At 42.9% G+C, this 70,948-nt stretch overlaps 1 protein-coding gene and 1 long non-coding RNA gene across 2 annotated transcripts; one reads left to right on the forward strand and one right to left on the reverse strand.

The window, feature by feature from the left end:
* Positions 1–27,569: 27,569 nt before the first annotated feature.
* Positions 27,570–29,195, reverse strand: LOC144248294 (uncharacterized). The gene is made up of 2 exons (XR_013341675.1): positions 29,018–29,195; positions 27,570–28,088 (listed from the first exon to the last, which is right to left on the reverse strand). It is a non-coding gene; the product is annotated as an uncharacterized LOC144248294 (long non-coding RNA).
* Positions 29,196–29,328: 133 nt separating this feature from the next.
* LOC110467738 (YTH N6-methyladenosine RNA binding protein C2) lies at positions 29,329–59,899 on the forward strand. Its single transcript, XM_021524994.3, has 30 exons — positions 29,329–29,509; positions 29,736–29,826; positions 32,013–32,209; positions 33,959–34,155; positions 34,797–34,963; positions 37,687–37,789; positions 38,992–39,148; positions 40,845–40,952; positions 42,038–42,186; positions 42,568–42,703; positions 43,118–43,244; positions 43,500–43,565; positions 44,535–44,713; positions 44,888–44,984; positions 45,065–45,152; positions 45,238–45,318; positions 46,944–47,026; positions 48,074–48,179; positions 48,310–48,429; positions 48,775–49,047; positions 49,419–49,545; positions 50,471–50,676; positions 51,077–51,272; positions 52,312–52,421; positions 53,708–53,994; positions 54,412–54,589; positions 55,466–55,669; positions 57,510–57,692; positions 58,864–58,963; positions 59,121–59,899. The coding sequence occupies exons 1-29, from the start codon at positions 29,329–29,331 to the stop codon at positions 58,924–58,926; spliced, it is 4,260 nt and encodes a 1,419-aa protein (XP_021380669.2). The 3' UTR covers positions 58,927–58,963; positions 59,121–59,899.
* The last annotated feature ends 11,049 nt before the right edge of the window (positions 59,900–70,948 follow it).

Raw genomic sequence — 70,948 nt, forward strand, 5'->3', positions numbered from 1 at the left:
TGTCATTTTGTTCTAGACTTCCTCCTAACGTGCCTCATTGCCTCAGGTGCCAGTCTCACGGGTAACAGGAGGAGGCTGCATGTCAAGAACAGGAGTTCAGCCAATGGCCACAGGAAGCAGAGGAATTTGCAAGGCAGGTGACTGCTGGAGATGATGGAGGTCTGCCAAGCTGCCTGCTCTTGTCTTGCTGCTGAAACCATGAACTTCAGTGCTCTTGAGAACACCACTTGGGCCTAAGTCCCACTGGAATCAGCATTTCTTAAAGGGATTGGCATTTGCTGAGGAACGGCTTACACTGCTTATCCTCCTGGCAGTTAAGTGGGGCCATGTGTTAGGAAGGAGGAAGCTGAGTGAGTCTGCAGAGTTTCCTGGGAGGAACAAAGCCCTGTGACAGCAAGCAGCATTCCCAGGCCGCTCTCAGGGGGAAAATCCCAGCAAGCTGATGACACCTGGATAAAGGGCTGAATACAATGGTGAGCTACGTTGGCCTGCAATAGCAAGGTCATCTTTCTGGGAACCAGAGGAATCCTGCCTCTACCTGTCAGGAACTCAGCATGGCAACTAATACTTCCTTTCTGGTTTGCCTTTTGTCTTCTTCTCTTTTGGACAGCATTGCTTGGTAACATCAGCTGAGCCTGGCCGCAGCCTGGCTGACTGGACCCTGTCAGCAAAGGCACTGCAGGAAGCCTGGAGAGGAGGCACCCGTGCTTGGGGAGGCTTTGTGCCCAGCCAGCTCAGGGCAGGGCTGTGGAATCAAAACGCCCAAATCCTGCACTGCATGGGAGGATTCCCTTCCGGGCCAGCCTGCGCTTCAGCTGTGCTTTGCCCGGGCGCTGTCCATTGCCCTGGCGCTGTGCGTTGGGGCCGGACGGTGCCGTCGGTGCCTTCGCACTGCTTCGCAGCAGCAGAGCAGCAGCAGCAGCAGCAGGGCTTGCCTTGGCTTCACCTGGGGAGCCAGAAGCCTCCGTAAATCAGCAGATTGCCAGGCTGCATCAGCTCCTGATGCTGGCTGAATCCTGCTAGCTCTGACCGCTTCCAAAAGGTTATCAAGGCAGCAGTAGAGACATACATGCATAGCAACTGGCGTCCAATAAATGTGTAAAACTATGAGGGTTTGTATGGCCTTATTAGGGCTGTCATGCTGATAGTGCCTCCTCCACAGCTTGTGTGCAATGCCATGGCTGGGCCACTTTCCTCCCCATGCTGTCACCCCCAGGGTCATTCTCTGGCTGCTGTTACATCTCAAAGCTCAGTTGCCCAAGCTCCTGTGTTCCAGCTCTCAGGCTGCAACACCAAGGCGTGCTCTTGCACACAAACCAATGGTCCGTCTCCAGTTCACTGTGTTGGCAGAAAGGACTTTTGCTGAGACGCAGGATGTAGAAAGTGGAGGAAAAAATTGGTTGGAAACTCTTGGGGTGGGGGCAGGCTGCTAGAGCTTTCTGCTGCTTTCCTTTGAGGAAACAGTAGGGTTTTGTGAATGGTGGGCAGAAAACAGTACGCATAGCTCTGCGCACTGTTCTGTAAGTAGTGCATGTTTGAGACTACTCCCTGATCTCCAGCCCTGAGGAAATTAGGCTCACTCACCAACATTTTAAAGCTTTGGGATTAGGACACTAGTAAGGCACAAATGCGGTGTGTGTAGATCCAAAGGCGTTTGTCGTCTAATCAGACATTTCTTGAGAATTGCCCTGACTTTCAGTCTGACACACAGAGGGCATTTGCATCAGGACAATACACAGCCTGGAAGGAAGCTTCTGAACTTTTGAAGGCTTGTGGTTGCTCTGTTTTCCTGAGCCTGCTTTCCTAAGGTGTGCCCTCCAGCTGAGCCCTTTGGTCTCTGCCTCATGGTCTCCTCCCTTCTAGGTGGGACTTGCCCATTTTGCTGCATTGGTTCCCCCCCCACAACAGCTTCTATGTTGCCCCCATAGGGGATTTGATTTTATTTCCCTTCTTTATGTGCGTCCATTAGAGTCAGATGTCTGTGACTCCCAGATGTGTGCGCAAGGAAGCTGCCAGAAGTGAGTCTCAGGCCCCAAAGGCTTCTTGGAGGTGCTGTGATTGTGCAGCAGCAGTGTGCTGTGTGTGCCACAGGTTGGTGACTTGGCTTTTTCTCCCCACTTAGGTGTCATTCTTCCTTGAACCCTACAATGGTTGATGTTAGCCATACAGTAAATGGGCAGGAATGACAGGCATTCTTATTTAGGGAACTCTCTGGGATATTAGCAAAGCACGATTTCATCCACAGAATTTCAAAGCAAATTTAAAATTGGTTGTAGTCAGAAGCACTGGTGGCCAAAAGGGCACATTGCCTTTGGCTTCCTCACATCCTGGCTCTCTCTCAGTGTTCAGCTTGGCGTACAGGGTGTATGGGCTTGGTGCCTGTTTTGTGTTACTCTTGTTCCTTTGAGCTGTGGGTTATGGACTGCAAGGGAGTTTTGTGCTGCTTTGAGGCAGAGGAGATCTTTCTGGGCTTTTCTTTTGTGTCAGCTGTAGAGAATGCTTGGTTGCTATGGATGAACTCACAAACCCAGCCGGAACGGCTGCTATTGTGATGTCAGCAGAGGGCTGCCACGTCACAGCGTTGTCAGCAGGAGGTTTTCCTGGTGCCCGCAAGGTCTCAGTGTCCAGAGCAGCTCTTGGCGCGCTCATTGCAGGAGGATCACCTCAGCTGTGCTGTTCTCCCATCACAGCAGGTGTCCTTTTGTTCCTGTATTTTCTTGCACAGTCGGTGGAGTGGTGCAAGTCTCCTGTTTCTCCCCTTTTTCCTTGCACAGTCTGGGGACTTGTGCAAGAGGGCGTTTTTTCCTTTATTTTGTCCCTGGCCTACGGACGTGAGCAGCAGTGCTCAAACGATGGAGCGAGTCCGTAGAGCAGTCAGCAGGGCCTTTTCACTGGTGGCTTCTCGGAAAGCTTTTCGTCGTTTGACTGGTAAATAGAAGTTTTTTCTTGGGGCAGCACGATGAAACAAAAATGTCATAAAGTTGCCATAGGTTTGGTAAAGCTCCTGTCAACAGCTTCACCTCAAAAGGAGGTGTCTCTTACCTAGCAGGGTGTGGGAACTTCCAAAATGCCGACTGGGAGAGCTTTGCAGGTGTTCTTCTAAAAACTGTTCGGTTCTCTTCAGAACTGAGGAAAGGCATCTCTGTTTCTGCATTCCATCCCTCAAGGATGCGCCTGTCTAAGTGCACACGCAGTGTGTGCTACGAGAGGGATTGGCTTTGCGCTGAAGGGCAAACTGCCGAGCAGTTGGTGTGAGCTCCTGAACCCCGGAGCTGGCCTGTGCTGTGTCCCAACAGAACTGCAAGCGCTAAGAAGGGTTTGGTGGGAGCTTTGGTGGGGAGTTGTTTCCAGCAATGGCGGGGGGCAGGCTGCGTGCAATTTACAAAAAGAGACAGCAAGTGCAGGAAAGAGAGGAGAAGAAAGCTGCTTTAGCTGCAGGCTGGACAGTGAGCTCCGACGTAGGCCCTGACTGCTAAGGAACAATTTGCATCTTCTCGGCCAAGTTTCTAATTCCTTAGTGGCAAAGCCGAGCAAAAGGTAGACACAGCCTAGGTTATTGGCCTGCACTCTCGCTTGCTGTGCTAAAGAATGTTGCTCCCGGAGGGATGCTGTGGAAGGAAAATGCTCTCTGCTTGGGTGGACTTGTTCTGTGGGATTCCTCAGCACCAACAGATTTCTAACAGCACCTGGTTGGTTTTCCCTTGTTCCCGGCAGGTCGCCTCAGAGGTGGAAGGAGTCAAGTGCCCGCTTCGGTGAGTGGGATGGCACCCTTGACATTCCTGGGGTCTGAGGATTGTGGAGAAAGCTGTGGCCTTGGCCCCTTGCAGTAGAGCGCCAGCCTGGCAGGCTGAAAGAAAGCCCACAAAGTCAATGTGTGCATGAACACCACCAAAAGGAGTCCATCCGTTTCCTCCTTTGCCACTGAAGAGGTTTTAGCTAATGAAAGTCAAGCTTTGCAGACAGGAGGCTGCATGCTGCTTGTAGGCAGGCTAAAATAGCTCCTTCAGAAGCATATGCAATCCCATCCAAACATTAGTGTCATTAGTGCACTTGAACTGAGTTTTAATGACTGAGCATCCCACTTGTCTCCAAATTCTTGACTTCTGCTTAGGAGAGCTGAGGATAGAATTCAGGAGAAGTAAGGCTCTAAATGACAGGTTACTCCCTGTCCCTCAGGCTGCTGCCTGTCTGCAGAGCACCAGAGCAGCAGCAGAACCTCCTCTGGGCTCGCTCTCTTCCTCCAGAGGCTAAAGGGGAGGTGTCCTGTCAAAGGACGACAAACCTTCATGTCCGGGGCCTGAGCACCCTGCACCGAGAAGTGGCAGCTTTGGTTGGTGCAGTGCAAAGCTTTGGTGCACTGCAGAGCTGCAAGTTTCTGAGCAGGCTGCACTTGCCCTTTGTGGCTGAAGATGCTGTGGCCTGGAGTCCTGCCCTGACCTAGCTCTTCAGCCCAGCCACTGACCCATGGCAAATGGGATCTGAACTTTCACATGCAGGCATCATTTTCCTGGCACTCTCACAGGGACTGTGAACTTCCCTTGCTGTGAGAGAAGCGGTAGCACGATGCCCTTTAGTGCTACTGGTGCCAAAGTCAGCCCCTTTGTGCACACAGTCTGTGCGGGCTCCCTGCTGGCAGCAGAGGGAGAGGTGCCAAGGCGCACTTCCCAGCCTTGTGGGCTTCGGAGGAGCCACTGCTGCCTGCAGGGACCTACCCCTGTCCACGCCCTACCTAGGTAGCTACAGTCACTACTTCAACTCCACCCTTGACTTTGACACGACAAGGTCCGTCTCTGAAGGGCTGGAATGCAGTTCCTATTGGCTGCTCTCCAAGGCCTGAAATCCTGAGGGGAAGCCAGTTGGCCAGAGGGGAGCAGGGAAGTGTTCCCTGCTTCTACTCAGACATTTCCAAAGCAACTCAAGAGTTAGCTGGGACAAAAACACCACCTAAACACCACCTAAACAGCCCCACACAATAAATTTTGCCTGCAGGTGGGCTTTGTCTCTGCTTGCTGCTTCTGCCAGCTCGCAGGAGCCAACTTCCCTGCTCCTTATTGCTGGTTTGTGCTTCTTTCCTGCCCGTTCCTTGCAGGTCCCGCTAGGAGAGGTTCTTGCCAGTCAGGACTCCTCGGTCCAGGCAGGACAGGCAGAGCGGCACGAGAGCACGGATGGAGTGCGCGGCGCCCGGGAGCTGAGGTGTGTGTTAAGCTCTCTCACTTTCTCTGCGCAGGGCTGGGCATTGCTGGGCTTTAGGAGGCCCAGGGTCAAAGAACAAGTTTGGCTTTTCACCCTTTGACTTGCTCAGCACAGACGGGAGAAGGCAGCCCAGGGCAGGTCTGGCTGCCGACCGACCTAGAGCATAGCTGCCTCCTGGGACTCACTTGTCAACCCTTGACAAAAAGCATTCTGAAGTAGAGCAGAGTAAAAGCAAGGGAGGTTCAGGCTGGGCTTAAGGACAGCAAAGCATTGGCCCGCAAAGACAATCATGCAGCAGAACAAGTGCCTCAGAGAGCATGTGCAGATTCCACCCTTGAAATTTGGAAGCCCCAGGTGGATAGAGCCTCGAGCAGCCTGTCCAGAGGTTGGCCCCAATTGCTTGGAGTGGAAGACCAGGCTAGAGGCTTCCTGGGGTCTCTGCCAGCCTAAACTGTCTTGGGATCCTTTGATGATTGAATTGGAAAATCCTACCCACCTCCTCCCCAAGCTATCACTTGCAGGCTCTTTCCTTGTTTCACTAGTGAAAGCAAGAGCAATTGTGGGACTGCTCCTTTGGACTTACCAAGCGTGTCTTAGCCAAAGAAAAACTCTTCCAAGTCTGGTACCCACTGTATCAGAAAGGAGCATTAGAGCCAGCAGGCAGGAAGCTGTTGCGCTGAGAGTAGCTGAGCTTTCTGGAAATGTTCTGTGCCTTCTGGAAGCTTGTTTGACTTCCTCAGTGGCGACTCTTTCACCTGCACGAATGTCAAAGAGAGATGCTAGTCTAGGGAGGGAAATGCAGCATTCTCTTGAGGTGGAAGTAGAGGGCTGTTGGAAGGCCCTGAGACTGCCTTATGTGGCGCATGGTATGCAGTGCTGGTTTTGCAAGGAGCAAAACCTTTTGTGTTGCACTTAAAGGCTTGTTTGTCTGTCCCCTTGTCGCAGATGGAAGGAGTTGGCTGCATTTGAGAGAAAGCGCCACTCCTCACTAGAGAGCGTGTTTGAAGTGGTGGCACAGAGAGCGGAGGAATCGCAGCCTCAGAGGGATCTGCTGAAGGAAGCGGTTCCTCTGGCAGCGCCAAAGGTACGCTCACCTTATTCCTAGGCAGCACTTGTGGCAGAGGGATTTGTCCTAGCCAGACTCCCCTGATTGCTGCTTGTGGCAGCAAGTTAAGACCGAGCCTGTGTTGTTGTTGTTGTAGTTCCACATGAAAAATGGTGCCCCCCACTTGCAGGTTTGCCGCCCGCAGCGGCCAGCCCACAGGGGCCTGGAGAAGCTGCTCCAGGAGTTCTCTTGCCAAGGGCACACACTGTCCCAGGTGTGCAGAGAGAAGGCGGTGCTGGTGCAAGAGAACGCTGCCCTGGAAGCCCAACTGGCAGCCACGGAGCAGGAGCTACAAGGCATTTCAGAGCAGCTGGCAGAAGCCAGGTAAAGGGATCTTAAAGCACATCTGAAGATGTGGCTTACTGGAGAAAGTGCCCCTGTGTGCCAGGAACAATTGCTCTCCCTGTTGACAACTTGTAGGTCAGAGAAAGAGAGCCTGCAAAGCAGCCTGCTGGAGGCTCAGCAGCACGTGTCAGAGCTGGAGACGGCCAGGAGCCGCCTGGAAGCCCAAGCGCGCGCAGCCACGCAGGCCAAGGAGCTGATACTGGGTGAGAGCCTCGTGCGCTTTGTTTCTGCTGATGGCCCTGCCTGGTGCAGTCGCCCCTGTCTGCAGGGCTTGTGAGGAGTGAAGGAGCTGAGGGCAGGTTCCTCCTTGCCTGAAACTGAAAGGGCTTAAGGTCAGCAGATTCCTCTGCTTGTGTAGCCTCTGATTGTTGCCGTGTGTCATGTTTGCAGAGGATGTGAGGGGCCTTCGTGGTGAGCTGCTGGCTGTAAGATCCTTCAGCAAGCAGCAGTGTGAGGCCATGGCTCAACAGCTGCGCTGGGCAGAAGAGCAGTGCAGCAAGGCTCTGGGACTCTGGCAAGCTGCAGAGGAAGCGGAGAAAAGGAAGATGGTGGAAAAACTGGTAAGGAACAATACATGGCTGAAGTTTTCAGGTGACTTTGGAGGGCTGGCTTAGCAGAAGAGCAGCCCGAGTATGGGACATGGTCAAAGGCATCTGCTGTAGGCTACACGTTGCTGGGCCAGGCAGCAGAGAAGTTCAAGAGCTCATACTTGACGGCCTGTGAAGAGCCAGAGGACAATGCTGGGACAGTATAGGCAGCCACAGGTTCAGCGTGGGCATAAGCCAAGTTCCCCAGGAGGCTGGGTGGTCACCACCCAAAGCATGGCAGTGAAGCTGCAGCATCTTCCCCACAGCCACATGCCATGCAGCAGACTGCTGCTGACATTGCTGCCAACTGCAGTCCCAGCAACTGGGTTCCTTGCTTTCTGTCCTCCCACAGTGGACAGAGGTCTTCCCTTGGAGCCTGAAGCAGTTGCAACAGGCCCCGTGGTGCTGGTACTTCAGCTGGTGGCCTGTCTTGTGACTGGGTCATCTAGGTGCTGGCCTCGTCCTCATCCTGCAGTCCATCTGCAGCTTTTCCTTGATCAAAGGGCAGGGGAATTTGAGAACAGAGCCTCTGAGAACAGACAGAAATCCTGAAGAGAGGGGGGCCAGAGGACAGGCAGCCATGATAGCAGGGAAGGAAGGTGACCTCTCCTTTCCTTACACATGTTGGAAGCACAGAGCCTGGCAGGCTCCAGTGCTGAGCACCAGGAAGAAGAGCTAGGATGGAAGGGTTAGAGCTGGGTAGAGAAGCAGAAGGAAGTGGCTGAACACAAGTGCTTTTGAGACTGCAACAGAGGAAACCTGAGTGAGATTGCAGATGCCAGTAAGATTCCTCTTGATCGAATATCAAGGACAAGCTGCAGGCGGAGTTGCAGGAAGCTCGGAGCAAGATGAAGGCAATGGAGAAGGGGCACAATGAAGAAATGGAAAGGATGCACAAGGTCCTGCTGCAGTACAGGCTGGCTGAACAAAAGCGGGTGAGTGGAAGAGGAGGAAGCACTGCAGTCATGCAACAAGTGGTCTCTGCCCTTGTTGCCTTTCCCCTGCAGAGCTGCAGGTGCATGGGGCCAAGGTCTCTGACCGCCATGCTCTGTGGTCTCCATGGCAGCTGCTCAGAAGGACACTTGCTGGCTTGCTGAATCTCAGCTGCTGCCCTGGGCAGCAGGGCTAGTGCTGGGGCTGGTGTGCCAGCAATCCTTGGAATGTATTTCTGCTGGCCTCTTAGTGCTCCCTTTGTTTTCTGAGGGGTTTGTTCAGGCGAGCATGGTGACCCATGCAGATTCTGAACAAGTTGTCCCTGTCCGTGGTGAATGCAGTCCTCAGAAGGGGGTGAAGGGTACAGTTGTTCTTTCCCTTTCGCAGTCTCTACTACGGCTGACTGTGACAAGCTGTAGTCTCTGACTGCTGGTTTGGGTTTGACTGGAGGGGGAGGAGTTGACAGCTCCACTTGCAGCCTAACACCAGTGCTGCTCCTAAGGGCTTGCCTTTGAAATACTCTGTCTGGGGCATCTCTGCCAGGCACCTTTCTGACACAAACAAATTTCTTGTCCCAGACGAGTGCAGGATACGCCATCAAAGCTGTTGCTGCAGCAGCATCCTCCGAAGAAGCCTCCTCTCTGCATCCTGAAAACCCGAGCATGAGCGGTTCGTCCCGCTCAAGCCAGGAAAGAGAGAAGCAGTTCCTGAAGCTGCTGAGTACGTCCTGGGGATTTTTCGTGTGACCCAGCAGTGGATTCTAGTGTGTGTGCCTCAGCAAGAACTGTAGCACATGTTCCTCCTTGCTTTGCTGCTGGGAGAGGAATTTTGGACTCCCTACAGAAGCCACCGTGGTGCTTGGATGCAGGCAGGGAGCGCTTGGGGCCTTCCTTTTGCCTCTGAGGGCAGCTGGGCGTGGGTGGGCTGTGCCTGAGCTTCCCTCTACAGTAAAGACAAAAGCAGGGATTGTTTTGGGAGCAGCAGAAGACTGCCACCTAGCCAATGACTCAGAGGAGGTGTGTGTGCTAGTCTGGCCAAACTGAGCAGAACAGTTGGCTTGCTAGTTTCCCTGTGGACTCCTGACTTGTCACCAGTCCTTGGAGACAAAATACTTCCGAGAAATTGATTTGCTCTAGGGCTGCTTTCATATTGCTGTTGTTTCTATGACTCTTAGTACTTCTCCTACTCCTTCTACAGCTGGTTTTGATAAGAATCCTACCTTTTGGTTAGCCTGGCCTCCTTGAAAACAACAGCAGCTGACAGCACAAATAAGAGAGGAAGAGATCCTTTCCATATGCCCTAAAAATTAAAAAATTATATTCTTAGAACAATCTCAAGGAATCAGAGAGGAAGAGCTCTCTTCAAAGTGCCCCAAAAGAAGAAGAACAGGATACTCTTCTTACAATGCCTGTTTGATATTTTAATGGTATTCTTCGGAAGATGCATCAAAATGACACAGGTCAGCTAGAGCTGCCCTGCAGGCAATTCTCAGGAGGAAGCCTGCAGCCCCTCTGCTGCATGTTCCTCTGGTACCAGGCACGTTGTCACTGCTAATGCCCAGCTGGTAGATACTCCAGGAATACTAAGCATTGGCCTCAATCCCTGCACAGATCGTACTCTAGGAAAGCACACCAAGGCCCTGCTGAGTGTGCAGTACAACTGAGTTGCTTCTTGCAACTGGTAATAGCTGCCAGTGCAGTGCTGCCAGAGAATAACCGCTCAGGTACAGCACAGAGCCCAGTTTACTTTGTGTCTGCTATCAGCTGCCATTGGACAAAAGGTGGATTGATCTACTCCTCCGTGGGCCTGAAGGCAAGGACAATCATGTTCTGTCTTGAGAGGGGTCAACACCTTGAAACAGGGCTTGATGTGGCTCTAGCTTCTTCACAGCGGCTGTCTGTGGCCATTTGTGGGCTTTGCCAAGCTTTTTGTCATGCCTGCCCTGCCACTGACAGCCGGTGTGACTGCAGGGGCTTGAGCCTTCCTTAGCTGTGAGGTTTCAGCTGCCGTCCCGTTGCTGCAGCTTCCCCTGGACTCGTGGAAGGATCAGCATCTCCTTTGTGCAGGTGTCTGTGTCACGGCAGCGCCTGAGGAGCGGCGCTGTCCTTGTTACCCGCCTGGCTGCGCCCACTTGGGGAGATGGGGCACGTGGGTGGTGTTCAAGGAGCTGAGTCCAGTGCTAGTGACTGCTGCAGCCCAGGCTGAAGACAAGGACTTGTAGTTCTTCACTAAATGGGGAATGGGCAAAGGCATCTCCAGAACTCAGCCTGCTCAGAAATGAAGAGGGTCCTAATTCCTAGAGCCGTTGTTCTTGTTTAGAGCGTGAGCTGCTGTTCTCTAAAAATGTCAAGGCGTTCTTTAGGCAAACCGCTGAGAGGTAGTGAAGGTCCCCTCCTCTCCTGGAATTCACTTTGCAATCTTCTTTCTGCTCTGCAAAAAGCAGCTGTTGCTAAAAATTCATCCAGATCCCAGGGTGCATTGTAACTGTGGAAGTATGAAACCTTCTGTTGAATCTCACAAGAGAGTGTTTCTTCCCAAGAAAATGAAGTGTCAAGATTTTTCAGCCCTCCTTCCTGTTTGCAGATGACAACCACTTGCCTTGGGGCCTGTTCTTTTCTGGTCTCTGTCTGCTCTGATGGTTTTCCCACGGGCTTAGTGTCCCCTCAAGGTAACCCTGCAAAGGAGTGTGGAGAATCAGACTCTGTGCAGGCCAGCTGTGCCACTGAGCTGCCTGTCTTGCTGGGGCTGCTGCTGCTGTTGTTCTTGTTGATGCTGTTGTTAGCCAAGCGACCATCAATTGCTCAGAGGCCCAGAGAGTGGAGCTGGGTTTGAGATCTCGCGGAAGCCAGGATCCCTGTTTTGAAGTTTGCTCCTTGCATTTGGTTTCTTTCAGGGCAGGAGGTCAATGTGGGAGATCCAGAGAAGAAGTACACTGGATGGAAACGTATTGGCAGTGGGTGAGTGCAGCCACGCTTACTTCTACAGAACCATGGGCCAGGTCTTTTGGTGGTGCAATATCATGTGGGAAGTCAGGCAAGCTGCAAGCATCTTCAGACCCTGGCTTTAGACTGTCCCTGTCTCAGTGCTGAGGCAGAACAAGGCATCACGAAAGATAACTGGTTGCTGACAATGGCTTGCCTGCCTCCAGCAGCAGGATCTGCAAGCCCAGGTTTTCCATGCTTTTGTATGATTCAAAGTAATTTGGCCACACTCATGAAGGAAGAAAAACCTGAGAGCAGCTTCCCACATGCCAGCCGTCAGATAACAGCTCTCAGTAGCATTGCTTTCCAGTATTTTGCTGAAAACAATCTTCAGTGGTCAGGAAAAGAAGAAAGGCTGTGTGGTGTTGCCGGAGTTTTGCAGGCAGGATTAAAAGAGAGCGGTGAGAAGGCCCAGCAGGACTGTATGTTTCATTGATTGGAAAGGCACCCCACGGGCACAGGCACAAGAAGGGAAAGGCAAAGGAAAGCCCGCATGCTTCATCTAGAGTGTACATTTGAGATTTGTAGCAGCCCTTCTCCTTCCTTTGCAGCCAGCTTTTCTCTTGGGCACTCTGCATGGCAGAGGGCTGCTGGGCTGCTGGGCCGTTGGCTGAAGAGTGGACAGAGCCTGGTGTTTTAGAGACACTGCAGGAAGCAGAGAGCTCCTGCCTTGGCTGCCTTTTGTTTCTCAGCACTGACCAACTTCTCTGTTTTTGCCACTCTTCTGTTTCTAGGGGGTTTGGGACCGTTTATAAGGCCTTCGACGCTGCCACAGGACGAGCGGTAAGTGCCAACAGCCCATGCAGATTTTGCAGCTCTTGAGTGCTTTCCCTTGTGATGAGATCTATGGCCAAAGCCTTGGGCCACCTGACTTTGCTGCAAAGGCTGTCCTGCTGTGCAGCCCGTGCAGAGGACAGACTTTGTCCTTCCTCCCTACCTGAATGAATGCAAGGATGGCGGTGGTGTCTTTCAGAGAAGGATGCGCTGGCTTGGATTTACTGGATAAATATTCATAGATTAGCTGATGGCAAGAGCCATCATTCCGTCTCAATTCCTCTTAAGCCCAGCTTCAGACACAGAAAGGATTTCCCATTGTTTTCCACCATATGGTTCAGTTTTCAAATATCATGCAGGAGCTAAAGAAGGAGAGATCTTGCCTGGAGCACAGTTTTGTCTTTCAGTCCTAGGGAGCCTAGTTCAAACACACACACACACACACACACACACACACACACACACATGTGCACAGACCAATGGGAAGAAATTGATGAAGAGCCTTAAATAATACAACCTTACAACCTTGTGTTGATCCTGTGTCGGAGGCATTCCGCTACACAGATGCTATTTGTACTGAACAGACACAGTGGTGTCTTGGAGAGTGCCGCTGCTCTTCGGGGCTATAAGTTCAAAGTCCTGAATCCTCGTTTCTAGCTCTCAGTAAATACAACTCCATCTTCCTGGTAGTTCCTTATCCACCTGCAGTGCTGTGCTCAGGAACTGCTCTTGGAGGGAGGTCGAGGAGGTGTCCAAAAGCCCTAAGCCCTGCTTTATGACCTGTAGCATAGCACAGAAGGATTATTCATTTTTAAACCCACTAAATAATTACAAATTACAATAATTACATGTTGTAAACCACCTTCAAGGTTGTTCTTCAGAGTTGCAAAACCCAAAGTGAAGAAGTTAGGATGTGCTAGGGTTGTAACTTTACTTTGAGTCGCCTTGGAGTTTCTTTTTTGGACAGCATTTTCCATGTCATGTATGTGCGCATTGACTTTGGCACACAGTCAAGAATGGCAGCCATCTCTGAAAGGCTAGGGTCAAAGCCCCTAGAAATGCTAATGAATTTCCAGTGGTTTCAATTTATCTTCACAGGAGCCAAATTACTTTTGGCTTGCAAACCATGTGTCAATGATAATAGTCGGGATAAAAAAAGTCGCTTTCAGACGTCTGCAGGTGCAGAGAGTGCTGTTGGCGCTTTGTGGTTGATGGTTTAGTGTCATTTCTAGTGAGGTGACAAGGCATCAAGGCCCGTGAGTGCACGGAGAAAGAGGCTCTCGTAATGTCTGCTCTTAATGGCTTTCCATGTCATTGTAGGTGGCCATAAAGGAAATTAATGTCCAGCACCAGGGCTGCGAGGATGTGTTGAAGGAAATCCTGGTCATGAATGAAATGAAGAACCCCAATATTGTCACCTACCTAGAAAGGTCAGTATTCTGGCAGAAGATGGATCTTTCAATTAACATCAACCTACTCCATTGCGAGGCGTAGGAGGAGATTGCATTTTGTCCCCACGAATGCTTCCTGGCAGAAATAGCTTGAAGATTGATCTCAGAAACCTGGCTCTCTTACTAAACCTGCAGCATGTATGTTCACTCACTGCATGTTGTTTAGCTGTTTTGGGGCGTGATTTTTATCCAAGTGTCGGAGGAGAAGCGCTGAGAAGGCATCACAGAAATTATTTCCCTTGCCCTGTTCCCACTGTTTTCCATTGCTTTGCATGCCAAAAGACTAGGCTAGGAGAGCCATAATTTGCCAGGTTTGAAATTGTTTTTCCTGTTTATCGCTGTCCTTTCTGCATGGTTTTCCAAAGGGTGTTGGCAGTGCTGCACACCCACCTGCCCTGAGTAAAAGCTGTGAAGACTGTGCCTCCTTGCTTCTGGAGTTCATGGGGCAATTTGTGTATGAAGATGATGAAGCAGCTGCTGGGATGTGTCCGCTTCCAGATTAATCTTTGCTGCCACAAAACTGCCGTTTTCCCCTGCTTGTCACCTAAGCCGTCTCCTTTTCCGTGGGTGTGCCTTCCTCATTTACACGGCACCGATGGCAAGCGCTGGATAGCCCAGGTGGAGTGTGTCTTCACTTGATTTCCTCTTCATTAACCGGGCACCTGGAAACAAAACTCAGCTCTAGTCTCTTCTTCCGTACGGCAATTTTGCTGTGCACATTCAGCTCCACGCGGTTGCTTTTGTCTTACAGCTACCTTGTCTGTGGGGCTGTTCTGGTGGTGTTGGAGTACATGGATGGAGGCTCCTTAGCTGATGTGGTCTGCATGAAAAGGATGGCTGTAGGACACATAGCAACAGTGTGTTGGGAGGTAAGGGGTCCTGCTTGTGCTTGGGATGGCTTGGACAGGCTCGTCCTTTGAAAGCGCTGCAAAATGAGTGATTCCATGTTCAGAGCTTTCTTTCTGTGTTGCTCTTATGCTTCAGAGAAGAAAGAGCACCTGGACTGAACTGCCTGCCGGTGTCCTTGCTCTCACTATAGTCTGTTCTTTACTCTTCTCTGCCATGATTGAACTCTCTGTCTCATTTCCATTGTCATTTTCTGTTCTGCACTTTGCCTCTCCAAGCCTTTGCCCAAAACCTTTCTGCAATACCTTCTTTGCCTGTAAGCACAAAGATGCTGGTGTCCAAGTTTTAAACCAGTGGCAAAGCCAAAGAGAGACTCATCTCTCACAGGTCTCAACTTCAAAGGGTGGCATGGCACCCGCCATGGTGCTTGCTACTGAAAACTGACCCATGAGCTACTTCCAAGACTGCTGTTGAGGAAGCCCTATAGGCCATGTCCTCCAGTCTCCCACCCGACAGTGATCCCCTTGGTAGCCAAGGCAGGGACTTTTCCTCTTTTGGCAAACCACTGTTTGTCCTGTGGACGGGGAGAGCACATCCACTACAGCAGGGATCGCTCTGACTGGCTTTGCAGGGGACAGTCTCGAGCAATGACTGGTGTTTCCCCGTCAAGCTAATATGCCTTCCCTTGGAAAGATCCTGCTCTCCTAGTGTTGCAGCAGCGAGCTCTTGCTCTTGCCAGCGCTCACTGCTCCTTCGAGATCTGTGACTCTTCAGGAGCAGTCTCCTTTTGGGTGTGATGAAATCAGATCAGACTCACTTTTGGCCTCCTGTTTGTTTTTTCTCTCCCAGTGCCTGCAAGGCCTGGCTTTCCTGCATGCCAACCAGGTGATCCACAGAGACCTCAAAAGTGACAACATCCTTCTGGGCCGGGATGGCTCCGTCAAGCTGGGTGGGTATTCTTGGTCAGGCGCAGCGCTCCGGGGAGCGGTGTGGGGCTGCTTTGGAGCGGCTGCCGGGTGCCCAGCAGTGGCGCCGGGAACAGGGCAGGGAGCACTCTGCAAGCCCAGGGCGCGGCTCTAAGGTGCTGAGTGGGCTAGAGAGCAACAAGGTAGCAGCAGTAACTTTGGTTTGGGTGGGAGTTCCTTCCAAAGGGAGAGATGACTGAGGAAAAGCCACGGTGGGAATCGTGGGGGGGTTGCGAAGTGCACAATTGCCCATGTCCTTGGCTGCAGCCCTGAGGAAAGAGAGCCCAGCTGCTTTTGCAGCTCGATTCAGCACGCCCTTCTGAGACATAGGCGTCCCGAGGAAGCCTTTTCCTATGTTTCCTACTTGAAGCAGTGCTTGTTTTTCTCCTCAGCTGACTTTGGCCTCTGTGCTCTGCTCAGCCGTGAGCAGAGTAAACGGAGGTCGATGGTTGGGACCACGTGCTGGATGGCACCCGAGGTGGTGAGAGAAGAGCCATACGGCCCCAAAGTGGACATCTGGTCCCTTGGCATCGTGGGAATAGAAATGGCCAAAGGAGAGGTTCCTTACATTCGGGAACCCAGTGACAGGGTAAGGTGTAAATCTGCTCACAAAGCGGTGTCCTTCTGCTCCGTGTCCATTAGACAGAATCCCATGCTCACAGCTTGAAGTTCTTCCACCAAGGCCCACTTGTAAAAACATGCCTGGGGCTCCCATCAGCTGTCAAGGGAAGACCTGTTGCAGCTTGGAATAGCTGGGGCTGCACTGGAGCCTTTTTTCCTTTGGGAGAGAAGGCTCATCTCTAACCATTGGCCAGGCAAGAAATTGACAGTGCAGACTGGAGCTTAAAAGATGGGTTCTGGGTGAGCACCAAAGGATATGGAAGAATCACATTGAGTCTCATGTTTCCTTTTGCTTCAGGCTAACTACCTGATAGGCAAGCAAGGGGTACGAGATCTGCACAAGCTCAGGCTGCCCTCTGGCTTGTATGAATTTCTGGGCTGCTGCCTGCAGATGGATGTGCACAGGCGAGGCTCTGCCGTGGAACTTCTGCAGGTACAAGGCAAAGCGGCTGCAGCCCAAACAGCTGTTCCCTGTCAGGGTTTGTTCCTCGGCCAATCTCCAGGGCTTCAGATGGCCCCCCCATCTAGTCATACACACTCTGGGTGCTTTTGCAATGAAAACCAAGTAGGATCCAAGGCTGTTTGAGCTTAGAAGGGACCAGTGCATGTCATTTAATCCAAATCCCCAGCCACTGGCAAGGACATCTTTGAAGTGGACCAGGTTGCTCAGAGTCCCATCCAAGCTGACCTTGAATGTTGCTGGGCTTGGGGCTCCTCCCAGCTCTCTGGGCAGCCTGTGCCAGTGTTTCAGCACTCTCCTTGTAAACAGTTTCTTCCTTAGAGCCAATCTGCATGGAGTGTCTTTTATCTTTTAGTAGGGCTAATTGTAAGAGGACAAGGTTTTAAGCTATGTCCCCATCTTTTTTTGAAGCCCCTACAAATATCGAAAGGTCTCCTTGGTTCTTGCTCTTGTCCAGGCTAAACCTGCACAAGTCTCCCAGCTGTTCCTCAGAGGGGAGCTCCCTCCTTCTGGTCATTTCTGTGGCCCTCTTTTGCTCTCGGCTGGTGTATTCAGGTTGAGCTGGTAGCAAAGGAACTGAAGTATTGCAGTGCCGGGGACGGGGGCTTGAAGAACACGACGAAAGCCGTCCCTGCCAAGCGGTTCTGGATTGTTCCGTGGGAAGGCGGGGGCTGTGGGGCAGCTGACTGTCAGCATCCCAGGGCACTCAGCTGCTCCCTCCTGCCCCACTCTTAGAGGTTTCTGCCTCTGCTTTCTGCCAGACAAACAGGGCCAGCTGAGCAGGAGTTGTGCCAGCCCCATGTGCTGCCTGGCCCGGTCACGTAGATGAGAATGGCTGCGGCTTTGCTGCCCGGATTTGTGGCAGACGAGGAGCTGGTGACCAGGCCACTTCCTTGGCTCTTCCTGCTGAGAAGGAAGATGCCGGCCAGCACAAGAGGGAGGGGGGCCATGCCAAGGCAGGGCCTACTCTTCCTGCAAGCCGGAGCTGAGCACATCTGCGTCCTGCTGCTTGTGTCCTTGCTCCTGGCTTGCTGCTGACACCCTGCGTGTCCAGCGTCCTGAGAACAACACGTGGGATCAAAATTTTTCACAGCTCTTGGGAGTCTCCTGAGGAATGTCTTATGCCCCACATCTCTTTTGGACACTCCAATAGCCCACCTCTGTAGAAAAGAGGAGCTGGTATAAGTCTGTTCAGAGTTTCCTGAAAGGAATAAAGCCTTTTGAACAGCAAGCAGCAATCCCATAGTGCTGTCAGGACAAAAATCCCAGCAAGTGATGACACCTTGAGGAATAGACTAGCACAGTTCTGGGCCATGTTTGCCTGTGCTAGCAGCATCCTGGCCATGAAGGCACACATACTGAGGGCGCCCTCAGTCCTATGTTTGTGTATTTCTGTGTGCTAGCTGGACCCTCTTAGGAACTGAGTTTGGAAAAGAATTGTTTCTTTTTTCTTTGTCTCTTTTAAATTGGTTTGGTATGTTTCTTTTTCCTTTTGAGCAGCATCCATTTCTCCGGTCAGCGGAGCCTCTCTTCAGCCTCTTCTGACAGGAAGGACAAGGACCACGTCAGCACTTGGAGAACTGAACCTCTGAGAAGAGGTGGGAATTCTGAGGGGAGAGGGGCCAAGAAACAGGCAGCCATCAGAGCAGGAAAGAAAGGTGGCATCTCCTTTATTCCCACCTGCTGATCCTGCTTGTGAGTTTCCCCTTAGGACAGCATTGCTGGAGGGTACAAAGTCACTTCCTGCTGTGCACTTTTCAAGTGGGGGGTGGTGCGAGGCATGAAGCTTGCACTGATTATTTGGGCAGCTTGGCTGGCACTTCATGTGGAAGTGTCTTCCTCCTCTCACCAGGAGCTGGAAGGGCAGTGTTTGGAGGCACAGCAGCTGCTGGCCCAACAGGAAAACTTCCTGGCAGAGGTCCAGAGGGAGCAGGAGAACAGGTTGCTTAAGATGAAGCAGTCAATTGCCATCATGCAACCTGGATGAGAAAAGATAAGAACCAGAGAGAGTCAAGAGGCACAGAGTGTGAAAAGAGAGTTTGTGTGCTGTTTTGGACTCCTCTGTGCTCCTCTGGGCACTGTTTCTCTGGATGCTGTCTGCCTCTCTTAGCTGGCCCTTGGTAAACAGTGCTGGAGAGAGCTTTGTGTCTTCAGGGACGGGTCTGGTGAGGGGCTATGAGAGCGCAGGTTTGAGGAAGGCAGGAATGGCATTGCAGGCCCAAAGAGAATGGGAAAGCCAGGGCTTCCTCTCAGAAGGAGGGAGGTCCCACAGGAAGCCCCCTGCAGACCCAGGCTAGAGCTGTGCGAGAGGGCTGGCGGTCAGGCTGCTGAGGAGGTGCCTGACGCTGCTGAGTACGTCCTGTGCATTCTTTGTCTGATCCAGCAGAGGATTCTAGCGTGTGTGCCTCAGCAAGAACTGTAGCGCGTGTTCCTCCTTGCTTTGCTGCTGGGAGAGGAATTTTGGACTCCCTAGAGAAGCCACCGTGGTGCTTGGATGCAGGCAGGGAGTGCCTGGGGAGTTCCTTTTGCCTCTGAGGGCAGCTGGGTGTGGGTGGGCTGTGCCTGAGCTTCCCTCTACAGTAAAGACAAAAGCAGGGATTGTTTTGGGAGCAGCAGAAGGCTGCCACCAAGCCAATGACTCAGAGGAGGTGTGTGTGCTAGTCTGGCCAAACTATGCAGAACAGTTGCCTTGCTAGATTCCCTTAGGACTCCTGACTTGTCACCAGTCCTTGGAGACAAAATACTTCCGAGAAATTGATTTGCTCTAGGCTGCTTTCATACTGCTGTTGTTGCTATGACTGTACGTCTGTTATTCCTTCCTCAGATTTCATGGGCCCCTGCCATCTAAATCCCCACTGTAAGGGCTTTTGACAAGAAAACAAAGGAAACTTGCAGTGAAGCAATTGAGGAAGCGGAAGAGATGACCAGGAAACCACTTCAGGACTACTTCCTCCAAATGCAGCTTGGAACTGGACTCACAATAAAAGTCCTAAACACCATCAAGCCTGTTGGACAATTCCCTTCCTTGTCAGCCATGGAATAAGGCTCTACGTTCACTTGTGAATTGGCCCTTCTTTCTTCAAGATGGAAAGTCCCTCTTAAGGGCATTTGGGTGTGCTTTGGATTTGGCAACTCTCTTCTTCCTTGATCAGCTCCAACCTTCACTGCTTTTGGAATGCTGCCCATTGGCTAGCTTGTGTCCAGCTGTAGACTTCTGGATGAGGAAGAAGGGGCAATTGCATTTCCCAGTGAAGAGCAGGGCAGCAAAACATGCTGTGGAGATACAGGCTTTCAGCTGTGCTTTCAGAGGCTTTTGGTTCCTGCTCGGTGTAGCTGGCACCTCTCCTCTGGGATTGCTCCTGCCTCCCACCTGGCCATGGCTCATAGGTACGAGGCTCTGCAAGTGGAAGGAAGAAGGTGGGCACGTCTGCTGGCAGCACAGGAGAGCAGAGAGGAAACGGCCTGGCAGGACCCTGGCCAGCGAGGCAAGGCACCCGCTGGACCTGCTCTTTGTCAACAGAAAAGGACTGGTGGGTGATGGCACGCTTGGGGTATCTGGCTTGGCTCAGCAATCATGAAAAGTCTCTGTGCTTGACTGGGTTTGTCCCTCTTTCTGTGCTTTCTGTTGTCCCTGTGCTCTGCGGTGCCTGCCCAGGCTGTGTGGCTGCGTGGCACAGCTGAAGTGCAGGAGGGCCTCATTTGTCTGCCCTTTGAGGTACCTGCTCATGGCAGCCTTTTCAATTTGCAAGCTCCATCTGGAGAGTGACTTCCTCCCCTGTGTTTGGTCCTGGAGGCCAGGGCCTGTCATCTGCAGTCCCAGGTGGCCTTGAGGGCTACCCAGTGCCTCAGGCTGGTGTGACCCTAGCACAAACAACAGGAGACAGTGGTAGGTGGTTGTTTCCAGAATCACATCCTTCAGGGGCAGTGTGCCACATGTGTCCTTTATGCAGCCCAGCCCCTGACCTAGGGATCAGATGCAGGCACTGCTGCTGCCGCTGCTGAAGTCAGCGAGGATTTGGTGGTTGGTTTCCATCCCAGCAGAACTGGTCACTTATGAAGCCAGGTGCTGATGGCGCCCTGCAGATCTCTGGGCTGCACAGCTGTGAGGGAGCTGTCCCTTCTTGTTATTCCCCATCAGGTAAAGCTGTGCCTGCCAGGTGTGTGTCAGCAGGGCAAACAGGGAGTGAGTGCACAACTCTCTTCCATCTGTGTCCACTGAGAGTGGTGGTGACCTTTGAGAATAAGTGGCACAAAGTCAATTGCTTGTGGTCCCTCTGTGAATCTCCGTGTTAGGTAATGCTGCTAAACCTGCCTGTAGCACAGCAGCAGGGGAAAAAGGCTCTCAGCTCTGCAGGTGCAATAAGCTGCCACTGATGCACAGAAAATCTGCATTTTGTCTTTATGAGGAAGGGAAGAACTGGTTTAGCAGTGAGAGAAGGTGGAACGGTTCTAATGATCTTTCCTTCTGTCTCCTACAGGCAGATCTCTGTGCTCATAGGTGTGCCCCTGACTGGCAGCAAACGGGGGAATCCCCGGAGCCATAGCCAGGTTGGGCCGTGAGATGCTGGGAGCAGCCGGGAGCATAGCCCTGGGTAGGCTGACCTGCTAAGTCTGGGAAGACTGTGTCTTGCAGGTCAGTGCCACAGGCAAAGTCCATCACTTTTGCCTGTCCGGTGGCCAGGTCAAGGAGGATGGTCTCTGCTTGGATATCCTGGTGCAGGACCCCACAGCTGCTGCAATATTGCATGGCCTCCAGCACCGGAGGAACAGTCCCGCACCACCTCCTCCGACATGGAGCCCCCATGGCAGAAGGAAGTCAGAGAGGTTCTGAGAGTGCTCAGGCAGCTCCATCACCAACAAGAAGTTGTCAGGGAGCTGCCACCAATCCAAGAGATGAATAACAGAATGGAACCCAGTGGACACCTTGTCCGTGAAAGAGAAAGAGAAAAATCACCCGCTTGCAAGAATGCCCAGAGTGTGCAGTGAAAAGATGAAAACAATGGACCCTGGCAAAAGTCCCCAGACTATGCGATTAAAATGAAAAAGTATGGATGCTTGCATGAGTTTGCAGACTGTGCCAAAAAAGGAGGATAAAAGGACACTTGCATGAGTTCTCTAACTGTACAGCAAAGCAGGGGGGGAAAAAAGGACACCTGCACAAATTCACAGACTGTAAAAGAAAAAGGAAGAAAAAAGGACACGTGCATGTGTCTGCAGACCTTACAAGCACAGAGATAAAAAAAACGAATGCCTTCAGACACCCTGCTGGGCAAGAGACACTCCCTTTTGAGCTGAAGCTGTTGCCAGGAGCTTTACCAACCTTATGGCATCTTTATGTCATTTTTGTTTCGGCCCAGCAAAAATCTTTTACTTACCTGTCAGACCATTAAAAACTTTGCGGGATGACACCAACAAGAAAGCCCTGCCAACTGCTCTGAGAATTCACTCCATCATTTGATCAGTGCTGCTCGCGACTGCAGGCCAGGAAACAAAAATGGAAAAAGAACCCACTTGCACACGTCCCCAGTCTGTGCAAGGAAAAGGGGAAAAAGGGGTCACCCGCAGCAATCGGCCAACTGTATAAGAAGAAGGCAAAATTAAGACAACTGCACAGGCCTGCACAGCGTACAATTGCAGGAGAAAAAAAAGGATGCCTGCATTTGTCCACAGACTTAAGAGCATCAGGCAACAAAAAGGACTCCTTTGACAGGGCACACACTGTCCCAAAGCAACACAAAACCCGCTTGCAGTGCACAACCCGTAGCTCAAAGGATCCAAGAGGAATGCAGAACAGGCACCAGGCCCACACACTCTGTATTTTGGCCACCAGTGCTTCTGACTAAAACTAGTTCCCTAAATTGGAATGCCTATCATTCCTGCCCATTTACTGCATGGCTAACATCAACCAGCAAATTGTAGGGCTCACTGAAGGAAGAACGATTTTTTAGTGGGGAAAAGATGCCGAGGAACAAATGGCCCATATGTGTTTGCATGACACTGGAGCAGTGTTGATGTTGGCAATATGGCAGGGACACGTCCTGTGCACGGGGCAGTGCCCACGTCCTGTGCATGGCCGGGGGGCCCCTGGGGCAGCCCTCACAGTGTGGGTGCACTCATGCCTGTTCTCTCCACTCCCACCAGCTGCCAGGTAAGCCCTTCTCTTGACAAAGTTCTCTGTCCACCACGGAGCTCCTGGTGCCTTTGCAAAAAACCACTCCCTTTGGCTTGTGGGACACTTGCCAGGTCAGATTCTTCCGTGGATGTGGGTTTGAAATCTGTGTCATGCCCACGCTGGATGTGTGCTGCATAGTAGTACTGTGTTTTTCAGTCATTTGCTGCACTCTCATTTTTGGCCTGCAGGAGCTGAGTGAATTGATCCTGGTTTTCCTGAGCTTAGTCTTTTCTTTTCTGGGCCATACAGCTCACTGAACCACAAACTCCACGTCTGCTGCGGACAGCTGCACGCACCAAACTGGCAAACGATCCAAAGTGCAGGTTCTGTGGAATTCTCCTCTGTCATTTTGTTCTAGACTTCCTCCTAAGGTGCCTCATTGCCTCAGGTGCCAGTCTCAGGGGTAACAGGAGAAGGCCGCAGGTCAAGAACAGGAGTTCAGCCAATGGCCACAGGAAGCAGAGGAATTTGCAAGGCAGGTGACTGCTGGAGATGATGTAGATCTGCCAAGCTGCCTGCTCTTGTCTTGCTGCTGAAACTCTGAACTTCAGTGCTCTTGAGAACACCACTTGGGCCTAAGTCCCACTGGAATCAGCATTTCTTAAAGGGATTGGCATTTGCTGAGGAACGGCTTACACTGCTTATCCTCCTGGCAGTTAAGTGGGGCCATGTGTTAGGAAGGAGGAAGCTGAGTGAGTCTGTGGAGTTTCCTGGGAGGAACAAAGCCCTGTGACAGCAAGCAGCATTCCCAGGCTGCTCTCAGGGGGAAAATCCCAGCAAGCTGATGACACCTGGATAAAGGGCTGAATACAATGGTGAGCTACGTTGGCCTGCAATAGCAAGGTCCTGGACCTGAAGGAAAGGGGCACGTAGTGTCCCGATGTCCTGTTTCTGCATCTTTCTGGGAACCAGAGGAATCCTGCCTCTGCCTGTCAGGAACTCAGCATGGCAACTAATACTTCCTTTCTGGTTTGCCTTTTGTCTTCTTCTCTTTTGGACAGCATTGCTTGGTAACATCAGCTGAGCCTGGCCGCAGCCTGGCTGACTGGACCCTGTCAGCAAAGGCACTGCAGGAAGCCTGGAGAGGAGGCACCCGTGCTTGGGGAGGCTTTGTGCCCAGCCAGCTCAGGGCAGGGCTGTGGAATCAAAACGCCCAAATCCTGCACTGCATGGGAGGATTCCCTTCCGGGCCAGCCTGCGCTTCAGCTGTGCTTTGCCCGGGCGCTGTCCATTGCCCTGGCGCTGTGCGTTGGGGCCGGACGGTGCCGTCGGTGCCTTCGCGGAGATTCCGCAGCTGCCCGAAGCTCTCTCCGTCAGAGAGCGGCCCCGCCCCAGCGCCCCCGGGGCTGCCCCGCCCGCCCTGCAGGGGCGCTCCCTTCCTCTGGCGCCGCCCAGCGGCAGCCGCCCCTCCCTGCGGGCGCTGAGGCGCGGTCGGGCCCTGCTGCTCGTCCTGTCCCTCGGGTTCCTTCTTTCCCAAGAGCAAAGGGGATGTGCACGGAAGCGTTTTCCAGCTGTTTCCCTCTGCTTTACTTTGTCTCCCCTGAAGGTGGTCCTAGTGCGTCCATAATGGCTGGCACAGGAAAAGGCCCATTTGTTCCCACCAGCTGTCATTACTGCCTCAAAAGTACCTCCCAGCTCTGGAAGAAGAAAACAGCCCGTGGCACAGTGCTGCCATCGCTGCCCAGCAGGTGCTCTCTGGCAGAGCAGCAGCAGCAGCAGCAGGGCTTGCCTTGGCACCATCTGGGAAGACAGAAGCCTCTATAAAACATCGGTGTCCACACCAGGAGTAATAAAGGAATCACAGTTTATTTTCAAATTTTCCATTTCAGAGGCTCTAATCATATAAAAGTGAGATCTTCAGACAGAAGACTGCTTTCTTATTGCAGCCATGGTAGAATATCTCTTTCAGAAGCATACATAGTACAGTCTAATTGGGTCTCAGTAAACCGTTTGACATTTGTTTTAAAGACTTAGATTTCAATTTCTTTTAAAATTTATTACTTCCCCTTAGGGCAGCTGGGGATGGAGCTCAGGAGAAATAAGGTTCTAAATTACTCCCTGTCCCTCAGGCTGCTGCCTGTCTGCAGAGCACCAGAGCAGCAGCAGAACCTCCTCTGGGCTCGCTCTCTTCCTCCAGAGGCTAAAGGGGAGGTGTCCTGTCAAAGGACGACAAACCTGCATGTCCGGGGCCTGAGCACCCTGCAGCAAGAAGTGGCAGCTTTGGTTGGTGCAGTGCAAAGCTTTGGTGCACTGCAGAGCTGCAAGTTTCTGAGCAGGCCGCACTTGCCCTTTGTGGCTGAAGATGCTGTGGCCTGGAGTCCTGCCCTGACCTAGCTCTTCAGCCCAGCCACTGACCTGTGGCAAATGGGATCTGAACTTTCACATGCAGGCATCATTTTCCTGGCACTCTCACAGGGATTGTGAACTTCCCTTGCTGTGAGAGAAGCGGTAGCACGATGCCCTTTAGTGCTACTGGTGCCAAAGTCAGCCCCTTTGTGCACACAGTCTGTGCGGGCTCCCTGCTGGCAGCAGAGGGAGAGGTGCCAAGGCACAGTTCCCAGCCTTGTGGGCTACGGAGGAGCCACTGCTCCCACTGTGGGAAGTTTCTGTCTAATAAGTGCTCTCAAGTCTTCTCCCACACCACATACATAATAAAACCCACCTGCACCCTGGGACAAATTCTCTGTTTTCAAGAGAGTTTCTTATATTTTCAAGATTCCTTCTGTTTCCCTGTTTGCATTTCAAATGGGAGAGAAATTCGTACATGGAGATGTATCATGATGAAGATTGGCTCCTGGTATGTGCAGATCTCCTGGCAAGATCAAGTGCTTTGAAACATGTTGGTTAAGTAACTGTTCTGTCATGAATAAAGACAACACAACATAAGTAAGAGAAGAGCAAATAACCTTTGGTGTCATTTGCAAGGGCACTGCAGGATAATCATTAAGAAACTTTACTGTGCAATGTGAGAAACCATGGTCACAATACCCTGATTGCAATGTTCTCTGATATGCAAGGTGTGCCACAGATGCTGCTGCTGTCTGGGGGAGCTGTGTCACTGATGCCCCACTAGTCTGAGAGCTTTCCTTCTAAGTCAGTCACTGAAATCACCAGCATCTTAGGCAGAGCAACCAGGACAGCTGTGGCTGCTGGGAAATGGTTGGAAATCTCCACATCAGTCCAGCCTTTGTCAAAGGACTGGCAGAGGAGGTCTGTAGAAACATCATTTTCTAGCTCCTAATGAGGGTGTTGGAGGAGGGCTCTGAGCAGTGTGCTGGAGTCAGTTGTGATGCAGCAGCTGCCAAGAGTCATGAGGGAAGGACTGCAGAAGGGGTCTGGAATCTCCTTTGAGAGACACAGGCCAGCTGTGTGGTAAATGACCCAGGTTTCTGCACAGGGCAGCAGCTGGAGTTGGTCTCCTGTTGTGAGAGCACTGTCTTGAAAGGTTTGCTCACATTAACAGTGTAGGTGACACATGCTGGAGTTGGTGAAGAGGCCTGAAGAGCCAGGACATCCTCTAAAGCACCACCCCCCACCACTGCAGAGGACTCTAGGAGTCTGGCAGACAGACTCCACCTGCATCCTAAGAAAAGAATGTGAGGAATAGGACTTTTCTCAAAGTGGGATTAATAAAGAGCTATGAGAAAAAAGAAAGTAAAAAAGTGAAAATAAACCCCAGGATTTTCATTGTGGTTTCCACTAGAACTGGTTTGTGTTTACTCACTGATACAGTGGCAACAAGTGCCAAGCTGAACCCTCAAAGAACTCTGGGTGCTTCTGCCAGATTTCCTTCCCTGGGACACATAGACATAACCAGCTTTTTCACAATGAGAGAGTTTTATTCAGGCCTTTCAATTCATCAGGTGATCTTGTCACACAATCAAACCCCAAGGAAGCCTAATAGGCTTTTAGCTGAAACTAAATAAAAGCAGAACTGGGTGGGAGAAGAGAACACAGGCCAGCAGCCAAAGACTTGTATCATCTGATGTGCTTTTGCAGTAGGTTTTGTGAATTTTCTGCATGTTAAATAAAGTGCAAGGATGTGTTGTTGCAATCCATCTTATCCTGTGATCTAAAGACTAATGCTGGCCACTTTGTTGTCCTCAGGGGTGCCTCATATCACTTATGTAATGCAAAAATGCAAATTGCAAACTATGTGGGTGTTCACTGTCAGTGGAATGGATGCAAAACTACATGACACAATTGCAAATCAATGTTTGCTCTTGGGGACTAAGCCTGGGTGGCTGTAGAAATACATGTCAGGAAAGGTCTTTTGTACCTGTGGGTTATGGAGCACTTAGCCATCCATTGGAATTGCTTAAAGCATAAGCAATCACTCATCTCAGTGGTCCAAAGCACCTATCAATTTTGTGATACTCTCAATTTTGTCTATTTGGGGGGTGGTAAGGCCTTTTAATTCACAACCAAAAGGCACATTATTTTCAGCTCTTCACAAGGAACATTGGTAGCTCCCAAAATGGTGCCCCAGCACGCAAGAGCTTGTTTTATTTTTAGGTAGTGGTCATGGCCTTTTAATCATACACTGCTTCTTGAAAACCATCTTCTTGACAAAATGGAAGAAAACAAAGCTCTTCTTTGCTTTTGAAGAAAACAAAACTTCAGATTATGCTTGTATTTCTTTACCCATACCCCTAATGAGCTACATTGCTGATGATATATTTCGATTTTTATACAGAAGTTCTTACTAGATGCAACAAAGTGGCTGAGGTGCATATCCTTGAGCTCTGCTCAGTGAAAACAACTGCTCACTGACAGATCACCCACTTCTTAACAGTGTGTTAATGACAAATTCTATGCTTTGCTTCTTACACATTTAGGAGATGCACAATGCGTAGGGTAAAACTGAGTTATGTAGAGAGGGGTTGTTGGCTTCCCTCCCACCCGTCTCTGTCTCTGTATGTGTATTTGAATTGTGCTCTCAGCCTGGCACATACAAAAATACCCTTACAATGCCTTCTGCACTATGCAGTCCCCTGTGCAACTTGGGAGAGACCCTAAAAACCCCTTTAAGTGTGCCATTTGCTGATCAGGCCATGCACCTGTCAGGATCTGCTTACAGAAGTAGAGTGTCGTGATGGTTTGTTAACTGATCCGTAAAGTTCAAAAAGGCAAACAGCAGGGGACTGTCAGTTTAATCACAACAAATGCACCTTTGCTTTGGTACCAACAGCAAATGCGATAGAGGGGACAGAAAAGGAAATAAAGAAGAACGAGGGGACAGGGGATTATAGCTACCACCGTCTGCAACGAGGTCCTTGATGATCCAGCCACATGGATTCGTTGTCGTCTGTGGGGGTTAACTGAAGTCTCGGTTAACTCAGGGGTCTTTTAGTCCTCTGCTGAGTGGGTGGAACAGGTACAGACAGTCCATGTTCTGAAGCAGGGCAAGTCAATTTCAGTAGTGAGCGGGACCCATTGTTTTCTTGGTCCAGCAAACACACCTGCAGGTAACACTTGGCAAACAACCTGCTTCAGTCAGGCCAGCCCTCCTGTGTTAGGATTATAGGGATCTCAGTCCTTGGGAGGGAGCTTCAATCTCCATCCATCATGGTGGTTGTGAGGCAGATGAGGGATCTTTGTGGGAGATCACCAAAATTACCCCAGAAAGTTCCTTTGGCCAAGAGGTGGGAAAATCTGTGGGTTGAGCAGATATTGTGGAGCAGGTGTAAGCACATAGAACAAGCCTCTCCTTGCCAGGTCCTAGCTAGGCCCTGCTCGAAGTGGTGGTCAATGGCAGTACAGCAAACACACCTGCAAACAATCACTTGGCAAGCATCCACCTCAGCTAGGCCAGAACTCTAATCAGGGTCTTCAGGATCTTAGTCTCTGCCATTGCGACAATCATGAGGCAAAAAGGAGGGGAACTTCAGACTGTCCCTTACAGCACCCATACTCAACATACGAGCCTAATTTCACCAACTATGTACATAATGCTGCAGGAAGGAAAAGACTGAAATAATTATAGAAGTTTACTAAAAATAGTTTGAGACTCTTGTAGTTTATGTTGAATATACTTGGGGAATTTTACCATCCATCCTTTGAATCCTTCCTGCTTCAAGGATCTCAGGTGAACTCACACAGTTCCCCATGAACTCCACAGCAGTTGGATGTTTGAAAAAGGGAGGCTGTAAAGGTGGTGGCCTAGGGTCCCAATTTGATTGCTGAACTGTTAAGAAACTGTTGGACTATATCATGACCCATTTGGTTGGGGATGTGATGTTCACTGTAAATTATCTATTCCCTTGAACAAAGACATCAGTCCACATGTGAGGGACTTTTACTATACAGTCAACTAAAATCCAGCAACCAGCCCTTCCAGCACTTCTATGCAATTGCAGAAGTGTTGGCTAACAAGCTATCAACTTACACAACAAACAACCTGACAGTCCTCATCACAGACTTTGGCACAGAGCAAGGGGTAGATTATGTTAGCCGTACTTTGCCAAGACATAAGAAGAAAGGAGAGAAATAAAGACGGGAAAGAGAGAAAGAGAAGGAAAATATTTATGACTCCGTAAAACATTCAAAACAACAAGGCTGAAGACCGCGAAATTACCACCTACACTGAACGTCCTTGAATGAAATCGCACGATTGCTGACAGGTATCAGCGCTGCTTCTTCAGTCACGGCCGACTGTGACACTACCGCGCACCGACTGCAGGACACGCTCCGAGCGGCTCGGCCGGGCCCGACCGCACCTCGGGCGCTGCTTCCGGGCGCGGGGCGGCTCCGCCTCCCGCCGCGGCCGCGCCGGCCCGATCTCCGCCCGCCGCTCCCGGCCCTGCTGCTGCTGCGGCTGCTGCTGCTGCTGCTGCGGCGGCGGGCAGCGCCCGTGCTCTCGGCGTGTGGCGGAGCCGCCGCTCGGTGCGGAGCCATGTCGCGGCCCAGGAACGGCCCGCCGCGGCAGCACGGCGCGGGCACAGCGGGCTCGGGCGCTCCTGCCGCGCCGGCCCGCGGCCGAGGCGGCAAAGGTCTGAGGGATATCCGCGTTGACGAGGAGGTGGAGATCGCGGTGAACCTGGCTCTGGAGCGGTTCCGCTATGGCGAGGACACGGGTGAGCCGCGCGGAGGGCCGCGCGGGCCGCGGGCTCTCCCGGCGGGGGCTGCCCGGGGCGGCCGCGGCCCGCGCGGTGCGGGGACGGCGCTGCCACCAACCCGCGGTGCTCGGGGAGCGGGCTGGGTCTGGGGACTGGCGGACGCCTGGCGCCGGGGTCATACGGCAGGGATACTGCCTGCTGAGGTTTTGTGCTCGGAGTTTTATTTGTTAAATTCTCTTTACAGAAATGGAATTTCCGTCTTCTTTCACTAGAACCGAAAGAGCGTTTGTTCACCGGCTTTGTCATTCTCTTGGACTGATATCAAAGAGTAAAGGGTAAATTTGACTCATATTTGTATGTATTATTTTCTCTTTTTGGTGCAAATTTATGGGATTTCGTTATCAGTATTAAAACTGTGTGTATTTTTACCTTATCCTACATGTCGTGGGCAATGGTGCTAGAGAAGAAACTTTAAAAAGTAAATATAAAATAAGTGTCTCTGTGCTTTGCTTGATGTCTGAGTAAAAAAAAAAAATATGACATACTAGTTTGTAATGCAGTTTTGAGGATTTCATGTGCATAAGAAAGATTTCTCACAAAGATCCTGTTGTTTTGTTTTGGTTTTTTTCCTGCAGTAATGTGTTTTCAAAGTTTTTGTGTAGAATCTCTTACGTTGACAGGTAAAGTGCAGCTTAGAATAGCATGTTCAAAAGAGTGCTTCTGTTGGGAAGCATAGTAGAGAATTCAAGTGCTGCTGGCAGGCAGACGGAGGTCATCATTCACCTCTACTCAGCACTGATTAGGCTACACGGCTACACCAAGAGTGTTGTGTCTGGCCAGGGCTGGGATCACCAGGAGGACAGAGACCTAGACTGGTGAGGGTTCAATGAAGGACCAACAGCCTGCTGAAGGGGATGGAGCATCTCCTCTGTGCAAAAAGGGCCAGAGTGGTAGGACTTTTCAGCCTCCAGAAGACAAGGCTCATGGGGACTCTCCACAGTGTATGTAAGTACTTGAAATGAGGATGTAAAGCAGGCAGTCATTCTTACCAGCAGCTGCTGGAGGTGGCTGTGCCTCTCCTCACAGAGGCTGCCCTGCCAGCACCTGCATACCTGCACCAGTCTTCCACCCTTGCCAGGGACAGATCACTGGGCTCTTAGGGTGACCTGTTCTTACCTTGAGAAGTTGTTGTGAAAGTGGTGATCTGTCAGTTGTAGCCCAAGCATGTTCAGTTTCAAGCACATTTACAATATTTGTTTGCACTTCGGTGTCAAGAGTTCAGTCTGAGAAGTAGATCAGTGTTATGGTCAGTGTTTTGGCTCCATTTCTGTGGGAACTCAAAATGTCTCTCAGACATTTTTAGAGGTTCCAGGCCTTGGTCAGAAGCATTCTAGACCCTGGCAGACATCTGAAAAACAACTATGATTTTGAGTTTGAGCCATGGAATGAATTACCAGCTTTGGAGGTGGAACGAGCAATCACAAAAGGTTAGATAGTATAGTATAAGTAGTTACAAAGTAGAGGGGAAATTTTTTTAGTACTGTACAGGGGGGTTTTAACACATGTACAGGGGGGTTTTCACTTTGTACATGGGGGTCAGAAGTTCTAAGATGGAGGAAAGTGGGCTGATCCTGTTCTTCCTCCTTCTTCTTCCTTACCTCCATATTCTTGGTGATGTTGGCACTCACAGATTGGTTTAGAGTAGAAAAACACTTGGCAACGTAGGTAGTAGGTATTGGGGAATAACTGTAAACATGTTATACGTAATATATCTTATAAAAGATAGCAGCAGCCCTGGGCGGGGAGAGAGACGAAGAAGACAGCAGATAGAGAGGATGTCAGGGTGTGTGTGTGCCTCTACCCAGGCCGCTGATCAAATAGCCACAGTCCAAGAACATAATCTGTTAGATAACTAGCAATAAACTGCCTTAAGACCGAACAGCCAAAGCCTGCGGAGTTTTTCTTTGGAAGCACGGGTTGGAGGAGGAATTTCACCACCACATGAGGACCCAAAGCAAGGCTGGGGTTCTCACACATTTCTACCTAATAAATCTTAAATAATGAGCATCTTGAGATCTTATAAGTTTTACTGGATTTTGTTAAGGATTGGCATACCACTAGCAGGGAGCTTTTTTGTCTGTTCTGCTCATTTGTTGATTTCTAACTTCTAAATCTTTCAAGTTTAAAGGTCAATGTGATGACATAGCTCTCAGTATTGATTGATAAAATGATTGGTAGAGCTGACTGTATTTTGGGAGACAAATGCAATGATAACTGGTGCATATTTGTCTGATGTCTGCAGTGTCTGTTCTGCACTAGCTCACATGAATAGAAGCTGCTTTTGATGGTGACTATTGCAAATGTTGCATTATGCTACTTAGGACATTATTTAGAGGATTCTCGTTATGACATTATATTTGAAAATAAGCTGAAAGCCACCTTGAAAGAATTATTTTCTAAGATCATTGCATGGAGGTAACTAGTTTGCTTATTCCTAAAATGCCTTTTTCCTTTCTCCCAGAAAAGGAGCAAATCGATACCTAACTGTAAGAAAAAAGGATGGATCAGAACTAAAATGTGCAGTAATGACTTGTGCCTTAACTCCTGGTACAAAACATGCTGTTTGCACTTTAATACGAAATTCTCCTGTCACAAATAAAGAACGGACAGAACTTCTGCCAAAGACAGAACAAGGAAATGCATATGGTGTTGAATCTGGTATGTTCAGTGTGTCTTGTGATACGGACTTGTCAATCAACACTTCTTGGAAAAACAGCCCAAACCCAAAACAAACCCCTCTATTTTCTGTCTCTTCTTCTGTCCTGACACTCCTCTTTCTAAACAAACATAATGATTTTCCCGACTTGTAATTTTTAATACAGGGTCTTTTAAAACCTGTGTCATAAGATGCTCAGGCAGTCATGTCACCCACATTGCAATGTCTCCCCTGTATCAAGGTAATTTTGATTCTTTGAGACAAATTCAGCCAGTTTTTTTTTTTTTTAATACAGTTGTGATTAATCAAATCTGTTGTGATACAGACTTGATTCCTGCAAGGTCCATGGGGTAAGATTAAAGAGACAAGTGTTGCCATCACCCTGTGTGAGAATACCCTTAAGAAAAAATAAGACTGTCTGTGTCCTTGATAAAATAAGGAATGCATGTTTTTGTTATCTAAAATAGATTCGGTCTGTAAGAGCTATTTAATAACTTGGGGCTATTATGTAAACTCCGTGATTTCTAGAGTATATAAAGTTCTTTGGAAGACAAACTTCTGATATAAGATGGGTTTTTAAAATAATGCTTTTAACGTGGTTGTTGCTTTAAAGTTATGTTTGTAAAAGTTATGCTGTGTTTCTGTGTACAAGGCTGGGTGTAGTGAACAGAGAACCTACCAGTATGCCTTGTTTAAATGGGTATTTCTGATTCATTGTGTTGTTTCTTTAAGTGCTTCCTTTGCTAGTTTTCTTTCTCAGTTCTTTAATTTGTTTAACAAGATTGTTTAGTGAACAGAGGGAAACTATAATAAGTGTACCAAAAAGCATTTTCTGAGGGACGTAGGATATAAATTTATGAACAGTGTAAAATTTATCTTTTTTTTTTTTTTGCATCTCCAGAATAGTCTTTGGCTCTTTTAATCTGTTAGTCTGTGTCTGTCTGTCTTGGTAAAACAGTGTTTAGAATTTAATACACAAATCTGTTAATAGCATTAAATAATTATATAATGCCTACCTAATTAAAAAATAGCATTGACAGTGAGCCTCTCATTCTTCTGGAAAATAATTATTAAGGAATGAAAGAGTAGCATTTAATGTACTGACGTTGAAGTAGCCTCCTCAGAAGATTTCAGGTTTTTTAGCTACTTATGCATTGCTTTCTGATAGATGACACTGCTGTGCAGCTCTTGGCTCTCAATAGATCATGTTTCAATTAGTACCTGCTAAGACAAATCTTATGGACTAGGCTTTTAGATTCTGTAAGACTGACTGAAAGGAGATCTTAAAATACAAGTAATGAGGTGAAAGAAGGCATGTGAATGACAGTAAAGTTGTCTTTTTGTTGGAAAACACAATTGTCAGTTTTGAATAACTTAGGTGTTTAACTCTGTGGTGGATTTTTGTAGCCAAACTCTTTGAGATAGGAATATATAAACAGATGCAAAGGCCAAGGCTTTTTATCTCTGATTTAATTTCTATTTATCTTTAAGCTTTTCATGCCTTTTAACTTGAGTGATATACTGTGATAATTCAGTTGTGTTTAAAATTTCTGTGAAAGTAAAAAATCCTTTGAACTATATTTATTTCAAACACCATAACAGGATGTGTTACTGTGAAAATCACTTTTAAATATGTCATGGGTTTCTCACTTTATCAGCAGGGATGCTAATAAAATCAGAAGTACATTTTTATGTGCAATTTTAACCAGTGTTTTAGTGACCTTCCTTTATAATTTATTGACTTTTCACAGGAAACAAAGAAGTGAAGACAAGTGGACGACTTAGTGATGGTATCCCCCAGGTTCCTGTGAAAAGAGGGGAATCAGATCTTGATTTCTTCAGGCAATCACTACCGGTTTTTGAAAAACAGGAAGAAATTGTTAAAATAATAAAGGACCATAAAGTTGTTTTGATTGTTGGAGAGACTGGATCTGGAAAAACTACTCAAGTACATTTTAGTGAAATAAAAAACATAACAGTATTTATACATTTATATATTATGTGAAATATGCAGTATTTCTGTAATAAGGAATTTTTGTTTGCTAGTTTTACAACTTTTGTTTTCCCATGTGATTCAGGTCCTAGTGTTCCAGATAACTTTTTTGCTTTTACAATACTAAGCCAGCAGATACATGTTTAAAGCATAAATTACTCTGCACAGTTATCTGATGGATATCAGTTTGTCTTTAAAATAATTATATAATATTGAAGGAAAAGTAGTTACAGTTTTGTATACACTTTTTTTCTGAAGCTAGTTCTTAGTATCCAAAGTATTATTGTGTTACAATGGAAGATAGTGTACAGGGTTTTTTACATAGATTTCCCTGAAGCAGGAGAGAGAAGCTTCAACTTTTGGGTGGTTGGTTGGGTTTTGTTGTTGTTGTGTTTTGTTTGAAAGAGATTAATCTCAATAGACAAAATTGATTTTTGTGGCCTTTTTTGCCACTTCAGGTACATTTGCAATGATAACTCTATTGTGAGTAATCTTAAAACGTATGTGATACTGAGGTGTAGTTAAATTGTTTCATTGTGATTAAAAAGTTACAAGTCTATCAAACTAAAAAGTAAATTTAAACCACTTCTTTACAGATCCCCCAGTTTATTCTTGATGACTGTCACAAGAATCGAACTCCCTGCCGTATACTTTGCACTCAGCCAAGACGTTTGGCAGCAGTTGCTGTGGCTGAAAGAGTGGCAGCAGAAAGAAGAGAAAAGATTGGCCAGACAGTTGGTTATCAGATCCGATTAGAATGCAGGTACTGATGACATTTCTTAAAGTCAGTTGATCTGGTATTGGTCTTTTGTCTTGGTTATTTAAACTGCAGTGTATTTGGGATGCAGCCCAGTAAAATATCACTGTGTAAAGTATAAGTAGGATGTGTTATTTTGGGTAATGAATGTTTAATAGTTGAAAAGGATAGTTTTTCTTCTGTGTTATGCAGTTTCTTGCAGTGAGTTGTTCTATAGAACTGAACTGCCAAGAGCTTTCTCTTGATTTCTTCTAGGGAGTATGTTTGTGGATGTCTTTGTCCTCTCTACTTTTAACATTGATAAATCCAAAAGTTCTGCAAGATTTGAAAATAGCTAGGAAGACAAACATGCTGTGAGAGAAGCTATGTGGAGAGAGTTTATTGGAAAGTGAACAATGATGATGAGCATTAACAATCTACTTTGAGTTACATTTGCGCTGTTTCATCTTTTATGTTTAAAGCAAAAGCGGAAATTCTAGGTGACCTGAGGAATTTGCTCCTAAAATGGAGCAGGGATGGATGAAAGTCTGTAGATTGTGTGTGGTTTCTACAATCTTCGAATTGTGTAAATAGTGGGATTTTCAGGAATGGGGAGCAGCTGGGATACAAGTGAGAGGAAGATGGCAAAAGGTATGGCTGGTTATGTTGCTTATATGGATGAAGATAATACATTTCTAATGAAAATGAATGAACTTGAACAACAAAGCCCAGTTAAAGAATTTTGTTATGCATACCGAGGGCTAGAAGAGCATTAGAAGAGTAAGTAAAGATAAATTGCAAGTAAGGTGGAATATGTGGAAGAATTCCACATATATGGAAGAATTCTGCTGAATGAAGAAAAATAAAGTATAGGTCAGATGGAAGAATTACTGGAAGCAGTGCAGAAGAGCTTAAGAGTTCACTTGAGAAAGAGCAAAAGGGGGAGATGGCACTGTTTCTGTCTTGGCAAAAAGTGTTGGATGGAAGTGTTTGCAGTAACACAGAAACCTATTTTTTTATGTTTTAGTGTCTGTTAGTAGGGATGATTGCTAGAAGGTTGATGAAAAAGAAGAGATTAAAAAAGTAAAGCACTTAAATCTGGTATGTGTTCCATTAATTCAACATATAGGAGTATTTTTGAAGTGAAAAAAGAATTCCAAGCTTGAAGTAGAGACATATGTATGTGTGTTCCTTTGTTTAGTACTCTACAGTCTTTTGTGGAAGTTTTCAGTACTTAAAGTGTCGATGTTGGAGGAAGTAATTGCTGTTTTTAGTTGCACAGGCAGTAGATACTTTTAAAGAATTTTAGATTCTTGAAAAATCAAAGCATTTGAAAAGGTTCAGCTTATTTCTTTGTGATTCAGTCAAGTATAGTGTAATGGGTTTGTATGGCAAAGTTTTGGTAGTGAGAGGGATGTGTTTTGTGAGGAGGAAGCTTCCCACATGTCTGATAAAGCCTCTGGCAGCTAGCTGTAAGAGATGCCAGCCTCTAGCCGAGCCCATCAACAACAGTTAGTGTGACTCTGGAGCAGCATATTTGAAAAGAAAATCTGTGTGGCATTACAAAGAGAGGATTGCGAGTATTTGAGAGGAATAGTTCTGCAAACAGCGAGGTCAGTGCCAAAGGAGTGTCAGGAAGTGCTCCAGGTGCCAGAGCAGAGATCCCCCTGCAGCCCGTGGTGAAGACTGTGGTGAGGGAGGATGTTCCCCTGCAGCCCATGCAAGTCCACCTGCAGCCTGTGGAGGACCCTAATACCAGAGCAGGTGCTTGCCCAAAGGAGGTTGGGACCCTGTGGGAAGCCTGTGCTGGAGAAGGCTCCTGACAGGACATGTGGCCCCAAAGAGAGTGGAGTTTTTGCTGGAGCAGTTTTGCTGGTGGGATTTGTGAACCCATGAGGGTCCCACAGTGGAGCAGTCTGTTCCTGAAGGACTGCACCACATGGGAGGGACCTACAGTGGAGCAATTTGTGAAGAATGTGAGAAATCCCCTGTGTGAGGAGGAAGGAGCAGCAGAGACAAGATGTGGTGATTTGAACACAGCCTCCATTCCATGTCCCCCTGTGCGCTGAGGGGTAGAGTTAGAGAAAAATGGAAATTAAACCTGGGAAGAAGGGCAGGATGGGGGGAGGTGTTTTAACATTTGATTCTATTTCTCATCCTACTTGGATTTAATTGGTAATACACTAAATCAGGTTGCGCAAGTCAAGTCTGTTTTACCCATGATGGTAACTGGTGAGTGATCTCTCCCTGTCCTTGCCTTGACCCTTCGGCCTTTTGTTGAATTCCTTCTCCCCTATCTGGCTGAGGAGGAGAGGGATAGAGCAGCCTGGGTGGGTGCCTGGCATTCAGCCAAGGTCAACCTACCACATGTAGACACAGACTATATCTGGGAGAATTGTAACCTGTTTTTTCAAGGCAGTCCACACTGAATTTTTTAGTAAATTAATACAACATGGTGAGGTTCTTAAGATTCTTGTTTCACTTGCTTACTAATTTAGAAAAAAATTAATCTCTCCTTGTTAATTAATTGCTTGTCTGAAGTTTTTGAGCATTAGCACTACGAATCCTTAGGAGCTCTTAGGGAAAAAGCATAGTTTATAAGCAAGTAGTATGTGTGAGCTCTTTGATGACAGAACTGATTCCACTTCTGGTGAGGAGCCGTTCAGTCTTTAATTTTCAGTAAATAGTGGCAAGCTAGGAGCATTTAAGTGGTGAAAAAAGCTGAAGCATCTTTGTTCACTATTGACTAGGGTTTCTCCAAAGACACTGGTAACCTTTTGTACTAATGGCATACTGCTTCGCACACTGATGGCAGGAGACAGCACCCTATCAACCGTGACACATGTTATTGTGGTAAGGATCTTGTATTTTGTGTGAGATGCAACATATGTATTGTTTCTTAAGTGGAAGATGAGACCCTAGTTTTCTGTATTAATCTGATGGATATTTAAGGTGTTTTTGTTGAGTTAGAATCTGAATTAACTTTAAAAAGTTAGTGATTTTTAAAATTGTAATATGCATATTTTTCTGGGGTTTGTTGTTTTCTTTTTTTCTTGTAAAAGCATCTATATTAGGTTTTTGTTAACAGTTAATTTTGGAATTGTGATGTGATTGTGGAGGGCAGAGGTCAAAATTTTTCTGAATTTCCTGTCAGCAGAAAAACCTTAGGAAGGCTTACATAGGTATGGTTCAATGCAAGTGTGTCAGAATTTCAGTTATCATGTACTTGATTTTGCAGTACCAAGTTTGCAGTCCCTTTGTTTGCCCAATGTTTTCAACATAAAATGTAGTCTAATTTCTAGCAAATTATTTGTGTTCATGTATGATTATTGAACTTCCTATTGTGGAATTTGATAAGTCAGTGGAACCAGAATGTTTACTGCAAGTTCTCCACTGCTGGAAAAGGAAAAAAAACATGGTAACTTTAGGTGCCTCTCTGTTTACCAAGGAGGAAAAAAAACAGAAGAATTGTTTGTGCATTCTTGAGTTCAGCCTAGAAATCTTGTTCTTAATTCGTACATTCAGAATATAAAACTAAACAAAAGATAGGCAAAGACAATTAATCAGATATGTGCCTTAATGTTAAGCTTTGCTCATGATTTAATGGATCTAATAAATACATTTTTTTTTCATTATGTGGTATCATACAGTTTTTAATTCTTATCAGTTGTGAAAGGTAATTTTATTGAAATGAAATTTGCTGGATTTGCAGTTTGTGGCTTTATTTTTAAAATGTGGTTCAAGTGCAAGAATTAGAGAAGTTATAGATGTTCACTTTGATCTCTGAAATTTAGGTCTATGTTGGGTTATGCATTACAGCGCAGTCTGCTCTGATACCATTACAAAACTTCTTAAAGTATTTTTTTTTACTTTTGGATAGTTTTAAAAAAAATCCTTCTTAAGCTAAACTTAAACATTTTAATACCTCTGCAGTGCACCACCAAATTACATGTTTTAATTTGAAAAAAAATCATGTTTGTGGAAGGTTATGATCTTCGATCTGTGGTGTTTACATGTTCTTTTTTGTTTGTTTGTTTTTCTTTCCATTCGTACAGGATGAAGTACATGAGAGGGATAGGTTCAGTGACTTCTTACTAATCAAACTGAGAGATGTGTTGCAAAGCCAAACTAATTTAAAACTAATTATTTCTAGTGCTGCTCTAGATGCAGATCTCTTTATTAGATATTTTGGATGTTGCCCAGTAATACACAGTAAGTACTCAAGTAAACTTAAATCTCAGTTTACTTGCCCTGAGACTCATAGATCTTAACTGAACTGTATCAAACCATTCTGAGTAAAGGCACGTGATAAATTCACTTACAGTTACCAGCAGTAGTTGTTCCTTGTTTAGTTATGTTTGTTATTTCTTAACTATTTGCATCTACCCCAGAGGGAATTGTTTTTATGAGTGGATATTCTGTAAATGCAGGGATGTCCTGGCCCCTTCCATGTTCAATTCAAGGAGGAAAATGCTGGTCTGCATAGTGATACAGGCCCTAGGATTTACAGGAGTGTGATACCTATTAGTATATTCCAGTATACTCTAGTTCTGGCTTCAGAGATAGCTAATAGTTAGAGGATAAAACTCAGATAACTCTGTTCATTTCAGAAATGCAGTCCTAGGCAAATCGGCATTTATGTTTTAAGTATATGATTCTTCACTTTGTTTAAAATTCTCTGCATGTCATTGGTTAATTTTAGGGAGTTATTTTTTCTTATTTACACATAAAAATGTTAATTTCTGATATTCAGTTTTAAATTGTTGCCTAGGAAAATAAGGCTTGTGGCTTGTTTTATATCTAGCAGTATTTTTTGGAGGAGAAAAACCTCATTGTAATTTTTGTGTGGCTTTCCAGTTTATTTTTTTTGCAGCTTCTCATCCTTTTAGATCAATAGATTTATTTTGGAAATTCTGGCTATTGTCTCTTTCTTCAGTTTACTGCATACTGGACTTCACAATTGAAAATATGCTTTTTCCAATTTTGCTAATTTAAGAATTAAAAACTAATATAATGAAAAAGGTTTGATTCTTCAGCAGTAGCTGACACAATCCTGACCATAGAAGCCAACATTTTTTAGTTGTGGGTTTCTTTTGAGCACAGTGTTTGTCATTACTTTTAGAAGCTTCTAAAACTATGTAAACTGTATCTTGTTCTTTCTGAAGGAAAGATAAGTGCTAGGTGATCTGAACTTAGTTGTGTTAAGTGCTAAGTTGTGCTGAGGAACCAAAAATAGATAAAAAATTATTCTTATGTAGAAACATAATTTAATATTCATAAATAAGGTCTAGAAAACAGTGATGTTAGAAGAGAAATCAGGGTAAGTTCTTAGGAAAGAAAGACTATGGGAAGTAGTAAAGAAAGCCAAAATTGGCTGCAGTAATTGAGGACATTGAGAGGAGTCCATCTCCTCATACACTTCTCATGAAAGGAGGTGGTTGAGTACAGACATGGCAGTCTGCTCATGGGATCTTACGCTAAAACTCTGTTAATTGCTCTTGTATTGAGTAATTCAGGTGGCTTACGCAGTGAATTCTTTTTTGTGCACCTAAACAAAAGTGACTTATTTTCTTCTTCTCATTTGATAAAATTGCAGTAAATAACAGTCAATCTTCTATCTCTTGCTATTAATACTTAATACAATGGAAGAGCTTAATGGAAAACAAGGTATGCACCTGGCATTTCCTTTTTTGATTTTTTTTTTTTTTGTGGCCCAATCGCTTGAAGAAGATAAACTCAAGTGAAGGTACTCTTAACAAGACTTTCCAAAGAATATAGTCATTCATTAAATCAGGCCCTAATCATGTTTAATTCACTTTTCTGTCTATAAAAACTATTTTTAAGAACTGATGTTCTTAAAGCAAAGCTTGGGAATATCTAATTTTTCATTAATTATTTCTACTTTTAGTCCAAGGAAGATCTTTTGAAGTTAAAGAGATGTTTTTGGAGGACATTTTACGAAGTACTGGGTATACAAACAAAGAGATGGTAAAGTACAAAAAAGAGAAGCAGAAAGGTTGGTGGACTTGCTAATTGCTCTCGCTTGACAATGAGTCTCACTGATTGATTGAACATCAAGTAAAATGATTCTCTGCTAAAATTCTACAAGACAGATTTTTAAATGAGACATGATTAGATGACAGCACGTATCTTTAAAACTCTCTGTTTACATTCTTGATGTAAATTATGATTAAAAAAATTATTTTTGCTTTCAGTAGTTATATTCTTACTTCTTTCAGTTGATAAATGTTATATTTTTAAAATAAAATTATTATGAGGTAGAATTACATACATGTGTGGGCTTTGCCTAAATGAACACTATAAGATACAATATGCTGACAAATTTAAGTGCAGCCATTAGAGAAGGCAGGATTTTGTACATCTTGCACAGAAGTGTTTTTTACTATTAACATTTTTAAGTACATTCTATAGACATAGATGCATTTAACATATTTAGGTCAAGGAGTAGTAACACACTTGAACCAAATATAGGAGGTTCTTTTCAATTGATTAAATATTGGGGTATATTGATCACAGTATTTGAAAAATTTTCCTGACAGCTGAAAGTAATTATTCTCATAAGCATTAAAAATAATTTTAAAAAGGCCAAGTCCAAAGCTGTAACATACAATCCTAACTAAAGATTTATCCTGGTGCTCAGCTCTGATCCCTGTGGGCAGAAAAGCTCAGTTGGGACACTGATGGCTTTTACTGTTTCTTTCACTGGTACACAAAAAGTTATTACATGCAAGAATTATATCACTGCTCATTAGCATTTCACATCTGGAGAAAGATCTGGATTGAGAATTATGTAGAAGTTACTTATTAATCTCATTTGAATACAGCAAGTTACAGGCTTAATGGGGTTAAGCAACCAAGTGGTATTTCTTGCCTTGTTCTTATAGTAGATTTTTGCAATGGTGCACTTTGGGTGCCCTTAATCATGGAATTTGTATTGAACTGGTTACAATGTTCTATATTAAATAAGAGATCAAATAGTTTTAACTTTGTGATTAGATACAGCTATTTTTTTAAGACTGAAATTAATGGATAATTAGGATGATGGTAAAACTTTTTTTGTAAATCCTTTATGCATTGTAGAAGAAAAACAGCAAAGCACTCTTACTGAGTGGTGTTCTGCTCGAGAAAATAATAGTAAGCTGGAACCTGAGAGACCAAGATTTGTCCCAAGGGCAACTGAAGAGTGTAGTCTGTTGGGTGATGATGGTGACACGGTATTTAATCAACTGGTAAGTTTTTCCTCTTGTTGGGTGATGTGTTTAAATGTGCTTTAAAGACTGTTTTCCAAAGATACTATTCCTGTAGAATTTCTTGAAGGATATTAGCTTATTTTATAGATGATTTTTTTTTAAATTATCAAAAACTACTCTAGCCAAAGTGTGCTTTTCACTCTACAATGGTTTTACACAACTTTTGTTCAGTTTAAATGGTCAACCTATCATTGCTTAAAGTACTTGCAGGATGCAATAAATGCTTTAACTGGTACTTGAATGCTGGATTTCTTATTGTTAGTTGGAAAAGCAATTGTTCCAGTTTTTCCTGTGTAATATATGAGAATAAAGGTAAATCTTGGAAGACATCTATCTTCCAATACTGTTTTTTCTCTTCAGACTGAAAAAGATGCAAATTGCCTTGAACTATGGTTAATAAAAGAAATGGATTCTTGTCTTTCTGACATCTGGTTACATAAAGACATTGATGCCTTTGCTCAGGTGTTCCATCTCATTTTAACTGAAAATGTCAGTGGTAAGTAACTTCATTTTTATAATAAATAACATCTTATTACAGAAGGGAAAAAAAACTATAACAAAATGACTTTAGTTGCCTGTGGATGCCTTATCTCCAGTTTCAAATGTTGTTAGGTTTGAATTCTGATGCCTATTGGAAGAGTGGATAGAATCAGCACAATTAATGAATTGTTTATTTATTTTTTGTTTGTACTTGTTTTGAAGTATTAACAGATGCTGCTGTGTGTTTAAAGTAGTGTTAAATTCATGTGAACTGAGTGGTGGGATAAAGTCAGAAAACAAATTCAGTCTGGCCTGGATTTTAAAAGTCATGTAAGCCACATTCATACCACATTGAGGTGAAAAACAAAGAATGTTTTCATTTGGTTTGCTGGTTTATTTGTTTATTTATATATTCATTTGTAATTCTCAGTTGATTATAGGCACAGTGAAACCAGTGCAACTGCACTAATGATTGCTTCAGGGAGAGGCTTTTTGAGTCAAGTAGAGCAGCTGATCAGTATGGGAGCAAATATCCACTGCAGATCATCTAATGGCTGGTAAAAACAAACATAGATTTGTCAGTATACAAATGACAAAGAATTTTCTTTAACATTTAAACTAATTGTTAACTTAAGAGACTAATTGCTAACTTACCTGTAAGCAATACTAAATTTTGACATTCGAAACATATTCTAACTTCTGTTTATCACATTGTATTCCTGAAATTATAAATTGAATTCTTAATTCAGAGTCTTATGCTGTGTGTCTTTTGAAGCAAGTTGTTTAAAAAAGATTTCTCTGTACTCTTTCAGGATGGCTGTGGACTGGGCTAAGCACTTTGGACAGACTGAGGTTGTTGATCTGTTGGAATCCTACAGGTAAGCTACAGCTGCTTTCTAGAAACAGTTAAAGGGAAATGTTGAAGGGAAACTTGCATTTTGTCTTCTAAGCAGAACAGTTTTTAGCTTTTTATTCCTTTAAATCTGACCTAAATAGCAGGATTTATTTGAGATTAGGAATGTTTCAAAAACATGCTTTTTAAAAAAAAATGTGTTTGTATTCAGTATATTTCATTGATTATGTTTGATTTTCAATTTGCACATTGATTATGTGCAAATACTAGGATAAATTTAGTTAGAGTGGTGTAGACTTCTTTCATATTATTTTTATCATTTTGATGTAGGCATTGCTATCATGATTATATGTCTAGGCAGGATATGAGTATAATGACTTAGATAAATAGAGATAATGATTCTACTATGTACCATTTTAATTTCAGATGCTTATTTAGGAAACAAACCTGTTGTGTTTTTGTCTATACATTGTTGTCTATACATAGTAGCCATATTAAAGAAACTCAGTAGAAGTAACATTTATACTAGGTCTTTCAAGAATGACGTAGTATATAATGGTTTCTGATTAACTCACAGTTACAGTTCAGTTATCATTTTGCAGAGACTTAATATTTTTAGAACACTTTTTAGTGTAGTTTCCGTTGGCGTAGTACCTGCTTATGGGGGGGAAAACATTTGGAAAAACATTTCTTTTAGATACTTTTTATTTAACAGGTAAACAAGTAGTGTCTTTATACTTTGAATTCTGACGCTTTGTTTATGGCTGTGTTTCAATAAAGAGTAAGGAAATTAAAGTTATGCTAAAAATTGAAGTTTCATGCTTTGTTGGATTACACTTAAACCAGTGACCAGTAATAGTGTTTTGGAGGTGCTGTTCTGCTACACTTTAAAATTTGAAAGGAGTAGTTTTGTTCATGTTGATCTACATTGGTGGCTGAATGCAAACCTGAAACAAACAGCCTTGACTCTGATCTGTGCATTTTTCTATTTTAGTGCTTCAGCAGGTTTTGGAAATCTGGATGAAAGTTCTCTGGTCCGAACAAGTGGTAGTGACCTTAGTGCAGAGGATAGAGAACTATTGACAGCTTATCATCACAGTTTTGATGATGAAAAGGTGGATCTGGACCTTATTATGCACTTACTTTATAACATCTGTCATAGTTGTGAGACCGGTAAGTATAAACACACACTACCAGTAAATTCTTGTACTTTCAGCCTTTGATGAATCCCACCCTTCTTTTGGAAACACTAAGTAGTTAAAACCTTCCAAATGCCTTTCTGCACAGTACTGATGCATATTTTAAGTGAATTTGCTGTTTAACTCTGCAAACCTGCTTCTCTTTCAGGAGCGATTTTAATATTTCTTCCTGGATATGATGAGATAGTTAGCTTGAGGGACCGTATTCTTCTTGATGACAGGAGATTTGCTGACAATGCGCAGAGGTAAAGCCTCTGGTTCCTATGGTTGAGGTTTTCATTGTGTCTTCTAAAAATACTTAAATGTGCTCTTTGTCTTGCATTAGATATCAGGTTGTCATACTTCATTCAAATATGCAGACTTTGGATCAGAAGAAAGTGCTTAAAAGTCCACCTCCTGGTGTGCGCAAAATAGTAAGTTTTAGAGGACTTTGTCAGATACTGTATTAATCTCTTTTGTCTTTGCTTTTAACTATAGTTTTGGTTGTTTTATTTGCAGATTCTTTCTACAAATATTGCAGAAACCAGCATAACAGTCAATGATGTTGTATTTGTTATTGACTCAGGCAAGGTGAAAGAGGTATGATTAGTTAAAACTTTCTGTGACAAGTAAACTTCCTAGTGTTATTCTATAAATATATAATAGGTAAATTTTTAAAGTACTGTTTTCTTATAGTAGGCTGACAGCTAGTGCATGTCAGGTAACAAACATCACAGAAGTTTTGACATTCTTTTTATGAAAAATATTTTAAATAATTAGCTGTTAATAAACCTTGTAAAAACTATTGTAGATTGAAATGTTGATGTATCTTTTTTAAATTTACAGTTTCTGTTGTTTTAAAACAAGTCCATCTGTTTAGACCGCCATATTCCTGAGACTTAAGAGAGCACTGGAAGTTCCTTTTGTCCTACTGTTGTGTCAAGTCCAAATCAAATCCATTAAGTTTTTAAGTATTGCTTATGTTGTGTTGAATGCCCATTCCCAAATTTAGTGTGAAGGAAAGGAGAGATAGTATGGTATGATGAGGTAGTTTAAAGCTATGTCTTTGAAAATGAAGTTAGATTTCATCGGGGAGATACATGCCAAATTTCCAAAGTTCCTATGGTAATACTGTAACATAAACTTTAAGGAATTTAGAGATTTTAGAGGAGCTAAGATTTTTGTTAGAGATAAGCCTTACTAGAGTTAATTAAAATAAATCAGGAGGCCTTGATGAAGTTAAGAGTTAGTAGTTAACTAATAATTGATTGCTTGTCAGCACAATGTTTAGTTAGCTGGGTTTATAATGAAGAACATAGAAACTGACAAATAGCTTTTAGGAACATAAGACAATTGTGGGCCTCCTCTGTTCTGAAACCAATTGAAGACAAGGAATGGGAGTTCTACCAAGAGTTCATTTGTCATATTTGCATTGAAAAGGTAGAAAGGTCAGAACAAGGAAGACTTCATTTACTTCCTCATTTTGGGACCCCTCCCCATGAAAGGGACCACTGACCCATTTCAAGGGACAAACTACGAATCCTTAATAGCTTTTGGAGTAATTAGCATATGAAACGAGGAATGGGATGTACCAAAATTATGAATATGTATTTGTATTTTGTGTATTCAATACTTGGGTGGATAAAAGGGCCCTGTAATCAGCTGGAAGGGGTGGTGTGCATTCGGGAACTATCCCACACGCTGCCCAGCATCGAATAAACATACACTTTCTAACTTTAAACTGTTAGAGGGTTTTTGTCCGTCACAGTTGCATATTGCTAGTAGATCAGTATCCATATTTAATAATTCAATACAATTTTTATGTAACTTCTCATCAAATACAAAAAAATAAGGATATGATTTCCAAGTGAGACAAAAGATTTTAATAAATACAATAACATGTTTTTTCCTAATTTATAATGTAATCATTCAAAATACAGGTAATTCAAAATACAGTCCATATCTTTTATTGACTCAAAATTATGTACTGAGACTAGAAAGAAAACTTCAAGTTAGGAAACTGTAGCACAAAGATAATGCAAAACATGTGTTACAAATTTAACTGAAAAGAGATACTTCAGAGCATACCTTTGTGCCAGAAGCTGCTGGTGTTTGTTAAATATATTTTTTCTATTTTTTAAAGAACTTCTGTTAAAAGCTTATTAAGAACTTTTTATTTCATGTATCATGGTTAATCATGGTTTTATGTTGCTCTGGTTTTATAGAAGTCTTTTGATGCACTGAGTTGTGTTACAATGCTGAAAATGGTGTGGATTTCAAAAGCCAGTGCTCTCCAGAGAAAAGGCAGGTAATTAATGCTTGATACTTATTTTTATTTTGCAGCTTTCAACTATCCCGTATGTTAAGTGTAAAGTGCAAACCTATAGCAGCCACATTGGGTAATATTTCTAGGCTAGTCCAGTATCATGTTGAACAGTTGCTGCTACTTCTTACTTGCAGTAAATAAAGAGTCAGCATGTATTTTCTTGGACTGATTTCCCAAGATACAGGAAAGCAGTACTCAGGAATGTCCCAGAACTTACATTAGATCTTGGTTGTTCTTTCCCCATGAACTTAACTCCTCTTTCTGCCATGTAGGACCAGCAGCCATAGTAGTTTGTGGCTAAAGGCCTGACTACTGCTAGTTTTAAATTGATATCCTGTCATCCCTTCTTTAGAAGTGGCACTGAACAGTGATTCCTTATTGACCATCTCCAAAGTATTCATTACTTTGCATATTCATCAGGAGGGTCAGGATCATTCTCTTTTCAATGCAGTTTGGGCTGAGAAGTTATACATGTAGGTAGCAGCAAATGCCTGTTTGGAGAAAAAATGTTGTCATTATCTTCCAGGTTTCTGAGCATGAATTGTGAGCATTTGCTGTCTCTGTTCCTTCATTCACACGGTTTAGTGTCTTCATTCTACCATTTACATGTAGACTTCTAACTGGGGAATTTGAAAAGGAAAAAACAAAGTTTGCAGCTTTGGTTCCCTATGGCACAAGATGGCTGAGATTTGGATTGATCTCAAGTTAGCAAAAAAAATTATATCACTTTGTTTAGATAAGTCTTACTTCTTTTTTGTCCAGATTTTTCGGTGTAGGGTTAAAATTATAAGAACTATTGAAAGTATTTTCTTATAATAAAATTATATGAATTTCCATACTGTCAAAAATAATTAATGTAGTGGAAAACTCTTTTAATTCATATGAAGGACTTTCTCTTAACAACAAAATTACCATTCTCTTAGACCTTCTGCATTTGCATTCTAAGTTTGTGTAGGTGTTTTTTGTTTGGTTGGGTTTTTATAAAAAAGAAACTCTGATTTTTACAGCTTCCCACATTTTATTTTCCAGGGCTGGGCGCTGTCAGCCTGGAGTCTGTTTTCGTCTCTTCAGTAGGCTCCGATTTGAGAATATGTTGGAATTTCAGACTCCAGAACTTCTAAGAATGCCACTTCAGGTGTGTGTTCACTTAGAAGTTACAACTTTTAAAAAACGTATTATCACCAGACCATACTAATAACTGCAAAAAGGTGTGTGTTTTCTTTTTCCCAAACCTTAATAGCATTTTTCTTCTTTTTAATTTGTAGGAGCTTTGTTTACATACAAAACTTCTGGCTCCAATTAATTGTTCCGTTGTTGACTTTCTTATGAAAGCTCCTGATCCTCCACCAGCTTTAATTGTTAAAAACGCTCTGCAGATGCTCAAGGTCAGTAGAGGAATACATTTGAATGGGAATTGTGTTTAATTAATATTTGTGGTGTGATGTACTGAAAATCTTGTTCACTTACTTAAGGATGCTTTGAATTTTTGTTGGTTTTAATTTTGTGTGTAAGTATGTATTTTTCCATGTTAAAGGAAGGAACTACTGTAAAATCTTGACCTGAAACTAGTTTGACTTACTTCTTTAGTATTTGGGAGCAAATCTAGGTAATGTCCAATATTCATATCTTTTCTGCTTTCATTATAAATTAATTTTGCCCCCTTTTGCCTTCTTCCCCTTTGCCCTACATCCCCATTGTTTGTTTGTTTGTTTGTTTGTTTTTCCAAACAGACTATAGATGCCATGGACCCTTGGGAAGATCTTACTGAACTTGGTTATCACCTCACTGAATTACCTGTAGAGCCACACCTTGGTAAAATGGTGTTGTATGCTGTAGTTCTGAAGTGCCTGGATCCTGTTCTGACCATTGCCTGTGCTCTTGCCTACCGAGACCCTTTTGTGCTGCCCACGCTGGCCTCCCAAAAGCGTGCAGCCGTGCTGTGCAGGAAGCGCTTTGCTGCCGGGACATTCAGTGACCACATGGTGCTTCTCAGGGCTTTCCAGGTATCCTTTCAGAATGAGAACTGTTCACTCGTCAGAGTAAATGACCAACTAGCCAAGCTGGGTGTAGAATGGTAGACAGGCCTTCCTGTATATTGGACTTACAGGTTTCTGAGGGACACATTCTGTCTGACCTTTTCAAACCTGGTTAAATTCTGTAAGTTGCAGCAAGATGCCACTTTATATCCTGTTACATGGGTAATTTAAAATAGTGACCTTGATATAGTGATCTCTGTAATAACATAATGAACTTAACATAATTATTGTTACCTTTTGGTTAGGGAACGGGTTAAAAAAGACTAGTAGTTAAATAAATCAAGTTGGCTATATTTACTTTGATTAGTTTTATTGACGTAAAAAATTACTCTTTACAGGCGTGGCAGAAGGCATGCAGTGATGGCTGGGAAAGAGCCTTCTGTGAAAAGAACTTCCTGTCTCAAGCCACAATGCAGATCATCTTAGGAATGAGAACACAGTTGCTTGGCCAGCTTAGAGCTTCAGGTAAATAGGTTGGAAAAAGTTCTAACATAATTTTAGAGTTAAGTGTAAAAAAGCTGTAAGGAAAATAGTGTTCACTTACCATTTTCCTTCCTAAGTACATAGTCATGCTGGGCATGGGGGAGATGCTAGGGTGAGAAAATGTGGATGGGGAACAGCTGTCATAACTGAAAGTACCCTGACTCTTCAACATCCTGCTGTCGTGCAGTGTGAGACATGTATCCTTGTATGTTTTTATGTTCCAGTAATTTTTTTTTGAAGCAGTTGTTCAGATGAGTTCATACCCTAGGTTATGAGGCAGAGTCAGTTCATTTCAGCTTAAGCTGGATGTCCCTGGAGTGTGTCCTGAATAAAGAAATCCCTTTATCCCTTGCTGTCAGTGTGCTATATCTTCCTGTGCCGTGCTTACTCCTTGTGTGCTTCTCTTGATCCAATAGCAATTTATGGCTGGGGGTCCTCCACTGTCTCCGTGTGGAAGCCCATTACCTGCTGTTATATTCCAGCCTTGGGGCCCTCCAAAGTCTCAGCCTTTATCCGGAGATAGCTGTTACTTCACCTGTTTAGCTGTTCATGCTAACAAAGAGTTCACCTACACTATATTTAAAGTTCACCTACTCTAGGTTTTGAGCAGGGTCCACTTACTCTAAGTTGTAAACAAGTTGCAATTAAACTATACTATTTCTAATATTCTGTTAAGCTAAGAAGTATTGTAAAAACCACTTTTATTCTATGCTAGTGTGAAATCCCTTACCAGGAAGGATTTCAGTGTAAGGGTTTCTTCTTGGTGCTGTTAATGTTGGCAGTGGTGAAAAATTCAACTAATTTGTAGTTTATTTCACTTTTTTTTTCAAATTCCTTTTGAGAAGCAAAGAAGTAGATCTTAAATACAAGCAAATATAACACAGTTTTGATCTCTTTATTTCTTCAGGTTTTGTTAGAGCCAGAGGAGGAGCTGATATTAGAGATGTTAATACTAACTCTGAAAACTGGGCTGTAGTTAAAGCTGCCTTAGTGGCTGGGATGTATCCCAATCTTGTGCATGTAGACAGAGAGAACCTGGTTTTAACTGCACCGAAGGAGAAGAAAGTGCGATTTCATCCTACCTCTGTTCTTAGTCAACCTCAGTATAAAAAGGTAAAGACACTTTGGACTTCCTAGAAAATATGAAAAATGAAAATTTGGAGTTGGTTTATTTTTACAGTATTTCAGTTAGTCTTGCTTGCTAAGTGGAACAAGGAAAAATAGTAAAAAGAAAAGGCTAGTTGTAGAAGTATTTGGATGAGGTAACAATCTCTGCTTATGGCTATGAGGAAAAAGTTCTGCTCTGAAACTCGTATTTCTTTTAAAGCAAAATTCCTCTGAGGTGCTAGGCTAACTTTTAAATCTGGTTGAATACACTTGTGCTTTTTTTATTCTTTTGTATGTAAATATATATGTATTTATTTCTACATACATAATGTAAGAACTATGTTTAAAATTTATTTGAATTACACACAGACAATAAAATAACCTAGTCTTATTTGCTTCTGCACAGATTCTCCCAGTGAATGGCCAAAATGCAGCTGTCCAGGCACTCCCTACAGACTGGCTGATATATGATGAAATGACGAGAGCTCACAGGATAGCAAACATCAGGTGCTGCTCTGTTGTAACACCCGTCACTGTTGCTCTCTTCTGCGGACCAGCTAGGTTACCAATTAGTGCTTTACAGGCCTCTTTCTCCTGTCAAGGTATACTGGTGTCTGGATTTGTAATGTTTGCATTGGTATTATACTAGTACGTGATTTGGAAAACTTTTCAAGTCTATTTTCTACATATTTTGGCTAATTCTTAAAATGACAGAGCTATATGTAGCTCCTGCAGTTGTTTAGGAATAATTTATAGGCTGTGTAACAAATGTCTTGAGTTTTGTGAATCGTTCTAAGTTTGTAACATTTACAGTTCTGGAGTCTAAGAAATTACAGTATAGTTTTCAAAAAAATAAAAAAATGCAACCTAAAGACAGTATAAATGCTGAGAAGTGCAGTACATATATTTTTTCTACAGCCTAGTTTATTTGATATTTTGAACCAGATGATTCAAACTGAACAATGTAGTTACAGTTAATGTGGCAAATAATCATATTGCTTTCAGTTGACACATGCATATTTAAGATTATTTTCTGCTGATAACTTTAATGTCAATTAACCACATTATTGGCTAGAAATAGTAGAGAATGTATTAAAATCTCCTTTTTTATATTTAATTGGAGTACTGTAAGAATAGAAGAAGAAATACTAGTTTGAAGTAATAGTCTAAGCTGACTTTCCTGACTGCTCTGAAATTGTTTACCCTTAAAATAATGTTAATGTGGATTGAATTGCACTTTGAAAAAGGAATCCTAAATAACTTTGTGCATTTATAATTTTTTTTCCTTAATTGTTATACTAAGATATAAACATAGAGCAATGTGTGGTTTTACGAACAACTTCAGGCAGAAGTTTGATAATGGCTTGTTATTGGTGAAGGTACATCAGAGGGAGTCAGATCACATCAGTATAAGTGTTTATGTGGTAGGGCCCTTAAGAGTTCTAGGAATTTGTTCTCCTTACTGAAGCAAAGACCTTCCCTGGAGGTATATGCAGAAATGAAAAAGTGTGCTTACAGATGTTTACATTTTAAGTGAAAATTCAGAAGGGAAATCAGCTTATTGCTGGTAATACAGTAATGTTCAAGTTTTTGTATGTAAATAATACAGAAATGTTAATACACTTTTTATACTTAATTCAGGAGACAGGGTACCCAGTGATAGCAGTGACAGTGAGATGGAGGACAGAACAACTTCTAATGTATCATTACTGAAGCTAGATGAATGGCTCCACCTCAAACTGGACTCTGAAGTACGTAATCTATCACATCCGTGCCTGTTTTGTGTAGAAGAATACTCATGCCATGCTGTCCTAAAAAGATTCTTAAAACAGTTGGATAACCAGAAATTTTCTGTAAGAATGGCTGTTGTGATCCCTTCAGGTCTCTCAAATTTACAGGAAAACATACTAAATGAGTTAACCTTTATCTTGTGAGTTCAGTAAGAAATCTGAAAATCATACAAACATGGACTCAGTATCCCTTTTGCCCAGGTTAGTCAATTGTGTGAATTCATATATTCAGTATCCAAGTTGTAGGGCTTCCTATGGATTGTAACAACCCATGATTCTTAAATTTTGCACCTGTGAGCAAAGAAACAATTAGTACCTAGTCAATTGCAACTGTTCATCCTTCTTCCTCTGTCATGGTGCAGCTGTCTCACTTATCACACAGGGAAGCCTCAGCAGTCAGCTGCTGTTGGATCTGCTTCAGAAGCACTGATGTTTTATAATTTCCATCTTGGCAGTTTGATCCATTTCCATAAGTTAGGAGGTTCTAAAGAAACTTCCAGACAAAAGAAAATGGCTGCAGGGAACAGCAAACTGCAGGAGATGGTGGCTGCATAATGGCTCTTCTGCTCTTTGTGGTCACCTGTACGGCCTGTGTGGTGCTCCCAGCTCACGAGACCTTAGCTTGAGCTGGGTTACACAAAATCTGAGCAGGAGTTGAGAGAACAGTAAAAATGGCATATTGTGTGTTTCCTTTTCTGAGAGGATGATTAAAGTTGCTTGACTAAAATGGAGCGTCTGAAACTGGAACTGCTGAAAGAAAATTGCTGTCAGATTTTATGAAAAGAAGAAAAAAGCCCCCAGCTTTTGAAGATACAAGTCTTCTGGTTATTGCGAAGCTCTGGTTGTGTTAGAAGGCGGAGTAACCAGAGGTCTTTTCCATCAAGTATGTCAAAAGAGCCCATAAATACAAACTGAACTGGCAGGAAGGGCATTAAACATGAAAAGGCTGATTTTAAAGAGAAGATAAATTTTTAAAGTGAAAAATGAAAAATCCTCTATGTTTATAATAGAATTTTAAGTTTTGTGCAGTTCAACATGAAATTATTTAGACATTTTCTTGGACCTGAGGAGAGAAAAGATAACAGCATAATTTAAATGTGAGGCTTTCTTCCCCTTCCTGAGACCTTACTCTTGCCTTTCAGTTTGGCAGAATGCCAGCTGCTGCCTGATAGGAGGGACAGAGGATACCATTTGCCTAACTGATATATATTTTTATTAGTCTTTAACAGAACTGAAATTCATTACAGGCTGCTGTTTTGCTGTTGCAACTCAGACAGAAGTGGCACAGCTTATTTCTGCGTCGAATGCGAGCTCCTTCTAAACCATGGTCTCAAGTTGATGAAGCAACTGTAAGAGCAGTTGTAGCTGTTTTAACTGCTGAAGAACAGTCTGCAGGTCTGCAGCAGCCTTCAGGAATTGGCCAGAGACCAAGACCTGTGGCTTCTGAAGATCGTCTTGTACCATCTACATGGAGGTCAACTAACACCAGAAGTACAGCAGAAACTGAATTCTCTGACTGCTTTCATGCTGAAAAGTAAGATGTTGAGATCTTCCAGAGACTGTAGCTTATAATTTATTTATCTATAAAAAAGATCACTTGAATTTCTGCTAGTATTAAGAAAAAATAAACAATATAAATACAGCTGAAAGCTTTGATACTGTCCTATGCTGTGTTGTAGTTGTGATTTCATTGAGAACTATTTAATATATATGCTGGCTGTTTAGGAGAGCAGTCAGAAGTAGTGTCCATGAGTTGTGCTCCTTGGGAAGTAGCAGAAGAGGTTTAACTATAACACTCAGAATGAATGCATCCTTTTTTATTTAGTGTTTAATATGTTTTGGAACTACTGTAATAGATGTGGTCATCCAGTAGGCTGATATGTAGATATGAATTGTTCTGTGACCTCTTGCAAAACTCACAGTCTGTTGTGTATCTACCTTTACTTTTTAGAGATCTGATGAGGTCTGCACGTCCCATACTTCATCAGCCAAAGAAATACAAACGAAAAAATATTTTGCACTCCAAACAAACTTCAGATGACAGGTCAGATCAATCATCAGTGAAGTCTGCAGACAGCAGTAGCTTCCCGGACCCCTGCGCTAGTCCATCTTCTCCAGTATCTGGAAAGGTACTCATAAACATACTACCCTGCTCTTCAAAATCAATAGAATCTCTTGCTGATATCTTTCAGCAACTATCAGGTGTTGTATTGATAAATTAAGAACCTAACTTAGATTTTCATTGTTAACAACCACATAATATTCCTTTTGGAATCAAAAATCAAGAATAATGTCCTCGTTATACTAGTTTAATACAGTAAAAATGTTATTCTTTGCAGACTTCTGAAGTACAGCTATTCAAAGTAGAAAAAAAAATCCAGTTTTGAGGGTTTTTCTTTTTAAAACTTGGTGTAATAAACAGTGGCAGTGTGTACAGTACATACATTTCTGAACTTTCTTTCTGTTATAGCCTACATTGGTATTGATTCTCTTTAAGTTTTGTATTATCTGCCTCATTATGACTGCTTGGCAGTTTTTTGGATGATTTTTAAATAAAGCATACTACATTTTTAGTGAGCTTATTTTCTCCCTGTATTTTTTAAATTCAGTCAGTGTTACAGGGCTGAATAAAATTCCTGAAAATGGAAATGCAAGTGTGCTACAAGCTACTGTGTAGAGTGATTAATTTTGTGTCATCTGAAGCTGTCTCAGACTTCAAAAAATTGTAACTAATCACTAGACTCTGTAGACATGTTCTGTCATAATTGTTTGCTGCCCCTCATGAATTAATTATAATTTTGAAAAATGCTTAAAAATGTAAAATAGATGTAAATGTACTTTCAAGTCAATTCTGACAGGAACAGCTGATAGATAGTATATTTCTTGTATAGTCTTGGTGAGGAGAAGAAAAACTCCTTGATGGGTCTTTCTGCAAGTGTGTAGAATTTCAGAACTAAAGCTTGGTTTATTTTATTGTATTTATTAATTTAATTTAATTCTTTCAGGCTTCCAAATCGTCTTCACCAAGACAAAATACTCCAGTTCGGTACTTCATAATGAAAAGCAGCAACTTGCAGAACATTGAGATTTCTCAGCAGAAGGGAATATGGTCCACTACTCCAAGTAACGAAAGAAAACTGAATGGAGCCTTTTGGCAAAGCAGCATGGTTTACTTAATCTTTTCTGTTCAAGGCTCTGGACACTTCCAGGTGAGTCCTTAGCTGATACCAACTGTTGGTGGTGGTTGATGGTTTACGAGAGTGCAGCAAATGGCTGTCTTACAGTATGGGGGCTTTGCTTATGACTTCTGACTTTCTAATAAGTATTGTGCCAATGTCTCTGGTTGCTGAGGGAGAGTATTTTGTTCTTCTCCAAAATAGTCCCTTTTAATGAACTCAGTTTTTCCATCAAAGGATGAAACTAAGTTGCTGCCAAACTTAATGAATCAGAATAATGTTTCTACCTACATAAATGCTTTAAAACAGCAGCAGTGGAGCAAACAAAGAAATCCATACAAAGCAGGGGATTGCTGCCTTTTTCTCTGCATGCTAAAAGTTGTAAGCTGCAGCTTTCTAAAGCCAGGGAACCCATATGTCTTTAATAAAAATATTAATAAAAACTGTTCTGCTGGAACTGTGGTTTCTCAAAGTTAGGAAGCTGGAAAGTCATGGCCATGTTTCTTCCAGTCCGCATGGAAGAATGAGTTCACATTTTGTGAGGTATTTGTCAACAACTTGGAAAAATTTGTGGCCAGTTTAAAGGTGCAGACTTGACCTGCTGGTGCAAAGTTGGAGGTTAACTGTGTTGTAGGGCCTGCTAAATTCAATTGCTCCAAGTAAAAAAAGTTCAATTTACCTCTTTATATATTATGAACTATTAATAGAAGTCAGCTAAACTTAAAATGTAATTATCAGTCCAAACATAGAGATCTTGATGATTCCACTGAAGAATTGTGGTGAAAATTGTGTACAGTGATTTGGCAAATGCAAATGCTGTATTGGAAAGTAATTTTCAGCATGCCAGTTGAATCTGAAAATGGGCTGTTGTATTGGTGCTCCTTGACAAGAAGGCTGGGAGGGGAGGACACACTGAAGTCAGGATGTAGGTGGATTGTGTTGCCTTGCCCTTCCATTTTTGACAATGCACTGAATCTTCATAGGAATATGAGATTAAAATTTCTAGTAATATTTTCTTCCATTAGATGTCTCTACTTTCTACCTGTATTTTTCATCTATTCCTTTATTAATTTTCATTGATTTTAATTTAAGACTGAGCTGTCTAGGACTGCATGACTTAGAGCAGCAGTGTGTGCTGGTAACTTCAGGCAGTGCGCTGCATCTCTTGGACTCCTAAGTCATAACTTGGTAAATTTGCCTGAACAGTTGATACATTCTGTGTGGCCTGGGTTTATTTTTAGTTTGTTTGGTGTGTGTGTTTAAAGGGTATCCTTAAGTAAGTTAGATGCAATCTTGGATTTGTGTTTTCTTTAATTTCATTTATGAATACTGTCTTGTTGGACTTTAATTCAGCTTCATTAAAAAAGGACCTTTAATCACTTTGACTTATTTCTTTGCAGAACAGCTCCACATTTTTAATTGTATATGAAAATTTGTTAACAAAGAGGGAATAAGGGAAAGAAGGATGGAAGGAAGGAAGGAATTTTTGAAAGGATTTAGTATAAATAGCAAGGAATAGCTAGTGGACATAGAACATGCATCCTGATACCTGGCACTTTTTACTACAGCTTTTCAACCTCTGTTACAAAGCTTAAAAAAGTCCCTTGAATGGTAATTGTGAGAGATGAAATTGAAAGACATCCTTTATGGTCAAATTCTAGAAGGTATATTTAAAGTGGGAAAAACAAATTATACTTCTGACTTTCTAGATGCAAACATTTTGGAAGATCCAGCTTCATGTGTGTAAGTGTTTGAATTAATCACTAAGACTAATTTGAAAGTTTCATATGAAGTCCACTCATTTATTTAATTCCAGCATAAATAGATAGGCTGTTATTATGTCCATTCTTTCACATTTAAATTTTTCTTCCAGGGTTTTGCGAGAATGGGTTCATCAATAGGGTGTGAGAAAAGTCAGGACTGGGGATCTGCTGGATTTGGAGGTGTATTTAAGGTGGAATGGATCCGAAAAGAAAGCATTCCTTTTCAGTTTGCTCATCATTTGCTCAACCCTTGGAATGACAATAAGAAAGTACAAATAAGCAGAGATGGCCAGGTAGTACTTCTCTTCTAAACTCTTCTTTACTTATTGAACTGCGTTTTCTTCATTAGCTTGTTCAGCCTTGAACTCAACTGTGCTCATGTATTTATTAATCTGAATCACAGTTTCTTGGTGCAAATTGTAGCTGCTGCTAATGCAGAATTACTCTTGCAGTAGTAGATTTATTAAAATCAAACCAGTGTCATGCTTAATGTTGTTAGAAAAATTATATTTAAAGCTGCATTTTTCCAAAATAAATTATGTGTTGTTGGTGTTTTATTTTTAATTTCTGGAGGCTTGTTTCTGTTTGATTCAGATGTCTTCCCTAAGTTAAAATAGTCTGTCATATCCAAATAATTGTTCATAAGAGGTTTGCATTTTCAGTAAAGCCTCAAGGGAATCTTGATATTTGAGGCAGAATAAGGCTTAGTACTGTTCTCCAATTTATTAAAGCTAAATGCAACTACAAAAAGCCAGAAAAAAATTTGCAGAATTCTCTGTGTCAGTTCTTTCATTCTCCTCAGTCCCCTCCCAAAACATCTTGATACAAGATTCTGGAGCTAAGCTTTTTGTATTGTCTTCTCACTACTTCCCCAAAACCTCTTCAGTTTTAAGAATAAGGAAAAGAGCATACTGTAAGAACACGGAAAGGAACATAGCACATGTTGAAGTTGACAGTGCCTCTCCTCTAGGTGGCTTTTAAGATATAAAGAATCTGAACAATATCAAAAATAAGTGAGTTATATTAATGTCTATGATTCCACCAAGAGCCACTGCATTATCTGTAAACTGCCTTTCCACATTCTCCACTGCATTTAATGGAATCAAACCTAAAAGATGTGGAGAACAATGATCTTTAGATAATAAGGAAGTGACCTGTGGAAGGCACAAATTGTATGATGTGTCTGTTCTAGTGATGGTATCTTCTTTACAAATTCTTTTTTGAGAACTGATATCTTGCCTGAAACAAACCCAAGCAACTGGTAGGCAAAGATTGCTTATGAAAGTTTCTAATCACCTGTTGACTCCTTGTAGGGATAGTTCTAATATAAATCAGAATAGCAAAAGTAACAATTCTTTTGGAAAGACCACCAGCAACCTTTTCTAAGGATTTTGTAATAGATAGTTTTTACATGCACAATGGCAGCAGTGCTAATCATTTTTATAATTTCCTAATTGCTTTTAGGAGCTGGAACCACAAGTTGGAGAGCAGTTGCTGCAGCTTTGGGACCATATTCCTTTGGAGTGAAAAAACTCAACTAATTAAGCATGTCAATGAGATAGAGGTAGTTATTATTTAGTGAATTGCAATTTGGTTTAATGGTAGAGTAGAAGGTATCAACATACGCTGTATCATTGCAGTACTGTCATTTGTAATTTGTAGCTTGTGAAAGAACAGGTACACAGAAAACTAAATGTATTCTTCGTTTTGATTTTTTCTAGCTGACATTGTTGAAACATCAGCTCTAACCACTAGAACCAGCAGCACGCCTACAATACCAAGATAAGGAAGAAGGTGGCACCACAAACTAACTCCTGAAGCTTTTAGTCATGCTAGCTCTTAGCTAGCAGTGGAAAAAAAAAAAAGAGACTTACGTTTGTTTCAGTGTTTCCTTGTTGTAAAAAATGTCTGTAAGGTTATCCACCAGTCTTTTTGACTGAATTCTTTTTTCTACAGTAGTGTGCAGATATTTGAAAATGTGGTAAAGTTCAAAACTAAGTTTAAAGCAATGCACCACATGTAAGTTGTTTGTAGGTTTAAAATAGCACAGCAGACAGTTTACATTTAAAGCATTCTCAATCCAGTAAATGTATGAAAGAAACCAGTTTAATGTTAATTAATAATTCTTGCAGTTTGATTGAAATAAATTAATTGAAAATAGATGTCTCCAAATATTTTGGGAGATTCTGTAATTGTTTGGTGAACTTCTGTATGCACAGTACAAGAGAGAAGGATGTAGTCAATTACAAACAATTAGACAGCTGGAGAACACTAGTTTTTGAATTCTAGTTTAAATACAGAGGGGAAAGATACGTGAGACTTTTTTGAGTGTGGATTGATCCAATGGTATTTCCGGTTTCAATTTTTTTGCCCAGAAAAATACTCACATTTGACAAGCTTAAACAGTCTTTCTAATAGTATTCTAATAGTTCACTAACTTGAGCATTGTTAAAAGATTTCTACTTCTTTTATACAAAATAAAACGTAATTACCAGTATAACTTGCTTAATCTTTCAATGTAGTTTTCAATGTTTCTTTCTATACCTTGTCTTTCAAGTTCATTTCTTTCTTCTGTACTACTGTTTTGGTTTATTGGGCTTTTCCTTAGTCATTAACATACTGAAATGTAAGGCCGTTACAAATTCAGTCTGCACACTCATTCTCTAGGTTAAACTGAGAGCTTTTTCTGCTTCTGAGCTTCTTCTTAGTTTCTCATGTCCTCTCAGGATGTTCTCATAGTTCAGACTATCCTATGTGTTCATTAACTCTGGCACAGCATCACTAGAAATTTAAGTCAGACCTGAAACAGGTTACTGCAGGATCTGGTGAAGTCAATAAAAAAGCTGCCAAGGATATGAATGGCTGTGAAAGAGAAGGAGACGAAAAAGGTAGCCAAATATTTAAAAGAAAAGGTATCTTTAGGCATTAAAAAAACAAACAAACATATATATATATATATATATAATATATATGTATATATAAATGTTTTCATCTTGAATCTAGAACTGAAGACTCATTTACACCAAGTAGTGTTCTTTAAAATCTTTTTTTTTTTTCCTTGGGAAGCATTTATTACTAGTTTAGCACTCTAATTTATATAAAAATAGTAAGAACCCTTCTCTTGGAAAACAGTCAGATTTTTGACATGTTGCTAATTCTTTCTGTCAGTCAAGATGCAGTCATTTCATAAACAGGCCTGGGACATGCTTGCTGTGTCCTCTGACTGCTACCCTTTCTCTCCACATGATCAAAGTGGTCATTGTTGTTCATTAACATGGCATTTGCAGCAATCCTTATTACAAGGGTCTTAAGAGGTAAACTTATTTCTTTGTAAGAGTAGAAGCTGGAAGTCTTCTTTTCCCTAGATCTGAAACTGATGGAAAGAGGACGAATATCTGTACTAAAATGTTCGGCTTCTCAGTGTTCCAGTTGAACAAGGTACTCAGCATAAACTGGATTTTGTGGACTTGATGCCTGTCTCTATCCTTCAGCTTTTTTCCTTTTTTTAATGTCTTCATACTGTTAAATAACCTATATGAAGAGCTGTGTAATGAAACAGGAGATAAAAGCTTTTGTCTTGATCTTACCTGAAGTGGCTCTGCAGTTATTCTGCAGTCTGTGGGAGCATTCCCAGTGCCAAGGGAAAAGTGGGATGTATCTCTTTACAGTTTAAGGGAACCATTAAGGTTTGGGTTTGGTTCACATCTACTGGTGGAGAGAAGGTGCTGACTAACAGGTAAAATAAAATAGTATCTCTGATTTTGGAAGATCATAAGGACCTCCTTGCTTTAATTTCAAGTGAGGGTAAGGACAGCATGGAACTAAGATCCAGATCCAAGCTGGAGAGAACCTGAGTCTCACAATGGTTCCTGCTTGTTGTGTTCATTAAAATAGGTGTCTCTGTCTTTCCTTTCCTTGCCTGTAGTCTGTGACTCCTACCGCAGCTGGGCTTTTATACTCTGTTTGGCTGGATTACAGGTAATTAGTACCAAATACAGAAGGAGTGAAGCTGGCTGATACACTGCTTCTGGAGGTCTTAAATTAGAGGGAAAAATCAGCTGTCTACCATTTGGTGGTGATCCAAGGCCTAAATGAAGTGTAATGCGAGAAGTGGCCTACCGTGTCAGGCAAGACCTTGTTAGCGAGGTTGAAAGCTTAAAAAGTACCTTCTAAAAGTTCCTTGGGATTGTATCAGATGTAGAAAAGGGTGCCAGATCCAACTGGGAAGTAGGGTCTGGGAGGTAGTCAAAATGATTAGATCCTGGTAGTTTCTTGTGAGGAATATTTTCTGTGATACAGCTCCAGTGTTTGATATACGTCTCCTGGGATGCACAACAGCCTACGTGGCTGCTGGCCTTCAGCACATGAGAAAGCTCTGTCTGGGAGATGACACTCAGATTCTTCTCATTCTTCTCAGGGCCTGGCAGATGTGTCCTGCTGATGTTCTCCTCCAGGCTGGGCAAAGGCAGTTCTGGATCCTTCTTGCCCAGGGGAACTGCCACAGACATGCTGTGTGCCTAGTCCAGTGTGGCAGCGGACTGCTGGCTGGGCCTTTGGATCCCAGTGAAGACCACACAGGAAACTCGTACAGGAATATGGCTCCTGTGCACTGTGTATGTGCCACAGGACGAGGTGTGGAGCAGTGCAGCCCCCAAGCTCCCAGAGCTTGTGGCTCTTCCCTGCTCACTGCGGCTGCCCCAACAGCTGGGGATTGTGTTCCCCTCCACTGGCATCCTCCTCAGTCCTCTCCTGCAGGACTGGTCCAGTAGATGCCCAAAAATGGGAGGAAGAAAACTTCTTGAGACAGAACTTAAATTAGTGTGTCCATGGTGAAACCACCCCCTTGTGAATCCCCCTTTATGGAGAAGAAAGCATCCAAGACTTGTAAATGTTCGTGATCAAAAGGAACTGCAAAAGTGACAGAGTCTGTAAAACCTCACCAAGTTTTATTAGTAACTTACACACTAGGCATGTAAATTGCTGTATTAGTCCATACCCTACCCTATTATACACGAGGCAGAGGGTTCGGGAGAAATGGCAGGGTGAAAGGGAAGGGAGAAAAGAAAACATGAATTAAATGGAAGGAAAGAGAAAGGGAGCGGGAGGGGGGGCGGGGGGGGGGGGGGGGGGGGAAGTGCACTAGACCACTAGTCCTGGTTCTAAACTACACACTTGGCATGGAAATTGCTATGTCAGTCCCTAGCCTACCCTATATACACATCACACAGGGTTTGGGAGAAAGGGTATGGTGAAAGAGATGGGAGAGAAGGAGAGGTGAGTTAAAGAGAGGGAGGGGGAGAGAAAAGGAGATCAGCAGTACTGGTTCCCGCATCAATCCAGATGATATGTCATTATTGGTTCCATTGTTGATGCAGATGATGAGATAGATGTCCATGGTCCTGGGAGCACTGCCCACAATGAGGTTCCTTTTTATGGGTGGGCTTCCCTGCTCGGAAGCCAGGTTTCTTGCTTTGTATGCCAATCAGTTGTCATGCACAGTCCATTTGTTCAGACCTTTCTGGAAGTCAGAGGTCAGAGCCTCTGGGGTTAGAGATTTTGTAGTAGGTTCTTGCATGGCCACGACTCTGCTCTACAGCCCATGCTCACTTCTTGGCTTCATTCCTGCCCTTTTGCTGTAGTGCATTGTGTTTACCTCCAGTGACTAGAACAAGGATGTTTGTCCCAGGGGAGTGGTGTCCTACCTCTACATGGCCCCCTTCTCCAGTCACAACTTGTTCTTTCTCATGTGTCATTATTACCAACAGTGCTGGGTTCCTCTCGACAACTCTTGCATGTTTGTTCCAGGAGTCCTTGGCTGCTTCCACAGGCTTGCAGCTATCAGCGTTGGAGTCACAAATGCTCCAGAATGGGGCCTGGAATGGAACTGTGTTGGCAGGACAGGTATAAATCCTTCCAATGCACTTCTAAGCAGAAGACTCTGGGTGAATAAACTTTAGCAAGCATTTAAAGAGGCAAAACCATTATGAATATTCTGAAATTAATTTCCTGAAAAGAGACGATTTTGTTGAGGCGATTCTTCCCTGGTTAAACAGACTGCAACATAGTTTCATTGTCTGAATACTTTCTTGCTTTTTGCACAGATTTGTGTGGCTTCTCTCAGTTATAGCTGTGTTCATTGTTTGAACAAGCTGAAAACTCCAGGTATGTCCACCTTTGAGAAATGTTCTAGGGAGCAGTTCAATGTAGCTGACCTTTAAATGTGAGTTATCTTTTACTTACATTTAGCTCAACATAGCAATGGCATTTAATTTTACATGTCTCTGAATACCTCTTCAAAATTTGGTATGTTTCCTTATTTTTTTTATATATATTTAGAAAATATATACTGAATTAGTCTTTATTTTGTATTTCTGCCTTATAAAATTACTTCAAAGATGAACAGAGTATAACTGGAGTGGTGGTATGTTCTCACATAAAGAAACACTTTGTGATAGCAGTACTATGTTATTTGTTTGGGAGAAACTTATCTACAAATGAGACCTCCATTTTGATTCTTAGGTATATCAGAGCCAAAAAAATTCTGAAGAAACATATCCATTGGGCTGTATGAGATGCTGGTAAATATGGGGTTTAATTAATATGTACTAGCCTAGTTTTTGGATATAATTGCAATCAAGATGCTGTTTCCACTTAATAGTTGTCACTACTGGGAGTGTTTTCCTGAAAACATCTGAATTTCCTCTTTCTTAATATTTTCCATGTAAATTTAATTCTAATTTTGTCTGATATTAATGAAATAAATTGATCTGAGATAGCGCTGACTAAAAGGATGAATTTTCTTACCTAAATAATATAGTTACTTAATTCTTAATCAGTTAATCAGTCTCTAAAAATCTTCTTACATTTATTTAGAACATCCTATTTAGTCTTCCTTGGAACTGTTCCCAGTGTAAATAAAAAAAGGATTTTTCCTCACTTAAATTTTCTTTTTCTCTTCCCATCAGCCTGATCAGCTTTCTGGAAGCTCCTGTAAACACATGTGATCACTAGGTGGTGATGTTCTACCAGAGAAAAGTTGAAAATGTGGTAACTACAGATCCATTAATAAAGGATGAAAAAGACCAGAGAATGTAGAGATTGCAATTATTCAATTAATTTTTTCTTTAAATTCTTAAATTTGTAAGTTTGGGGGTGGGAAGCCTCTTTTCTGGTTGATTTATTTCAAATCTATGTATTACTTGTTATGGACCTTAACTTGAGGAATGTCTCTGTACATGAATAATTGCATCTTCCATCACCAGGCAGTTAACACTGCTGCTGTAAATATCTTGGGGAAGTTGGTGGCACCTGATACTACATTTACAAATCTGTAGTTTAAAAATATGCCTGGAGTTGATATACAAAAGGGAGTAAATAAGGTGCTGAGGCTGACCTGTAATTATAAGGCATTTCTGCTTTCATAAATCTATTTGCTTAGTTTTATGTTTTCCTAATATATAAGGAGGTACAAAAGTGTTCCTTAAAACCAGGATAGTCCTCCCTTAAATAGTAGGATAGTTGTTTCTTATGTTACAGGCAATAGTTTGCAGAGTACTTGAACTTTCAGAAGAATCGTTTCATAATTTTGAAAGAGATGTTTAAACCTCTTCCATTTTTCCCCAAATACCCAATTTCTTGTTATCTCCCAAAATCTTGACCAGATGGGTAAAATTTGCCTTTCCAAAATATTATAGATGTCTTGGTCTTTACTTCTATATTAAAAACAAGCAGAAAATACATATTTAGTTATTTTATCTTTGGCAGTTGCTGCTTGCAGCTTATATTATGAAACCTGCAAGAATACAGAGCATATCCTAAAATAAGTGAATTCAGTCCTATCTGCCTTTTGATATGTGCTTCTCTGTTGCATGACTCTCCTTTTCCAGTAAATACAAATACTTTCTTTACTGTGACTACCATTCCTACTTCTGCAAAGTTGTTCGTCTTTGCAATCTCCTTAATGTAGACTAATAAAGAGCAGTAACACACTGGAAGCTATGAAATAATATAAGAATGTTCTGGATAGTCAGCCTTGTTCTTTTGGTTTATCAAGAATTTTAACCTATAAGCACAATATTTTAAACTGGATAGGCACAAGGCAAATGAATAGTCTCCTCAGTCCACAGCAACCTGTTTTAGGAGTTACTACATGTCTTTGAGAATTGTGCATGTGTGAAATGGTAACCAAAATTTTCCACCCAGATCCTATTCCTGCCAATTGTTTCTGAGGTCTCATTAAATAAAAATAAGAATTTATTTTTCCTCCCTTGCCTCTTCCCCTAAGCATTTTTAAGGGCAGTGAAAAACAAATGCCCAAAGAACTTATGGCTACACACCTGCCTCATAAACAACACAGTCAGTTATGAAATTACCTCTCCAACAGAGGAGGGAGAGGGAAAGGCATTGGGACAGGTAGGTTTCCAAGACTAGTGATGTCTGTGAGGCTTGTGGGGTAAAAAAATAAAATAATTGGCATTTTTATACCAGCACAGTGAAATGCAACTCATTTTCACAAACAAGTCAATATAGTTTATTTCATTTATGGCAGTAGTAACAAGCTGTGTCAGCATAAGCAGTCTTGCTGTGTAAGCTGTATCTGTCCTGTGAGGGCTCATTAACTTTCTCTGCTGTAGACCAAGCCTTTTAGAGGATCTTCTTGCTTACTTACGGGCAACACACAAAAATGAGAGAGACATTAGTAACTTCAAATTTTCATCTGATTAATAAGTTCTATATTCATCCTTTGGAATGTTGTGGCTATTCCAGCATTGTTGTAGATACTGATGAAACCCCTGATATCGAGGTGGCTTTTAGGCAAAAATCAAACCACACTATGATAGCTTGCTTTTTTTACAGTAGAAAACATGCATCCTGTCAGAAGTTCTGCAGCTTTTACTGTCCCATATGAAAGCTTTTGTTTGTTTTATGCCATGTCTAATCAAAGGAAAATCTTTCCATAGTGGAAAATACCAAGATTCTATTACTGGTCATATCTTGAAAACACAAGTGCTATTAAGAGGCAAAACCGTACCAACTCTATAATATTGAAATCTTAAGAAACTGCTGGAAAACCAACAGGATGCTGTGCCATTAAATTAGGAGACTACTATAAAGGTACCTCTGTTTATTACACATATTTTTAATTTTGTGATCTCATTTGAGAGTGAAGTACAAAGTTGTACTCAACAGGATAGGGGGAAACTTGTCTATCAGCTTACCTGGGTTTATCAGGTCCAGAGGATGACTCCTTAGCATTGCTGGTGAGAGGAACATTTCACAGGAGTCTGTGTTCATCCAGCATATTTTTTCATTTAACCAGATATATTTAATAAGAAAGTGAAGCAGCACGTTCTAGCACATTCCTCTTGTAATGAAACATTTTTCAATCCACAGGATCCTGGCATTTAGTCCTTTGAAAAGCTAATAACCTTTGAAATGTCCCCAGTCATAAGGAAAATTATTATATTTTCTGAAAAAATAGGTATTCAGATATGTTTTCCATATTAAATATTAGGATTTGGTTGAGAAAAGAGGATTCATATTTATATTTGAAAATTGTGATTCCTCTGTAAAGGTCTCAATTCTGTAATAACATTTGAGTTTTATAGATTTTTAATGGTGCCACTTAGGAACTTTGCAAACTCCACATCTGGAAAAAATGCTCATCATCTGTAATCATGATAATCCTTTAGGTTAGTTTTGTTTACTCCTGACAGAAAGCCAAATTTTAATATATTTGATTATACTACACTTCTTTTATTGTGAACATTAGGGAAAAAACACAATTTAAGCTTTGAGGATCCTTCTTGTACTCTCGGTAAACTGGCTGTTCTTCTCTTGTAGGTAATCATGGTAGATCTCAGTAATAGCAATATTTTTTGGGTTATATTGCTAAGTAATAAAATGCTGAAACCTGTTAACTCTGTTGATGATTAATTCAGAATGGCATCCATTCTTTCAACATTTATTTGATCTACTTTTGAGTGAAAGGAGATTTTGGGCATTCAGTTAACTTCTGGAACTGGAAATAGCCATCAATAGCACTCTAATGCCAGAGTTGTGCTCAGGTAACTGCTTTTGCTTCAGTTTTTTCAGGCAATACTGGGTAAAATTACTGCAAAAAATCAGTCATAAAGTGTTTTTTCTCCTGCTGGGTGAGTAGTGGGGTTAGCGTAACAGTTATTTTACTTAGATTTTCTAGTTTGGAAGATTTTCATTCATGAAGGCCCCTAGAGATGCGTGTGCAGTTAAGCCATTCTGGTAATACCAATCCCAACCCCAACAAAGCCGTTGTGGGCAGCCTGTGTGTGCAGGGGGTTCTAGAATACCTGGCTGCATAAAGCAGGCCTGTGCCCACAGCAGAGCTCTCTAGCTGCAGCAGGAGAGTGAAATCAGCATCAAGTCCTTTAACTTGTCAAAACCCACAAATACAGCAAGAGGGTAGCATAGACTCTTTGCCAACTGGGAAGAGAAACCTTGCACCACAGTTTACAGTGGCCAGATTTTACATTTGAGAGGGACACTCTCTTTGGGTTCAGGATAGATACACCTCTTAATTTTATGCCCTTTTGTGTGATTGTGATCAGATGGTGGTACCTCTCTGTCCTTGGATAACTCAGCACTTTGAACTTGTGATAGAACGTTTAAGAGTTCTGCACATCAAAAACTGACTGTTGTCTACTATGTTTTGTACATATAATCAAGGTAAGTAATAGAGGAGTTTTAAGGATTGTGGCCATCTAGATATGCAGCAAAAATACATGAAGAGTTAAAGTCACTCAGCTGTAATGAAATAGTGTTTTTTAGATTTATTTTTTTTTTTTTTTAATAAGCTGTGCTGGTTGAAGGTAAGCCAGCAGGAGAAGTTAACCCCACACAAATACCTTGCAAGAGATTTTAAGTCAAAGTTAAAATTTAGGAGAAAGATTACAATAAATGCAATGAATACAGAAAACTGGTTTAAAACTACAGGATACAACCTGGCCCCTGTGAGTCAGGGTAGTGGACTCAGTCCAGTTTAAGTGGTGGTTGCAGTGCTGTTGAGAAATGATTGCAGTCTTGTCAAAAGAGGTGGTCCTGTGGAAAGTCTGGTCCCCCTCCAGATGTTCAGTGGTGGTGGTGGTGTCCTGAGCCACAGATTATATACAGACAGGAATGTTTGTTACATATCCCAGGGTGGGCATTTTCACAGATGTAATCCTATGAGTCATAGAATATTTTGGGGAGTCCTTGATGGTTCATTGGCAGAGATGATCCCCCTTAAGGATCATGTGAAGTCAAAGATTATACCCAGCTCATATGTGGGATGTGCATAGGACATCTTCTGTCAATGACCCACTATCAACAGTCCATCAGGAATAATGTAGATGGGTGTGGAATACATACTTTGGTGACACTCATATTGATAGTGTTTCTCCTGTAACCACAACGTGAGGTAACAAAACATTTTACAAGAGGAAAGTGGTATTGGTTAGATCATAGAGTGCATCTCACATTTTCACCCTCATGTCATCAATAAAAAAGAGTTATAATTTTGATTTCTTTAGCTCTGGGTGTAAGTTGTGTATTACTCTCTGGCCAGTAGCTAAGAGTTAAGGTAGGTGACAGTAAAGGGCTTTTCATCAGTAGACCTATGTCCTTCCTGCATAGCAACAGGTGTTGTAGAGAAGAATATTAATAAATCTAGAGCAGTGAGGTTTTATTTTTTTTCCCTGAAATATCCAAAATCTGTACTTACTATAGAATAAGTTTAGTTGAAAGCCTGGAATGAAGAGAAGCACTTGAGTATTTTGTGTATATTACTATCAAATTGAAAAATTGCTGTTGCCCTGCCTTCCATAGCTATGCTGTGTAAGACTGCAGAGCTTTTGCTTTCTGACACTAGCACTGATATTAGTGAAGCTTCTTTCCACACTGAATTGCTCCTCTGGAGGTTATCTTTTGCAGTTAGAGGTGGTACCTCTGATACTGTAGTGATCAAACCCATATTGACCATACACCCTATATTTTCCATCTAGTGCTTTACCTCCATGAGGCTGGCCAGGCTGTTCCACACTAAGGAACAGTGAAGCAGAACAGCAGGATGCTGTCTTGTACAGAGGTGCTACTGTGGCAGGAAAAAAAAAAAAATTAATCAGGGTCTGGATTACTTTACTGTCTTGCAAAGTAGATTAAATAATCCAGAACAATTTTTATGAATTAGCAATTTTCAAGTAATAGTGTAGCTTAATCTCTCCCTCTTGGCTCTTGTAAATCAGACTAGCAGATTTTGTCTTCAGCTTCAATTCATTTTCAAAACATTATTTCTGTGTTCTGCTATTTGCATATAGCCAACAAAATAAACAATTGCAGTAAATTGTGTCTTAGTGTTTGGTATGGGTACCAAATAAAAGCAATCTCCTTTTGTAATATTTGGTAAATATTACTGACTTTTACTTTGGGAGTCTGAAAAGCTCCATCTCAATCAGTTGTTAGCTATCAGTATTGTGTGTACTGCTTCATTTGTTTTTTAGTGGTTATTGCTATTAACAAAGCTGGCTCACATTTCCTTTTTTCCAATGTTTTAACCTTATGACTTAAAAGTAAAATTTGGAATCAAGCTGCAGTAAAAATATGGAAGTGTAATTGAACATATCCAGGCAGTGCTAGTCTGTTTAATATTCAAAGTATGGTGCTAGTTTTTGACCTTCTCATTTTATTGGCATAAATTTCTTCCTTTACTTCCCTGCTAAGTATTAGTGATCTGAAGGTTCCCAGCTGAGTGTTTCCCCATATCTCCAATCTAAATCTCATTAGGGAGGAATCCACAAAGCTGTGTGCCCAAAACAGACTTTAGTGGTTTTGCCATATGAGGAGAAAATAAAAGAAAATGAAGGATTTGTTTCCCTCCATGTGTATGCACCAAGATATGGGACACGTTTTCACCATCTTCTCAAGGGAACATGAAGGGACAAAAAGACAGCAGTGTTTTCCATATTGTTGTGCTTGTGGAACTACAATTAGTGCAGCAGGGTGAGAGTTGAAAGGTGGCTCCTGAAATATGCTTGTGATTTCTTAGGGACTCCATACCAGCACATGCTGTTTAGCCACCTTGGCAGGACTGACACAAATGTCAGTTTTTTATGGAAGCAAGTAGACAAAAAAGGGTAGGAAAAGGCAAAAGTCTGGATAGGGAAATGTGCTGGAGAGAAAGAGAAGGTGAAGGTCTGGCTGCTGCAGGAATTCACAAGGAAATTTTTATGCAAGATGTTTGTCAATGAGGATGGTAGTCTTATGGCTACAGGCATTCTTGTAACCTGAAAAGCTTTTGTGTTTAGTAATTGGAGACTTTTAAATTTTCTCAATGCAGAAAATCATAACACATAAATACCTATCCAAAACATAAGCTTTCATGAAATTTTAGCTTCACTGGACTTCCAGCCCTTTGTGATACCATCAGGCAAATTTGCAATATGATAGCACAGCCCCCAGCAACTTTCTGCTCCCCACCTCGAGGAGAATTTATAAACAAAGCAACTGACATGGTGAGTAGAGAATGTCAGGACATCAG

Source organism: Lonchura striata, chromosome Z, assembly GCF_046129695.1.
Source record: "Lonchura striata isolate bLonStr1 chromosome Z, bLonStr1.mat, whole genome shotgun sequence".
NCBI classification, from domain to species: Eukaryota; Metazoa; Chordata; class Aves; order Passeriformes; family Estrildidae; genus Lonchura; species Lonchura striata.

Bases quoted from the DNA above. Each gene is read 5' to 3' on its own strand.
- LOC110467738 (XM_021524994.3), top strand. From the start codon at position 29,329: ATGTCGCGGCCCAGGAACGGCCCGCCGCGGCAGCACGGCGCGGGCACA. The intron at 37,790-38,991 runs GTAAGGATCTTG...CCATTCGTACAG, and splicing joins CCGTGACACATGTTATTGTG to GATGAAGTACATGAGAGGGA. The intron at 51,273-52,311 runs GTATACTGGTGT...TACTTAATTCAG, and splicing joins GGCCTCTTTCTCCTGTCAAG to GAGACAGGGTACCCAGTGAT.